The 72089-nt window shown below is 41.4% G+C and overlaps 2 protein-coding genes and 3 non-coding genes across 6 annotated transcripts; all 5 read right to left on the bottom strand.

Annotated features, from left to right (window-relative positions):
- Positions 1–23564: 23564 nt before the first annotated feature.
- Positions 23565–32686, bottom strand: KANSL2 (KAT8 regulatory NSL complex subunit 2). Its single transcript, XM_075199654.1, has 10 exons — positions 32589–32686; positions 31639–31894; positions 30408–30586; positions 29469–29583; positions 28871–29034; positions 28305–28471; positions 26607–26703; positions 24687–24940; positions 24425–24607; positions 23565–23924 (listed from the first exon to the last, which is right to left on the bottom strand). The coding sequence occupies exons 2-10, from the start codon at positions 31884–31886 to the stop codon at positions 23808–23810; spliced, it is 1524 nt and encodes a 507-aa protein (XP_075055755.1). The 5' UTR covers positions 31887–31894; positions 32589–32686; the 3' UTR covers positions 23565–23807.
- LOC142141870 (small nucleolar RNA SNORA2/SNORA34 family) lies at positions 24008–24142 on the bottom strand. Its single transcript, XR_012688904.1, has one exon. It is a non-coding gene; the product is annotated as a small nucleolar RNA SNORA2/SNORA34 family (small nucleolar RNA).
- LOC142141873 (small nucleolar RNA SNORA2/SNORA34 family) lies at positions 25526–25658 on the bottom strand. Its single transcript, XR_012688906.1, has one exon. It is a non-coding gene; the product is annotated as a small nucleolar RNA SNORA2/SNORA34 family (small nucleolar RNA).
- LOC142141871 (small nucleolar RNA SNORA2/SNORA34 family) lies at positions 28006–28138 on the bottom strand. The gene has a single exon (XR_012688905.1). It is a non-coding gene; the product is annotated as a small nucleolar RNA SNORA2/SNORA34 family (small nucleolar RNA).
- A 2960-nt stretch (positions 32687–35646) lies between the features above and the next one.
- CCNT1 (cyclin T1) lies at positions 35647–59514 on the bottom strand. 2 transcript variants are annotated; one of them, XM_075199651.1, is made up of 10 exons: positions 59306–59514; positions 56940–57021; positions 55449–55577; positions 53492–53552; positions 51788–51850; positions 51150–51203; positions 49798–49843; positions 48207–48370; positions 47140–47210; positions 35647–46215 (listed from the first exon to the last, which is right to left on the bottom strand). In XM_075199651.1, the coding sequence occupies exons 1-10, from the start codon at positions 59449–59451 to the stop codon at positions 45064–45066; spliced, it is 1968 nt and encodes a 655-aa protein (XP_075055752.1). In that variant the 5' UTR covers positions 59452–59514; the 3' UTR covers positions 35647–45063. The 2 variants fall into 2 exon arrangements, with proteins under 2 accessions (XP_075055752.1, XP_075055754.1); XM_075199653.1 differs by lacking the exon at positions 51150–51203 and having other exon boundaries at positions 59306–59511.
- Positions 59515–72089: the final 12575 nt, after the last annotated feature.

The following is a 72089-nucleotide window of genomic DNA, read 5'->3' as shown; positions in this document are numbered from 1 at the left end:
TTGCCAATGACCTGCATTACACTGGACCGACCTGAAGCCTGAACCTATGAAGACATGCCAAATCATATGTATTGTTTTCACTGTATCACTGACTGTATATAAGCAGGAGCTCTGGGCCCAGCAGACACTCTTCTCAACCACAGACTTCAGGACTGAATGACTGTATGCTGGATCCAGGGCACCTGCTTATGTAATCGGCTGTACTTATATTACTGAATTGTTACTCTGCTGCTTTTTGCTATTAAATGGCATTGTGCTTTGGAACCACACAATTTGAAGTGGACAATCGTCATTGGATAGCGACTATATATATATATATATATATATATATATATATACACATAAATATATCATTTGCAAGTCTCCCACCACTACCTGGAGCTCTGGGGCTTCATACATGTCATCATTTTCCCCAGCTCTTGAAGGACTACTTAGTTATTTTATTACTGTTGAATGTAGAGAATTCAAGAAACGCTTCTGTAGTGAATATTTGTATTTTGTCTACAGTACAGTGGTAGATCCTTTAGCGTTAGTGCAGGTGACCCCTTTGAATTGAAGTTAAGATACAGCAACAAATATATATGTTAGGAGCCACGGCGGCCACAGTCACCGCTGCGACTCATCTCTAGCCCCGCCATGTATCTCTCTAACAGCGCTCCCCGGCAAATAGTACAGACGGGCGCATGCACTGACCTTTCCTCAGCCTGTGGGCTGATTAATGTGCAATTTGTTTTATTAAAACTGGCCTGTGTGTAATTTCAGGAATGAGCCCTGATTGGTTGGTATAAGCTTAGCCTCCCTGTCGGTTATAGCACTTCTGACCCAGTTTGCTGAACTGCTGTTGTTGGATCCTGCCCTGTGGATACTCTGCCTGTCGGATTTTCTGTTGTGACCTTCTGCCTGGACTTTGGACTCTGCCTGTTTGCCTGTGACCCTGACTCCTGGCGTTTTTACTGACTACCCTGCTTGCCTGTGACCCTTGACCTTGGCTACTGTCTGACTATCCGCTGCCTTCTATTCAGTCTCCTGGCCTGCCGCTATGGGCCTGTATTGCCAACTCACACTACACCTGGAGTTAAGTCCTGGAGGCATCTGAGTACCGGTTAGCATATAAAGCTCTAAGGGAAAGGCGGCTGCTATAGGTGAAGACCTCCGCCATCTTGTTCTGTGAGTTGGTGATCAAACCGTCAGCCTAACAATATATATATATTTATACAGTCTGAAGTTTCTTTACCTCATTTAACATGTCATCAATTATTCATCCCTTTGTTTATTTTCCCTTCATTAAGTTTTGCCACTCTCTTAGACTACACAGGTACACACTACAGGAAAATTCGAACGATTAGCGATTTACAAATGACATGCAAAAAAAAAAAGTCCCAATAAGCATGCTGATTCATGTGTACACACTATACACGATTACCATCAGATCTGTGCTCGTCTTCTGTCATACTCACAACCATCAGCTGAAAAGATCGTGACACCTGCCACTGTTACCCATCCTGCTTCTCCTCGCTCTGTGACCTTATATCTCCAGACACCACCTCTCCCTCCAGCCCCCACCTCTCTTGTCCCTGGTTATCGTGGATGCCTCATGCTGTCACCATACTTCCAAATGCCCACACAGTCACTGCCGATATTTAATGGACACGTTGTTACTCTGATGCAAGTTACTACATATTATCCATTTAACACTTTCAAAGGTTCCACTCATTGACACAGGACACAGCAGTGCGATCACTTGGCTCAATCTATGCGTTCCCACAGCTTAATGCTGCAACAAGCTAGCACTTAATCTCTGACTTGTCAAAAGTCCCAGTATGTCTCTGGTTTCTGCGGCAAGTAAAGGGTGATTTTTGGGGATGGGAGGGATGTTCAGAGCGCAAGACACACCCCTGGTTTACGGTGCCTATTTCATCATACCCCCCAAAAACATGTCCCCTAACATGACCCAGACGAGACCCCTTTCGGAGCTTCCCCCGATATGGATACTTGCAACGTTGGGAGATATGGTGTTGCAATGAGCTGCACAGCAATAATCAGAATTATGTATTAATAAACATATAGACTAATGCAGTTAGCCATCTAAAGGATTCCTAAACCTAAACCTAAAATACAATATCATAAACACACTGTGCAATATTTAGCATTTTAAATGTCAAAGTTACCATACCATGACGGATGTTCAGACATTATACTGTACAGTATACAGCCTTGTTATCTAATTCATTCTTAGTTATTGCTTTGACAATAATAGATTCTCGGTTCAATGGGAGAAAGTTTCAGATCAATAGAATTCCCCATTACAATGTGCTGGTTACTTCTAGAAATGCTGAGTAAATAAACAGACATTTCTGAACAGTAATGCACATGTAACCACAAAACAACCTATAAAGTGTCACGAGCCGCGGTGGTACTCACAGCCGCCGCGGCTCGCTTCTCATGCGCCCCAACGTCCCGGCCGTCACCTTGACGACCGGGACGTCATTTCCTCCTCCTGTCCGGCCGTCACCTTGACGACCGGGACGTCATTTCCTCCTCCTGTCCGGCCGTCACCAGGGCAACGGCCGGACGCTAGTTCACTAGCGCTGCGTCCCGGCGGTGCTGGTAGCCGGGCGCATGTGCATAAATAGACAGTCTATGGCGCTGATTAACAGGCATTAGCCTGCAACTGTGTAGGTCAGGGACAAGCCCTGATTGGCCCTGCTGGATTCTGGTAAATTACTCTGCAGGAGTGTGTTCAACTGCTGATTGGTCTATGTCTGTATTTAAGGCAATGAGGTCTGCTGCCTCATTGCCGGTTATAGCTTCTGTGCTCCAGTCTGCTGACCTGCTTGTTCCTGTTCCTGTATTTTGATACCGCTACTGATTTCCCGTGTATGACCCTTGGCTTTGAATTGGACTTCGCTTGTGTTTCCTGTGACCCTGATCTCTGGCCTGTTTACCGTTTCTGCTATCCGCCTGTGACCCCTGACCTCAGCTTGCTTACCGATACTGTTGTCTGCTGCCGGCCCTTGACCTCTGCCTGGATCTCACTCCGCTTGCCTGGGTTCTCCCCAGCCGGTACACACTTCACGACCCTCTGTCAGTCTGCGGCCCAGTCTGTCCCCACCATCAGGGGCTCCAGTGAACACCTGATTGGCAGAGTAGATTCCGGGTTGCGTTGTGCCGGCTGGAGGGGTTCCTAACATTATAACCCACACACTGAGACGAGGTTGCGATGGATGGAAGCGGATCCACACCGTCTCCGGCACAAGCCTTAGCAGCCCATGTTGAGTCCTTGTATCAGATGATCCAGGGATTGGCTGAGCGTCTGTCTGTTCAAGAAGAAGCCGCAAAAACTTCTCAACCCACTCCAAGTCCCTCCTGTGAACCCGAGATGAATTTGCCGGATCGCTTCTCTGGAAATAGATCTCTGTTCCGGAATTTCAGGGAAAGCTGCAAGCTCTATTTCCGGTTGAGACCCCGTTCCTCCGGGTCAGAGCATCAAAGAGTCGGGATCATCATTTCCCTCCTACAAGGTGACCACTAGTCCTGGGCCTTTTCTTTGCCACAGACCAGTCCTGCCATGCAGTCCGTAGACTCTTTCTTTGAGGCATTGGGTCTACTGTATGATGACCCGGATCGAGTTGCCTCCGCGGAAGCTCATCTACGGGCCTTGAAACAAGGCCGGCGGTCGGCAGAAGAATACTGAGCTGAATTCCGTAGATGGTCACCTGATAGTGGATGGAATGACCCCGCCCTACGTAGTCAGTTCCGTCTCGGCCTATTGGAACAGATCAAAGATTCTTTGGTGCAATACCCATCTCCTAGCTCTCTGGAGGATCTGATGCACCTCTCCATTAAAATTGACAGGAGGTTTAAAGAGCGGAAAACTGAAAAAGAGACATCATCACCTCCATCCGCCTTCGTTCCTGTTTCCACGGATGGTGAGGAACCGATGCAATTAGGAGCATATCGTCTTTCCCCTGAGGAAAGAGACAGGAGACGATCACAAGGCCTATGTCTTTATTGTGGCACAAGAGGCCATTTCTCCCGTTCCTGCCCAAATAAGCCGGGAAAAGAGCATGCCTAGGGAACAAGAGGAAAGTTCACCTAGGTCTGCAGATTGTCTCCCCGAAAAATGCCGTATTGATCCCTGCGCAACTCACGTTCAATACCAGTTCCATGGACCTGGCAGCCTTCATTGACAGTGGAGCTGCGGGCAACTTCCTTGACATCGGGTTCGCCCGCGCTGCTGAAATTCCAATGGTAAGACTCAAGTCTGCTGTTACTGTCTGTGGTTTAGATGGAGCTCCGTTACCCGGTGGCAAGATTTCCTGGGAGACCCCGCCACTACAGTTGAATAGCGGAGCCCTCCATTCAGAAGCAAAAACCTTCCTCCTTATTGATTGCTCATCGGTGCCCTTGATCCTGGGTCACCCATGGCTTTCCCGGCATAACCTTGTAGTGGACTGGATAAAAGGAGAAATTGTCCACTGGAGTTCTTATTGTGAACAGTCCTGTTTGTCAATACCGCTGCGGGTGATCCAGTCTATTCCGGAGCAACTTCCCTCACAATACCACGACTTCTGGGACGTGTTTTCCAAGAGAGCGGCAGATACCCTACCACCTCACCGTGACTTCGACTGCGCTATCGAGCTCATACCTGGTTCCAAGTTGCCTAAGGGACGCCTGTATTCCCTCTCAGCTCCCGAGACCAAGTCCATGCAGGAGTATATTGAGGAGAATTTGGAAAAGGGCTTCATCAGGCCGTCCAAATCTCCAGTAGGAGCTGGTTGTTTTTTTGTATCTAAAAAAGACGGAGGGCTAAGACCCTGTATTTACTACAGAGGGTTGTACCTCATCACAGTTAAAAACACCTATCCACTTCCTCTCATCTCTGTATTGTTCGATCAACTAAGAGGTGCAACAGTCTTCACCAAAATTGATCTCCGGGGTGCATATAATCTCATACGTATTAGAGCAGGTGATGAGTGGAAGACGGCATTCAATACGCTCTCTGGCCACTATGAATATTTGGTCATGCCGTTTGGTCTTAGTAACGCCCCTGCAGTATTTCAGGATTTAATTAACGAAGTACTACGAGAGTTTCTGGGACATTTCGTTGTGGTTTACTTGGACGACATCCTCATATATTCGGACTCGTTATCAGTACACCAGGGTCATGTCAGACAAGTTTTACAAAAGTTGAGAAAACATCATCTCTATGCTAAACTCGAAAAATGTGAGTTTGAGGTTCAGAAGGTATCCTTTCTTGGTTATATAATCTCCTCGGAGGGATTCTCTATGGACCCAACCAAGGTCCAAGCAATCCTAGACTGGGTACAACCGAATAACCTCAAGGCGGTCCAGAGGTTCCTGGGATTCGCCAATTATTACAGGAGGTTTATTGGCGGCTTTGCAGATATTGTGGCTCTTATTGTCACCTTGACCCGTAAAGGAGGTGATCCAGCTGTTTGGTCACAACAGGCAATAACTGCATTCGAAACCCTGAAGAAAGCTTTTGTGTCTGCTCAGGTACTCAGACACCAGGATCCTAAGGTACCGTTTATTCTTGAGGTAGATGCCTCTGACGTCGGTGCTGGGGCCATCTTGTCACAAAAAGATCCCTAGACCCACTGCTTACATCCATGTGCCTTTTTTTCCCGTCAGTTTTCCTCAGCAGAAACCAACTATGTCGTGGGAAACCGATAATTGCTGGCAATTAAATGGGCCTTTGCAGAATGGCGACACTGGTTGGAAGGCGCTGCACACCAGATCTCCGTTATAACGGATCATAAGAATCTGCAATATATACAGTCAGCCAAACGTCTGAACCCCCGACAGGCTCGTTGGTCGCTGTTCTTCACTCGGTTTAACTTTATTATCACCTATCATCCTGGTTCCAAAAATATTCAAGCGGACGCTCTGTCCAGAAGTTTCCTGGCACATCATGCTCCGGTCACTAGCCCAGAACCTATTGTTCCTGTGTCTATAATCCATGCCGGATTAACTCAAGATTTGAGCTGTACCTTACAAAGGTTCCAGAGGTTGGCTCCTGACATTACTCCGGTAGGATGCCTGTTTGTTCCTGTTCATTTAAGAAAGGCAGTCCTTGCCGAAGCACACAATAGTCAGTCTGCAGAACACCCTGGAGTCTTCAAAACATTGGAAATCCTTTCCCGTACTTAATGGTGGCCATCACTGTCTGCCGACGTCAAGAGTCACGTCTTGTCTTGTGAAGTTTGTGCCAGGAACAAAGTTCCCAGGACTCGCCCAGTAGGTCAGTTGGTTCCGTTGACCGCACCTGCAAAACCTTGGACACATTTGTCCATGGACTTTATCGTTGATTTACCACCTTCTGTGGGACACAATACCATTTGGGTCGTGGTAGACCGCTTCAGCAAAATGGCACATTTCATTCCACTAACCCGGCTTCCTACTGCTCGAGATCTAGCCATTCTCTTCATACAACATATCTTCCGTCTCCATGGACTTCCTTCTGATATCGTTTCCGATCGTGGATCACAATTCATTGCACAATTCTGGAGATCCTTCTGTACCCTACTCGGAATTAAAGTCAGCTTGTCATCCGCATACCACCCTCAGTCTAACGGGCAAACCGAAAGGGTTACCCAGAACCTAGAGCAATTTTTAAGATGCTACACATCAGAATTCCATGATAACTGGTCTTCCTTGTTGCCCTGGGCGGAATTTGCCTGTAACAACTCCTGTCACTCATCTACCAAAATTTCTCAGTTTTTTTGTAATTACGGTTTTCACCCCAGATCTAACTCCTTGTATTCACTTCAGTCCGTTGGTATCCGGGAGATCCGCTCCACTGCCAGGGATCTCAGAGTTATCTGGAGGAAAGCACACTCATCGAGACAAGCCTCACTTGTTGCAAAAAAAAATTCGGACCGACACCGTACCATCTGCTCCCTTAAGGTTGGCCAGAAAGTGTGGCTGTCTACAAAAAATATCAGGCTCAAACAGCCTTGTAAGAAGTTGGGTCCTAAGTTCATCAGGCCGTTTCTCATCATCAAGCAGGTGAATCCTGTCGCATTTAGGTTAAAAATTCCGGGCTCATTGAGGATCCCCAACAAGTTTCACTGTTCGCTGTTGAAGCCGGTACTATACCCTGGTCAAGCCCAGTCTTCTAGTGTGCCTGGGAGAGGTTCCAGCGGGCCACAAAGGTTTGTGGTTCAAAGAATTCTTGATTCTAAAAAAGTGCAAGGGCAGGTGCACTTCCTGGTACAGTGGAGGAACCGCGGGTTAGAAGAACGCTCTTGGGTTCCGCGGAGACAACTCCATGCTCCCAAACAACTGAAGGAGTTCTTCAGGAAATTTCCAAGAAAACCTGGGTGTCGGGGTTCCTTGACCCCTCCTCAAGGGGGGGTACTGTCACGAGCCGCGGCGGTACTCACAGCGGCCGCGGCTCGCTTCTCATGCACCCCAGCGTCCCGGCCGTCACCTTGACGACCGGGACGTCATTTCCTCCTCCTGTCCGGCCGTCACCAGGGCAATGGCCGGACGCTAGTTCACTAGCGCTGCGTCCCGGCGGTGCTGGTAGCCGGGTGCATGCGCATAAATAGACAGTCTATGGTGCTGATTAACAGGCATTAGCCTGCAACTGTGTAGGTCAGGGACAAGCCCTGATTGGCCCTGCTGGATTCTGATAAATTACTCTGCAGGAGTGTGTTCAACTGCTGATTGGTCTGTGTCTGTATTTAAGGCAATGAGGTCTGCTGCCTCATTGCCGGTTATAGCTTCTGTGCTCCAGTCTGCTGACCTGCTTGTTCCTGTTCCTGTATTTTGAAACCGCTGATTTCCCGTGTATGACCCTTGGCTTTGAATTGGACTTCGCTTGTGTTTCCTGTGACCCTAATCTCTGGCCTGTTTACCGTTTCTGCTATCCGCCTGTGACCCCTGACCTCAGCTTGCTTACCGATACTGTTGTCTGCAGCCAGCCCTTGACCTCTGCCTGGACCTCACTCAGCTTGCCTGGGTTCTCCCCAGCCGGTACACACTTCACGACCCTCTGTCAGTCTGTGGCCCAGTCTGTCCCCACCATCAGGGGCTCCAGTGAACACCTGATTGGCAGAGTAGATTCCGGGTTGTGTTGTGCCAGCTGGAGGGGTTCCTAACATAAAGACATTGCAATTCCTAATAATAAGCAGCTCTGTGTGCTGGATGGGCTGGATTCCCTACAGATTTTAGAGGATCAGCTCAAGGGAGCATTTGTTTCAGCTCAAAACTAAGCAAGGCTACAATGTCCCCATGGAAAGACCTACATTATCAATACAGTGAGAACAACTTCAGTTTGCTTGCTGATTGTATCAATGCCTTGCCTATCACCGTCAGCCTGAAAGATGTTATCATGCTACTTCCTACATCCATAGCACCCCGAGGGCAGGGAGAATTATGCAGTTGGGACATTGCTGCGCCTCTGGACTACCCACCCCCTCCAGTGACAGGTAAATTGTCATTCCAATTCTGCAGAGTGCATAAAGGGCTCACTGTGTATGTTCCCATAAACTTCACATCAACCTTAAACTCTAAACACTTGCATGCAAATAAACACACGGAGACATGTATAAGTTATTAAAAATTGCCAGAACTTTTATTATGATTTAGTATTAAACTAAAACCTATGGTGGCGGAGAAAGGGCACTGCGAAGCAGCTCTCAAGCTGATAACACTATCGCATGGGGACTGGCGCAAACCGCCATAAGTCCACAAAACAAAGGGAACAAATCCCATCACCACTTGCGCTGAGTTGGCGTCAGAGTGACTGCCCCTTTCAAACTCACGCTGCCCTCCCTCACCGAGCCGGACAGGGACCCTCCTCACCGAAGGACCAAAAGGAGTTACTGGTGCCTCTAAGGGGACAGTGACCTGCGACCAACTACCTGTGCGCCCACTAATCAGCCACTGAACACAGTGCCTTCCTACCCCGCTGCGCCCCACAGACGCCGCAGCCCGCCACCAACTAACCGAGACGTGCCGACACTCCCCCGCAAATCCTATCTATGAAGAATCCTATACCTTCTTCCGTTAGATGCACGCCGTCCCGTCTAAACAAATGTGGTGACTCCACCCCTATGCCCGTGTGATCGATAACTATGCCTCCCAAGGACCGCACTACCTTCCGGATGGCGCTATTTAACTTCCTGACCATAACCGTCATCTTTTTTAAGGGGATGGTTGTTCTCCAAGCCAGCCGGGGAATTAATGCCGACCAACCAATGATGATGTCTGGCCAAGCCTTGTGGATTCTCCGTAGGTCCTCCCGAATCTCAATGATGAGATCTAACGACTTTCCTTTCCCCAGGTCATTGCCTCCCGCGTGCACTACCAGGACATTTGGTGGGCCTTGTTGTTTAATGAGCCTCAACCATGGGATAAGATCAGGCCAGCCTAAACCCCTTCTGCCCAGTCATCTTATTACAGTGCCGCCGTGATTTGGGATTACGTTAGCCCTGGGGTGGCCAGCTGCCCAGAAAACAAAGGAATGACCAATGATCCACACCATCTTAGTTGACACACCATCACCTGAAAGCAGAAAACCAGTGTTAAAACGATACCACCTTAAGTTGAAAGACAGGCCAGGCTCAGCATAAAGACATCAAGAAGGAAATGGAAATAACCGGTCCACAGAAAGGGGGTCAGGAAAAGAGACACATATGGGGGGCAGGCCACCCAGGCAAAAGTAAACAACCCCCGGAAAAACCCCGGCTGCACACCACTAATCAGGACTTACGCCCAGGGAAACCCGGGTGAAAATCCCTTCGCGCCCCCGCGTTAAAGCGATGAGCGGAAAAGCCCAGGGTAGCCCACCAAATGGAGGGCGAAGATGGGTGGGGTAGGGAAGTGGGGCGGGTTGGAGAATCAGGAAAGAATGAAATAAGAAAAAGTAAAACTGTGAATGTAGAAATATGATTAGGCATAACAACAATCAATCAACAACGCCATCAATTCTAACATAAGACTTATAAGCCGTGGATTTCCACCGGCCCAGGGCTTTTATGGTCTCAGTAGAGGACCCAGCCATGGCGGCAGATGTGGCCGCCCCAATCCTGAAGGAATATGTCCCGTACAATGCGCTGTCTAAATTAAGGGACTGCAGGGTCAGCTTCACAATGGCCGAAAATTGATTTTTCATCAAAGGCATACCGTTACAATGACATAGAAATAAGTGGGCCAGAGGTCTTTTATTTACAAACTGTAACGCTAGTTTGACCGGGCAAATATGACTATTTTGCTGCGTGGTTAACTGTACCCATGAACCTCTGCCACTCTGATCAGTCTTAGATCTAATTATTTTACAGGCTAAGATCCCTTCGCCCAAACTGATATGCTCTCAAACCAGACTCCTGATGCCCCCTGGACCTAGCTACCAGTTCTGAAATTCGAAAGGCTCCGAAAAATGCCATGGAAAAAGTCAAACTAAATAAGATCCTTTCGTATTCATCTAATGTGACTAAACCCAGGTTCTTTATCATATCATCCAGAATGTTGGTGGTGATTGGTAAACGAACATCGGCATGAGAGGGACAAACCCTCGCCCACCCTCTTAGGGCCTTGCTAATCATAAACCCTTTTGTGACATCCGGGTAACCATGCAGCCTAGCCATAAATGATATCCCTGCCAGGGTAGATGGCATAGAGGTTGTAGATTCCCCATCGGAGTATCTATCCCACATAAAGGCTAGCATAGCGTCACGCTGACCTGCCTCCGATTGATCTTTCTGTCTGTTGAAAAGTGACCACCGTCTCCATGCCGACTGATATGTTCTCAGGGTGGAGGGAGCTACCGCTTGCTCTGCAAGCCCTCTTATGCCGGCTTGATGATCTGCCAAACACAAGGAGACACGGAGTACCAACACTGTCTGCCTGGGGAGCCAAAATGCGAAACCTGCTCAATTAGAAGCGAGACAACGCATCGGCTAAGCTATTCTGCACCCCCGGATCATGTTTGGCCTTAAACGAAATATCATTCTGCAGGCAGCGCAAAACTAGATGACACAGCAGAGATATTGCATGCTGAGCCGAGGCACTCTGTTTGTTGATCGACTGGACCACCCCCATATCGTCGCACCAAAAGACTATGTGCCTACCCCGCAACGCGGGTGCCCACAGTTCGATTGCCACCACAATCGGGAATAGCTCCAGGACCAACAAGTTCTTGGTGATCCCCGCCCTATGCCACTCGTCAGGCCAGCTTTCCGCGCACCAATGTCCGTCCAGGTACGCCCCAAAGCCGCATGCTCCGGAAGCATCAGTAAACAGGTTAATCTTAAAGTTTGTTAGGGGTGGTGACGGCCAAATATGCCTGCCGTTGATCCCCCTGAGGAAAATAAGCCAGATCTGCAAATCCTCCCTGATCTCTTTGGATAGCCGCACAGCCGCATGCGGCCTATTTCTACCCGCGATGGCTCTTTGTAATTTTCTACAGAAAACTCTCCCCATGGGAATTACGCGGCAGGCGAACTTGAACCTCCCTAACAAGGACTGAACCTGCCTCAGTGAACTGAAGCTGGAACCTAACACCTCCGCAATGGCCTCGTACATCTTCGTCACCTTGTCAGATGGGAGCCTGCAGATCCCTGATGATGTGTCGATCTCAATTCCAAGGAATGAGAGACACATAGTTGGGCCCACCGTTTTGTCCGCAGCAATGGGAACACCTGACACCCTAAACAAAGCCTCGGTGGAAAACAGCGTATCTCGACAACATGTGGAATCAGGTGGCCCGATAACCAAGAATTCGTCAAGATAATGCGCAATCCACCGACACCCCGTTCCCGTCTGAATGCACCAATGCAAGAAACTACTAAACTTCTCTAATAGCGCACAGGAGATCGAACAACCCATGGATAGACAGCGATCGATATAGTATCCGCCACGATGCCGAAAACCCATGTACTGATACGATTCCGGATGAAGGGGTAACAACCTGAAAGCCGACTCGATATCAATTTTAGCTAAAAGGGAACCCCTAGCACATTCTTACACCAATGCTAGGGCAGACTCGAAAGACTGATAACTGACCGAACTAAGGGTGGCGTCGATTGCGTCATTCACGGATTAGCCAGCGGGATAAGACAAGTGCTGGATCAGCCTGAATTTTCCCTCTGCCTTCTTGGGAACTACCCCTACCGGGGACAAAATCAAGTTGGGAATGGGCGGAAGTCGGAACGGGCCAATCATGCAACCCAAACCAACTTCCTTCCCTATTTTCTCATCTAACACTTCCAGGAGAGCGAGCTTTGATTTTAAATTAACCGGCGCTGCTGAAGAAATGCTGCCCTGAACTGGAAGCTTGAAACCGAGGTGAAATCCGTCATGAAGGAGCGTCGCAGTGTCTTTATCATCAAACCATGCTAACCATTTGTCCAGCTCCGCCAAATTAATTAGCGATGGACTCTTGACTAGGCATAGCTGGATTAGCGCCTTTTCCCCTTCCCCCGCTTCCTCGGGACTTTGCACATTCCGTGGCTGGATGCTGTCCGCCACATGACGTGCAAGTGTGCCTGAATCTACAGGAGGATCCCCTCTGACAAGACCGCGCGTTAAAATCATAGCACCTTCCTCTTGTGGGGAGGGTACTCTGCGCCCTCCCTGGCCCTTGAAACCGCTTGCCTGTGCCGCCCTCTGTGGACTGGTTGCTCGGTCTCATCAGCTCCAACCAGGTGTCAATATCCTTAGAACCGAGAGGCAACCTCTCCCGCCCACTCATACGTTTTCTGAACAGTTCGTCATATGCCCTCCAAATTACCAGTCCGTCCTTTACGAACAACCCGCTAATAAGGTGCATATATCTCCATACTTCTGCCTGCTCGCTAGGTCTAGTCTCAAGATAAATTGTTGCGAAAATACAAAAGGCATTCACCCATCTAGCGAACGAACGGTGCCTGACTTTTCACCTGCTGCCGCCAAGGACTTCTTGTCCTCGGCCGTCAATGCAAACATGTCTACATATTTGCCCCACTTAATTCTATTGCGCACGCTAGGCCTGCCGTGCGTTATTTCTAGGGTTTGAACCTGCCCTAAATCACCCTGGACCACTGACTGATCTGTGTCTCCTACCCGCTGGACCTGCTTATTGCGTTTGCCTAATAATTGCGTCTCTAACAACCGAATCAGTTTCCTGGGCCTATCGTCGGAGTCAGAGGACTCGCTGCTAGTGGAGAGGACTGGTGACCCCAACAGCTGTGATTGGTGTGTGATAGCAGAACTGGACCACAGTAGCAGGGCTCCCGGCACCGGCAGACGACTCTCCCTCTTTCACTGACACAGCCTGCCCTCCTGACGTGCCCTGGGCCGACTCCTCGTGGATCCCTCACGATCTTTGGTCTCATGACTCGGACCCAGAACGACCTCCACTGCCAACCCTCGTCTCCTCGTCTCCTGAATCGTGACCGCAGGTTCTGAAACGGAAAGGGGAACAGTATGCTGTGTAATCCAAACACCGCCGCGCCACGCTAATGTCCCTGTCGCCGTAACACTGGCTTGATGCTAGAAAATGGCCCGGACTCGGGTACGCGGCAAATTCCTCCCACCGACTCTGGTGGTGGCTATCGTACCGCGAGTGACACTGCTCCCGCACGTCGCCACCAGAGGTGACCTGGTCACGCAAGGCAGGGGCCCAATAACAGAATTACCAACGCTAGTGTGGTGGTAATCAACTATCAAATTATCAGACCCGCCTCCGTGACCCCTATACCCGAGCCCCCCCGCTAAGTTGGCCGGGGAAGTAACCCGCTGTGACAGAAATGGACGGTTTGTCGCTGACGACAGACGTTGGTGGTACAGAGGGGGCCACACAGGCGCCTCGCTCCTAACCTCAAAATCGCTTGTGACCCTGCTAGGAAGTGTGCCCCCCCCCCCCGGATAGCGCTGGTAATCTCCGTGTGGAGTGAAGTGGCCATGAGAACTACCCGCCCCCTGGTGATCCAAACCGTACTGTGACCCCCATGCTGAGCCCCTACTACTGTGGGGCAAAAAGGGGCTTGGCGGAAAATATAGCTGATGTAGTGCTGGCGGATTATAACCCTGTGGCCTGCCTCCACGAGATGAAATCGGGGGGTAATGGGGCACTGCCTAAATTGAGCATATCTCTGAACATACCCTGGTGGGCTTGTGGCGATAACCTCCCCACTCCCCCCTCCACTGACTGTATGGGGGGAACTGCTGGCCGCCTGCTGCTGTGCCAGGCCCCTGGGCTCATCCAAGGAACCGCTGTCTGCCCCTACTAACCTCCCCTCACCGCTGCCCTGACGGGCACCACGCACGGCCGTACTCTGCCCGGGCGAGGACACAAGGGGAGTCCGATTTCTAGCACCACGGGGTGCGAGGGGATGTAGCCACGGGTGAGAGTGCAGAGGAGGGAGTGGGAAAATGGTGGCCGGAGCTGGTGGGGGAGGGGGACCTGAGGCGCGCCGGGCAGGTGGTAGCTCTCCTGGGACGAGGCATGGTGACCGTGAGGGGAACAAAGGGAACCACGAGGTGACAAAGAGCAAAAGAGCCCAGGGGAAAGAAAGATGCTGGGGAAAAATGGGAGATGAAGGCACAGGGGCTAGAAGGGGGGTGAGGAGGAGGGGGGAGAATGGAAAAGAAGGAGAGGATGAAGAAAATAAGAACAAGGGCAGAACTAAAGGACACAGGAAAACAAAGTTTAAACAAAAGACTTATAATACTACAAGGAAAGACAAGGAAATACAATAGCAAATAATGGTACTTATCCACTTCTATGCTGCAGGTTCTCCCACTGGATCTCGTGCTGCAAAGAGCGGGAAAAACCAGGAAGTACATCCTGCTATATTCAATCAAGGTCCCTCCCACAGGAGCTACCATTGGTCGGTCCCAACCCTATGTTAACCCCTTCAGGTAAGTGTTCAGCTTGCTACAAACACTGTAGCCCTTTAAGTGCGTTCATCCTAAAAGCCTCACTTGTCATACACACTGCAGAATTAGAACGCCAGTGTTCCATCTTTGAACAAAATTTTCAGTTCAGTTTGAAAATCTCGACAACCGATTTCATGTGCTTTGGAATGATAATCATTCCTTGTTCCAGGGTACTGTGATATGGGGCCAATCAGTCGTTTATTGTCAGCATGGCCTGATAATCTGCTGAAAACACTGTAGTGTGTACCCAGCCTTAAACTGACTGCAAATGTTATTTTCTTTTTTGCACTATGGCATATTTTATTGTGTGTTCAGTTACAAACTACTTTTCATCCTCCTATGATTAGGTTTGCATTTCTTACATGCAGTTTTCATAGCACATATAACATCTGCTAATTACTTGGAGAACCATAGTCTTTCTCTTCCCATTGCTCAAATTTCTGTTGCATTTAATATTCCTGCGCTTCACCTATGCTGTCAGAGATTGACAGAAATGATTTTTCATTTGCCTAAGGTCTAAAATGTAAAACCTTTGATTATTAAATCACACTGACACTTGTCCCCTAAATGCTCTCTTACATACACATTTGCTTTCTTTTCTGTATAAATATTTATCTCCTCCCAAATCTCTTCTCAACATGAGGTGTGATCATCCTCTCACAATAGAAGGGGGCATGGCCTAAAGTGAAGAGGTCTATGACATCATTGCAGACAGGGCATTATAGAACTGGGAATGAGGCCAGGGAGTAAATGTATCATAGCCCGGTTTTTGCAACCCGCACGAGATCGGCAAGATGACAGCTTAAACTTCCCTTTACAAGGCAGCGCCGCTTTAAATTTAAGCTGTCATCTCGCCGATCTCACGTGGGATGCAAAAACCGGGCTATGATACATTTACCCCCAGGTCTAAAAATAGGGAGGAGGTAAAGAGAAAACCCAACTCCCTACATTCTAATAGTTTTATTAGAAGTCATTGTGCAGGCTAGCATCTACATTCATTTGTGTGGATTAAGCTTAGTTTGTTTATTTTTTGAGTATTCTTTTAACACTAAGGGGTATATTTACTATACTTTCTAAAAAGGAAAAGTGGAGGTGTTACCCATAGCAACAAATCATATTCTATTTATCTAGCACATTCTAGAAAAATATAGCTACACACTGGTTGCTCTGGGTAACACAACTTTTTCTTATTTTAGGAGCTTTAGTAAATCTACCCCAGATCTATTATAATGTAACACACCTATAGGTAACCTCTCAAAGGCTACATATACACCTGAGTTCCATATTACAATTTTCTTCATATTGGTTTTCTGTGAAAGTAAGAAATCATTTAAGTTTTTTAAATGGTTTAATACATTTACCATGCAAACATAAAAGCATATAAATAACATGTGCATGTAACTTATTGTTTTAAAAATGTAGACAAAAATATGAAAAATCGCCATTATTAATAATCATAACTCACCTTTGCCAAAAATTAAAACCAATAGGTTGTTGAGAATTTTCTATGTTTTGTTTAATTACCCCCACCTAAAATGAGGCTCTAGATCTGTCCCACTCTCAGTCAGAGACCAGAGAAAATCCATAAGAGGTTCAAGCTATTCATTCAGGTATGGACTGCGCACGCTCTGACCAATCAAAACATGGCATCCCTGTAACTATAGAATTAATTCTATTTCATGACAGCTGAATCAAAACACTGCACATTTATAAGTATGTGAGAACTGCAATCTGTGTGTACCAGTAGAACACTTGCTTGCTTGGTTATCTAAAGCCTAAGTAGTTTATAATGACAATCAACTCACAGACTCATTTTTCAGAAATAGGTCTATATTTTGTAGTTTAAGTCAAGTATATTTGTTTTTACACAGTTGCAATAAATAAAAATATATTGTTGCTGTTTTATTTGTTGCCTTGTTCTATAAGAACAAAACTACTATTTTATGAGCGAGCTGCAGAGCGCACCTGTGTCGATACATATTTCCCTGTACGCTATGTGCATGTGTAGTACGGCTCACTGAAAGGTCAGGAGGAGTAGATCCACCCAGTATCAGGAAATCCCATATCAGAAACATTTGCAATTTGTTCTGGGAGCAAGGTAAGTATATAGACTCAATTGTAGATGAGTCTACAATTGTTGGGCAATGAAAGCATTACATACACTGCATGTATTCTTAATTTTAGACAGTTTTAAAACAAAAATACACTTAGTTCTTCCACTCCACTCGAAAAATTGTGCCTTTTATTGTATGTTTATTGTAACATCCTTTTCCACTGTAGCTGATAAAATGCTTTGGATTATAAGCAATTGTGTAAAAGCAATCCTGGAAGTGTATTTGTTTAGATTTTTAACATGCACTTAAATATATTTCTTCAAAATGCTATCAAGGTACAGCCCTATCAGTTCCACAAAATTGAAAAGAATTCTCCCTCAAAGTCCAGTATTGTCCTTGGAAAGTGTGGGGTGCACCTGTAAATGCCATCAGTGGAGGCATGACAGAAGAACGAAACTCCTACTGTGTATTAAGAGCCATCTCCAGCCTATAGGATTAATTTTCCAATTAACTGTAGAGGTGGAATTAAAGTAGAAATTGACAGAGCACACAGAAGAGTAGGCAGTGAGAGAACAAGGCAGAGTGTCCCCGGACAAAAATGTAGTGATGGACTTGGACAAAGTGCAATAATAGTATGAACTGATAATAAAGGGTATTTAACAGGGAGAATAAATCAATATTGCTCTATTGATCCACCAGTCAATGCAACATGTTGGGGAGGAAAAGGACAAAACATTGTACCGTAAAATATTGGGTGGGCAACAAAAGGTGACGGAAACCCACATGTGCAAAGACAGTCTATAACTCCTGCTACATCAAGGGAAGAGTAAAAACTGTAAGACAACCCAAAGAAAATGAGCAAAGTTGCCTAAAGGCATTAGAATGCTGAGCCCACAGAGTACCCGTGGTAGAATGCACTTCAATGAGAAGAGCGCTAAGAGTCGAGAAAACTTGAATAGTATTAATACACAACTCCTATGACTACCTTGCCATAAATACCAAATATAACAGTGTATACTTTTATGAAAGGAAACAGCCCTGTCAATAAAAAAGAATCCAAAGCATGTTGAAGTAAAAAGAGTTCACACCTGCAGCTTCCAAAAATAAGGGGTAGAGAGAGAGAGAACATCAAAATCCTTCTTGATGCTTAATTATGTCTGGAAGCAAAGATGGAAAATTTAAGAGACGTTTTTTATCTTTATTATTGACAACCATGGAGACCTACCAGAGAGAGCTTCTAGCTCAGAACCGTTTTACCTACTGCAAGTAAGGTAAGAGAGAGAGATAGTAAAATAAAGAATCTTCCAGGGGCATCACTAAGAGCCCTAGTACAAAAAGGAAGACCACAGAAGTCACAGAACCAGATCAAAGTCCTAGCTGCTAGAAGGCTCTAGTTAGGATATAACTTCTAAGACGCTTATAAATAGTCTGTAAATTGAGAGAGAAGGAGCCAGCCGAACCGTAACAAGAAGCAGCATTGTGGCTAAGTGGATAGCACTTCTGTCTCACAGCGCATGAGTTCAATTCCCGACCATGGCCCTATCTGTGTGGAGTTTGTATGCTCTCCCCGTATTTACGTGGGTTTCCTCCCACACTCCCAAAATATACTAGCAGGTTAGTTGGCTGCTATCAAAATTGACCCTAGTCTGTATGTCCTGTCTGCGTATGTTAGGGAATTTAAACTGTAAGCTCCAATGAGGCAGGGACTGATGTGAATGAGTTCTCTGTACAGCTCTACGGAATCAGTGGTGCTATATAAATAAATGGTGATGATGAAGTGCATATGGAGCAATAAAAATGGTTGAGACATTCGCACAATCTTCTTCACCGATCGTGAAAAATGAGCAATAAAGATGTGAACCCAGGTTTTGACAGATTATTACCCTGGGCTACATTAGACCAAGATGTAAAGTAGAACTGTAAAGCAATTGGGTTTATTTCCAGCAAACCATAAGTCTCTGAAATAGGTCTACATGAAATAACCATTCCATGATAGGTAACTCACAGATGTTCAACTTAAGAATTAACATGATTTAGATGATGTAATGATAATGCTAAATTTTAGCAACTTTTATCATCAACAGTTTTTATCAGGTTTAAAAGTACAGAAAAAAAAAGGGGGGAAAAGGGGGGGGGCACATAGTGGGGAGCAGACATAACAATAAATACCTAGCCACTAAACATTGTCTTAAATACATAACAATAAAAGTGTGTTGTGGGGGTCTAAAGTTTGTACGACAGTGAAGATGTAACTAGGAACTGGGGGTATAGCAACCAGTTCAGGGGTGAGAGAGCTGCGCGTCTCCAGGGGACGTATGAGTCTGGATTCTTCTCAGTCAGTGGTAAAGTTGTTCCAAGAAATCCATTTAACAATAGGGGTATGAAGTGTCCAGTGTCTCCATACAAAAACTAAAGTGAATTTTTGCAATAAATTTATGAGGGGGAGATGGTTGTTTCCATGATTGTGCTATTGCCACCCTTGTGGCCACCATAATATGACCCCAGACATAACGGTAATGTTTAGGCAATTGATCCGGGTATAAGTGGAGGAGGGCAATGAGTGGGGTTAGAATCAAGGATACGGAGGTGACCCTTTGAGCAAGGTCAAAAACCTCACTCCAAAGTGGTTGAATGATGGGGCTCGACCAGAACTCATGCATAATATCTCCTATGGCTCCAGTTGCGTCTACAGACTTTGGAATGGTTAGGCGAGATCTTCTGGAGATGGGCTGGGGTAAGGTAAGTCCGATAAAACAATTTTATATAAGTCTTTGGATGGGATGTTATATTTGTCCTGCAGCTGCACAAAGGAGCAGAGACTCCCAGAACCAAATAGGTGTGCAAGGGAAGAGATCCCCGCATGGGCCGAATTGGAGAGGTCAGTGAGCAAAAGGGAAATGGTAAGGAGGGAAATGTTACCAGTTGAGGGGGGGGACAAAGTCTGTGGAGGATCCTATGGTTCAGTCCCAAACTTTAAGGGCATCAATGAGAAAAGTTGGGGGGTCAGGGGAATGAGGCCTCATGGAGTTGGGGAGCTCAATCAAATCTAACAGGGCACACAGAGTAAAGGGCTCGCTCCATATCCACCCAAGGCTTTGCGAGGCCAGGAGTGACCAGTCTCTAATTTGAGAGAGGATGCAGGCTTCCTGGTATCTGATCAGGTCCGAGAAAAGCCAATTGCCCAAGCTTATTGGAAAGGGTCATATGGGCACAGGACAACCTGGGCAGTCGGGCCCCTCCAGATGTAATGGAGCATGAAAGAATGGAGTGTTGGTATGAACTTCTTTAGAATATAGGGGATGGTCCATAACAGGTACATGAGCTTAGGTAGAAGCATAATTTTAAGTCGTCCCACCCATGAAACCTCGTATCGTCATTCAAGAACTAGATAGTTTGTGGAGTTGGGCCATCAGTGGAGGATAGTTAATGTCGAATATCACTGAAATGTTCGAGGGGACATGGATCCCTACGTTTCATTGTTTGGATGTTTCCTTTCAAACGTATTTAAGCCTAGATTTCGAACGGGCCAAAGAGTCTGGGGGGATATTAAGTGGAAGCGCTTCAGCCTTGGTGGCGTTCAACTTTATATCAGACTCTGGGATAGATATAAACAAAAGAACATCATCAGCAAATAGGCACAGACTGTACCCGATTCTCCTGAGGTCGAAGCCCCTACAGGACTCAGACCGCCGCAAGTGTTCCGCCAGAGGCTCACTTACTAACACATAAATAAGGGGCAACAGGGGTCACCCCTGCCTTATGCCATTAGTAATGAGAAAAGTATCAGATAAAAAAAAAAAAGTTACTGAAAACTTTAGCAGAAGGGCCTTGATATAGTGACATGATTGACTGTAGGGTGTGCCCCTAGAAACCAAATTTGATTAAGACCTCATGAAGCCCTAGTGCAATCTGTTGAATGTCTTCTCCACGTCCAGAGAAAGCATCATCAGTTCGGCACGGCACCTTGAAACATATTCGAGGTTGAGGACTCTCCTCGTATTAGAAGACACCCGACGTCCCAATACGAAACAGACCTGGTCAGGGTGAATGAGGGAGGGGAGAAAGGGTCTAATCCTATTGGCGATCTGTTTGACAGATTTTAAGGTCTATGTTAAAAAGGGCTACTGGCCTGTATTTTCAGCTGCATCTTTCCCTGGTTTCAGGATGTCACAATCCGAGCCTCTAACATCTCCTCAGGGAACCCTCCACAGTCGGTACTCGCATTGAACAAAGTAACTTAAATATAGACAAGGTCCTTCTAAAAGGTAGTATAGAAATCACTAATGTATCCATCGGGGCCAGGGGCTTTAAATTTTGGGAGACCTTTAATAACCTCACTGTTCTCACAGGAGGTCCAGGGGGTATTCAGAGCTTGAAGGGCGTCTAGGTTAGGGAAGGAAGATGTACATGCTGGAGAAAGTCCTGTATGTAAGTCAGGGAGGTTTGCGGTGTATTTGGGTCGATCTTCAGATTATAGAGACTAGCATAGTATTTTGCAAATAAATTTTCAATGTCTCGTGGGCTTGAGAGTTTTAAACCATCAGGCCCAGAGAGTGGAGTATATGGGTATTTATAGAGGAGGAGCTTTAACTCTTGTTCTATGTGATACCTACAGGTACATCCCACACATTACACCGACAGGATCCACTGATGGAAGGACATTCTAAAAACACAAAACAACGAGGGATACTAGCCCCTTAGTTATCTGACCTATCAAACCACTTCCTCAAATGAAGCTTAAACACTAGATATTATTCAGTAAAACCTCTTTCATAGGAAAATGCATGCTTTCAGGGATAAAAATAAATGTAAGACTATTTGCTTATGATATTGCTATTCTTAAGATTAATATTCCCAACCCATGAGTGAACACTAACTTTATAAATGTTTGCTTGAGGGACATTTAGTGTTCTCCCCAGAAAATGTTGCCAGCCGAGTGGCATTAAGAAGCAGCTGTAATATTTTGCAATATTAATGAAACATTTTGGACGTTATTACCCACACCTGCTAGGACAGGCAAGGCTGGTGGTCAGTGGTCTAACATACACTGCTGGCTGTAGTGCCCACATAGTGCCCGTTCTAATAGGAGAAACAATGGTTTATTGCAGGCCTGTCCAACCTGTGGCCCTCCAGATGTTGTGAAACTACAAGTCCCAGCATGCCCTTCCAGCTATCAACAGGTTGTCTACTGGCAAAGCATGCTGGGGCTTGTAGTTTCACAACATCTGGAGGGCCGCAGGTTGGACAGGCCTGGTTTATTGTATTATAATAGGACTCAGTTGGACTCCAAGAGCAGAGTGGTTAGTAAAAACAGCCAGGTGATGCACCCAGAAAAGAAGTGCTGGTGAGAACACTGGACATGAGTATATAGGTAACTGTGCTGTATTTCATAGGAATCAGATGTTTGCTTTAAAATTTCCTAAGCTAAAGTTAAAACATTATTTTGCACTGGCTAACAGCAAGGGAGGTAGTAGTTAGATTGTAAAATTGTCCACCAAAAGGCAGAATTATCCCTTAAACCCTTTTCTAATCTGCTTAGTGTGAAAATATTTTCTTGGAATATGAAAACATTTTTAATAAACAATATTTGCAGCATAGGGTATGTGGACACAGTAGATATGAACAGTTATTGAGAGTCAAGTTTCCCTTAAGATCCCTTTCCCAATAAAAAAAAAATCATATTCTGTATAAAAGTTGTCATACATAAAATACCATTATTCACAAATACAAGTTGGATATATATGAACGTGGTTTTATAGAGTTATGCTTGATGAATCAATCTAGCTATATCAGCTTTACAAGAGTGTCCTACGACTACTGCTCTGTGCTGCTTGGGAATCAGACTGGTACTACTATCCAGGTCATGTCACATGTAGCCCTGTCCGCGCTAATATAATCACTAAAGTGCACAGGTCACTGCCACCCACAATATCAGCACACCAAATTCCTGAAAATATCTGTGCTGCTATGTACATTCCAATGATCAAACTGGATAATAATTTGAGTATATAAGGACATTAAGATCTAATACAATAAGATGCTTTGACCATAGCCACAAGCTTTTAGCTGGGTAGTTTAAGATGGTGGGAAATGAATGCGGTGTAGGTGAGGTAATTTCAACTTACTTTGATCATTTCGCAACGCTGTAGGCATTTACCAACTTTCAATAGGGCAGCTTTCAGAGCATATGTACATCGCAATAACTTGTCGCTGTATCCATGCATAGACTTACAAGGACTTTAACTATGCTGAAGTGTAGGTAGTCCAATATGCAGTGTTAAAAACAAATCCACAATCCTCACATATTACTGACTGTAAAATATTCCTTAAGCTTTAAACAGACAGATTACTATGAATATTGGCTGCAACTTTACTGCATATGACTGGCCAGAGTTCCTGAAGTATTGGTACTTTTTGTTCATTGTTCTGTATGGTTTCACCCTGTATAGTCTACTGTTAGTACTGTGTGCGGCGCTGCGGATTCCTTGTCGCGCCTAACAAATAAATGATAATAATAATAACTGTTTCCATAGCTAGGAAGGGTGAAAGTTTATGAGGACATCAAGTTAACAGTCAGATCTGAGTATCACTTGGCAGACACAAAAGAGGGAAACTTAATTTATAAATAAGCCAGTTTTTATTTACAAATATTCACAGAGTATATAAAGAGCATCTATATAACATGACTTGAAACAACAATCTCTATTACACTTCAGATGTGATAACAGAATACAGTTTTGCCAAGGAAGCATGACATCTGTGGATTGCACCCTATCTTCAAATGAAAAGTGGGGAGAGTATATAAATAAAAAAAAAAAGTGATGAACAAAAAATGAACTCAAGACTAAACTGTATCCAAACTCAGTTGAAAGAGGCACAATCTACATTTCCATTGGCTGTGGAGGTTGCTGTTAATACATTATCCCCGATTGAATCAGTGAATTGTGGAGGAGATGCTCCTGCCGATTGGACCAGGCTCTGAAACGACAAATGGGGAGGAAAAATAGATATATTTCTTTTGATGGAGCCCTGTATTCTGGTTCACCTATCAAACGATTTACAAATGTCTCTTTCAGTTGAATTGGCTGGGTCATACACATAACTTGCCCAGCCAACAGACCACAGGAAGAGGTTGATTTATGCTCCTACTTGAAACCAGCAGCTACAGCAAGCTACCAGCCTTGATTCAGGGCTATAACCATCTAGCAGTGGCCAGACAACACGTGTAAGGAAAGTCTAGATCAGGCCTGTCCAACCTGCGGCCCTCCAGGTGTTGTGAAACTACAAGCCCCAGCATGCTTTGCCGGTAGACAACCAGTTGATAGCTGGAAGGGCATGCTGGGACTTGTAGTTTCACAACATCTGGAGGGCCGCAGGTTGGACAGGCCTGGTCTAGATGATCACAAATAATTAAGTATTGGAAAATGATCTTTCTTAATGGTGAAAAGTATATTTTACTCAAAGTAAGAGGGATTTACCGGTCCTGCAGATCCCACTAAGGACTCTGCCGTCAGAAGAGCGTGGCTTGCACTGCTCCGTGCTTTATCAGACATTATGGCAAGTGGTGTTCTTGTAACATCTTTCAGAGTCATGTCAGTAGAAGGATCAAACAATAGGGGTGATGGAGGGCACTGCATTCCATCTCCTACAACATCAAGGTCCTAGCAAAGAGAAAAGGAAATGTCACACACTGAACAATAAGCTGCATCAAAAATCACAATCATGTTATCTAGTACTCACATCACTGAACTCCAGAGGTAAGTTTTCTGTAGGCTGCAGTTCAGCTGTGCTCAGGTAAAGCTCCATAGGAGCCACATCCATCGGTTCTGGTGCAGGTAGCACTGGTTCAGACTTGTACATTGGTGATGGTAACCGGTAGTGAAGAGGACAATAGGGCTCCTCAGATAGGCTAACCGGGACTGGTTTATTACAAGGAACCTCTTCAGAACCTGCACACATCTTGAAAAGAATCTGATTACTGTCCTGACAGATATCTAGTCAGACTGAAGTTAAGGAAAATTTATTGTAGCAAGTTCTTAAAAACACAAAAAGAAAACCAATAAGCATTTTTGCATATTGGAGAAAACAAATCCCTATAACAAGCTATCAAAACTAGCAACATCAAAAACCCCACCCAGAAGTGCTATTAACCAAAACAAATGAAGCAAGTAGATAGCGTGTTCAAAGAGTGGGGAGAGACAGCCACAGACACTGTGGAAATTGTACAGAAAATTGGTAATAAAATGGGATGGTAGAAAAGTCATATGTAGATCATTCTTTCCGATTTACATGTTAGAAGACGTGATGGCAGTATAGATAGGGCAGAAATTCTGTTTAACAATTTACTGCTGCATACCTTCTGCATTTAAAACCTTTGCAAGCATTAAAATAGGTAAAGATGTAGTAGTCATGTGTCCAGTTCTCCAGGTAGTAAGTTGAACCACTGCTGCATGTTCAGAACAAAATGAAGTGACGGTGCAACAAGTCTGAGCAGCACAAGTACTATTTCCATGGCTCTGAACCAACACTTACAAAAAGTAAATAGGATTTGGGCTTGTAATTGCCATGTAATAAAACAAAATTGTTTCTTCCAACTGAATTAGCTGGGCCTATAGTGTAATAGCACAACTAACAGACCACAGGAAGAGGTTCTATAGGCTCCTGTTTGAAACCCACGGCTACAACAAACCGCCAGCCTTGATTCAGGGCCATCTCGCCACTAAGGAACTTATCTTGTAGCTCATAAAATTATACACCTTGCAATTATAGTTTTTTTCTGGTGGAATCTATACATTTCACTTGACTTGTATGTCATTAACTTAACTGACCACATCTCCTACAGACATTTCTCAGTGTAACTGCTTGTGATAGATATATAGTGTGTAGACAGGGATAATTCTGGAACATAGCAATTACCACATCAGCTATGGATATTGCAGTGATGGTTGGGAGAAACGGACAAAGCAAGTAGTAGCTTGCGAGTTCTATGATACAGACAGGCTGCAGATGTATCAAGCAAGGAAGGGCGATATACAAGAAAGACCACCCACAAATGTCACATGAAAGACCTACTGCAATGTACTTGGTATACTGAAATACTGGACTTGCAATAATACTACATTGAGCCGCTACTTACATGGCGTACATCAGAGATGGGCGACCTCGTGCTCTTCGAGGGTCATGTGTGGACCGCCTACCTTCAAATGTGCTGTAAAGAAGAAGAGCACTCTGCACTTCCTCCTCCACCCCCCTGCATTGTGCAGAGGTCACGTGACGCTGAAGTCTCTTGACTTTGTTCTGTCTTAAAGCAGAGACTAAGATCGATAGCAGTTGGCTGGAGGGCCGCAGCAGGTGAAGGCCTGGTCGGGCAGCTAGCGTTCCACCTGTTGCCCACTACTACCGTACAGCTTGTGTCTGTACGGATATCATGCAAAGCTAACACATTCAACACGACGCCGTCAGTCCCTACAACACATGGAGGACTACCAAGGTCATTTAATTCAGCACCTCTAAATATCAATAAAAACTCAAGGAACAAAGCATTTACTGGCTGACGACTTCACATCATGGTAAAAGGTCTTCTTTAAGCAAAGAAGTCTGTCCTAGAACCATGGGACAATAACTTTCATCTTCAACTCAAACCAACAGGACAAAGGATACGTGACAAGCAGTGTCTAGTCATAGGGAGGCTTGGGTTAGAACAGCGTATGTCCTCAACAAAGGCCAGGCACCGTTGACTGGATCTTGTGGTGTGAGCCTACGTTAAGGAGAATGTACTTTTAGTTACACAGATTCTAAAACATCAATTTAAATATCATATTAGATCACATTACCTGCCAGTCTCAGAAAACACACCCCCTATCAAGCTTTGATGAATATCTATATATCTATTTATAAATTATACAGCATAGTGGGAAGCATGTACTTGTACAGATCATGGCAGACATTAAATAGCACAAAGGACCACCATGTTATATAGCACTGAAATAGGCAGGGAGTCCGAGCAGCACAAACACTATTTCCAAGTTGCCAGTTAATTATGGCTCTGAGTGATGAGAAAAGTCTAAAAACCAAAACATATTATTAATTTTTATTTATAAAGCGCCACTAGGTGTTCGTAGCGCCGTACAGGGACAAACGAAATAACAATATGAGGTCAGACAGCACAGTACAGTAAACAATAAGCACAGTAACACAGTGAGCTCAAAGCACAGCTAGAGGGCGGAGGTAGGGCACGGATGACAGGGAAACCCCCAGAGGGGAGAGGAGGGTGTAAGAGGGGACAGGGGGGAAGGGGAGAAGAGGGCTAGGTAGCTGGAGAGCAGAGTTAAAAGTGGTGGAGACAGGAGGAGAGATGACCCTGCTCAAAGAAGCGTACAATCTAAGGGGTGGGGTAGACAGACAGAAGAGACATGGGGGAGGGAGAGGAGGAATGGAGGATAAGGGAAGGGGGATGAAGGGGGAAGAGGCAGAAGATAAGGAAGGAAGTTTAGTGGGAGACTGGAAGGCTTTAAGAAAAAGGTGGGTTTTTAGAGCCCGTTTGAAACTGGACAGATTAGGGGAAGTTCTGATAGAGGGAGGGAGCTTGTTCCAGTGGAGGGGGGCAGCGCGGGCGTCGTCTTGGATACGAGCATGGGAGGAGGTGATCAGGGGGGAAGAGAGGCGACGGTCATTGGCAGATCGGAGAGGGCGGGATGGAGTATGAATAGAGAGGAGATGTAGGGTGCAGTGGAGTTGGTGAGGGCCTTGTATGTAAGAGTGAGAAGCTTGAAGAGGGTTCTGTAGGGGAAGGGGAGCCAATGAAGGGAAAGGTAGAGGGGGGAGACAGACGAGGAGCGGCGAGAAAGGAAGATAAGCCTATTGGCTGCGTTAAGAACAGATCGAAGGGGAGAGAGATGAGAGTGCGGGAGGCCAGTGAGGAGGTGGTTGCAGTAGTCCAAGCGGGAGATGATCAGAGTGAATAAGACATTTGGTGGAATCTTGGTAGAGGAAGGGCCGAATGCGAGCCAACATAGATAAAAGTATAGGACTCGGGGCCTATGATTGCCATGTAATAAACAATTGTTCCTTCCAACTGAATTAGCTGGGCCTATAGTGTAATAGCACAGCTAACAGACCACAGGAAGAGGTTCTATAGGCTCCTGTTTGAAACCCACGGCTACAACAAACCGCCAGCCTTGATTCAGGGCCATCTCCCCACTAAGAACCTCAACTTTCAGGGACTTTTATACATTCTGCTCATGATTTTATACACCTTGTAATTAAATTATAGTTTTATTTTTTTTCCCCCAACAGGTTTTTTTGTTTTGTTTGAGAGAGTATAGGGTGGGTAATTAAGTGAACACAAAACCTACATACCTGTTGGGATACCCCTTCTGTGGCTAACATACGCCGTTCTTTCAGCTGCCGATGTAAAAGGGCTTCCACTCCATATCGTTTTCTATATCTACGCAAAGCTTTCAGTTTCTTGAGACTCTCACGCTCTTTAGAGGAGAGTCCCTCTGGACCGGTGAGAAGACTACTCCCTAGGGTAAGGGAGAGACAAGATACTGACCACCAGAATAAGCTAAAAATAAATGTAAACAAAAATGTAATAAATGACATGTAATCTACAATTAGTGTTTGTTGCACATGATAACCGACAGTAAAGAATGATTCTAGGAGTGTGTGCTTCAAAGGACGAATCCCAATATATAGGGGAAGACCATAAAAGACATGCAAACAGTAAGCGGGTGTTTAGGTTTTATTGCATCTCTCCATATTTACCAAAAAGGCATCAGACTACTTGAGCATAAGGTCCACTCTGACAAGCACAAAAGTAGCCCAGCTTCACCTGTATGGTCTTAAAACATCTGCACTGGCAATTTAGTAATGCATATAGTGGGCTGGCAGTGCCACTATCAGATAGTAGAAATGATACATACCATTAGATTCATGCTCTGCTTTTACATTGTGCAAATAGTTTCTTTTCTTTTCCTTCAGTAAGTGCTGCAGTCGCTTGAACTGATCAATATAGAGAGATTGCAGGCGAATGAGCTTCTCACGCATTATAAGAGTTACTTCTTCTGCTGTGTACACGCCAGCGTGTCTAGAGCAAACATTAAATAAGGGGGGATGACAATTACATAAGCAGTGTATGTCTACATCGGACTTATTTAATGAACAAAGCTATTGAAATTGCAATCGAAGGAACACACTTCTTCAATTCAAAAGTATTAAAAGTGTGCAAAGCCCAAGTACTGGCAAAAGCATGCTCACTGACGCCAAACTGTACAAACTGTTAAATAACCACCAAGCAATCTACATAGAGGTTCTGATGTAATTATTCAAAGCCAGAGAGGTTACATAATCCACATGACAGTCCCCATCAACATATAATAATTAGCATTTTGGGATGTGTGATGAAATATATCTCCCAAGATGCTCGGCCAACCTCATTAATAAAAGGTGGTTTAAAAGAAGTTTGGAAAATAAAAGTCTGCCTATACCGATTACTACTGCTCTTAAATAACAGACACTTACTTCAATGGATCCTCTTGATCACTGTCCAAACTGTCCGCTTCACTGTCTAGATCGCCCATCCAGGTCTGATCCACTGTCACAGCATCAGGTTCACTATCACTGCAGCTGTTCTCATCTAGGCAAACAAAAAAATCTGTATAATAAATCATACCTATTATGTGGGGAAAATAAAGACTCATGAAAACACATCTTAATGGAAGTATCCCTACATAAGTAGCTACAGAGCCATGCACACTACAATACAAATCATTTTATTTCTCATTGCTGGTTCAATACTCAAATACATTATTACACTAAATTTTCACCCAAAGACACTGCCCAGTCTGCCCATTTGTGTGGGGCGTATTCAATTGCAAGGTCCATTGGGACAGGGAGCAGACATACAAGATACAGCGTTTGGTATGTTTGTTTTTTTACTTTTTTGCTTTATTTTTTTTTAACATTCCCCTTTCAGTGACCACATTTCTTGCTGAAATGAAATAATAGTTATGGACACATATCTATGTTCTATAATTAGGTTTTGCTATCTAACTCTTTTCTGTTTGTCTCACGATTAAGAGGGTATTTTTTTTTTTTTTTTTAGAAATATGCAAACTAACAAGTGTCTGCTAAAAGCTGCCCATGTTAGTAACATAGTATAGTATAGGTGGGAGGGGTAATGTTGGAAGGTCTGAAATAACTGGCTTCCCTGACAACCTTTATAGCATCTATTGTGTGCCTCTAAGTTGGACATCCATATGCCAAGCAACAAGATCAGGATTCAGTTTGGCCCTACACAAGGGTGGTATTGCCACTGTCTAGAATTTTATTTTCTATGCAAAAGGGTTTAGGATATTAATGCACATACACCAACCATGCAAGTAACATTCCATTAATACAAAGCGTGGAAAGATAAGAATCTAAAAAGTAGGACTGTTACAGTAAAAGCATGTTACATACCAAGGATACGACTGGATTCACTTCGGCTACTTTCCTGGGTCGGAGTACCCAGCTCTCCGCGGGCATATGAACTTAACTGGTACAATAGAGACTCGCTGGCTGGTCCTGGGGTTGACTTCTTAATCTGGGCCTGAAGAGCTAGTGCGTTTCTTCGTGCATGCTCAGCACAGAATGAAACTCTGGGAAAAAATAAAATAAAAAAAATAATGAGAAGCAGAGCCGTAACTTAGAATTCTAGCGCATGGGGCGAGAATGACAAATGCCGCCTCCCTAGCCCTTAATTTTAACGAAACTAACCTAAAATATTCCTAAATTGAGCCCCCTTCAGCGCTGGGCCCTGGGCGGTCGCCCCTGTCGCACAGCCCTAGTTATGGCTCTGATGAGAAGACAATTACAGATGTTAATCAAGGGAGACAGCCTGGCTCTATTAGTTTTGAAAATAGCCCTAATGGTGTATTCTGTGACTCTCAAGGCAAGTGCTGGTCAAATTTATTCCAAGGAAAACTGTGGGTATCAAGCAATACTATAAACAAAAAACAATACAGTTACATGTAATACATAGAAATGATGCATGCGGTATTATAAAACATATAAAAGCCTTTTAAATACTATTCATGTTTAGGTTTCAGTCCCTTTGTTCTCAGAATGTAATGAATAGATATTTCTTATAGGCTGTAAAATCACAAAGTGTTGCCTCTCTCAATTCCAGCTGCCCCATGACCACACGCAACCTCTTCTTTATACTTAAATTTCCCACAACACATGGGATTTCACTAACATGCTTCTGTAAACCAAGTAGGCTTTTTGTTCAAGCATTGGTAAAACAAATTAAATAAATAACAGCACTTTATATGTTTTTACTAAACAATTCTCTCAGTAAAACACTGTCAAAATATTATTTCTTTAATATTAATAAAGAAAGTTTAAATGTGCGATTTTTCAATGTATATAAGAATTACACACCTAAGGGGGAATTGAATTCCCCCTAATTGTCTGCATTTATTTTGGCCGTTTAACCAATTATGATCACTATAGGCCTCATCCACCAAGACACCCGTCTCTATGGTCATAGCTCAAAAGGGAGCACGGTCACCCAATTACACCTTCCCTTACACCTAGTTACAAATACCATATAGCAACTAAAATTATTTCTCTCACACAAGGGTGAGAGCTATTAACCATCTGTTTAGAAAGATACAAAATATAACAAAGAAAAATGGGTCACACTTACCCATCCTTTTTCTCAGGCTTAGGGGCGGCAGAGGTGCAACGTCGGCTGTTCTTAGTGGAAACGTAGCTACATTGCTTGAAAGGGGCATTTCGGTCTTCAAGAATGTGTTTGATGCAGAACTCATAACCTTCAATACGAGGCTGGGAGCATGGTCGGTGTGTGTATGAGCAAGACAAGGCTTCAAAGGTCCTTGGAACAGGAGTCAGGCGGCCTCTACTAGGTAAGACATGGATTCGTATTCTGTTCATCTCAAAGGCTGGAGATAAATGTAGGGGGGGATTCATTAATGACATATGCATTCTTAAAATAATCACAACTTGTGCGAAAATCCACAAACTAACAAAAGAATGGTGTTCTTCTACTCCCTATGCATAGTGTTATTTACGCATAAGAAAAAGTTAAATATCACTACAGTCATCCTTTTTTTTTTTTTTTAGAAAAGACATCAAAATAAATAAGAATAATTTTAGAGACTAACAAAATAAATACACCTTAATAATTTGCTCGCACTGAAAAACTTTTAATTCTTTCATGTCAGATCATTATCTGATGCAGAATGAATCATAGCCATGTGCTAACTGCAATAATTGAGAATTTATTGTCAGCCTATTCTGCAGGGTTATATGTAGATGTAGTAATTATTTTCTTTTAACCAATAATAAAAACACATTAAAACAAGAAAGACAGATAGCTAAATTGAAAGAGACTATAACTTTAGGAGTCAGATGTGTGGAGTTCAGGAGCCTCTATAGTACTTTGCAGACACAAAGATAAGTACTTTTTTAGGCGTATGATGTACAGCCCTGTCTTTTATTATATAGCAGAAACCAGTAAATAGTCCACAATTAAATACTATTATTATGCAATTTCTACCCTAATTTGTCCCTATCACTTGTACCACCACATATATCAGTGACTCAGCACTCAGCCACACCACACCGCCATTTTACCTGCACGACGGCTCCGCTTACATTGAGACTGAGAAGGGAGGCTGCCCAGGAATCTACATCACGGACACGCCCCCTAACGGCCTGATTGGCTACTGTAGCAAACGACGGCAACATCATCGCCCATTTGTTTTCGCAACATTCATTGATAGGGGGAAGCGAATATCGCGAGAGCGCAACCACCAATCAGGAAACAGTAAAGTACACACGATTGAAAGACAGAACGTATCGCACTTGGCCGCCATCTTTGTTACGGGGAAACACAAAGACGTCGTAGAAATGACATTGGTTTACTAAAGATGTACAATCGACGTGTTTGAATCGTCCATTGTAAGAGTATTTACACATCACCTGTAACTGCGGCAGGATTTAGGATTATTAAAGTTTTACCAAATGTGACTGACTCCACATTGTGCACCTTCTCTCGGAGGCCCAGACGGGTGTTTGGGCCCAAATTATTCCTACTTCATTTCCCCCTTATTGTCCCTTATCAGGGTCTTATATATTCAGCAATTTTTTACATAGATAAATCCTATATTTCAATTCGCTAGAAACGTGTCACCTACATTTACCTTTCAGAGGATTAGGTAACAGCCAGAATCTGCTTTGTGCAGCGCCCTCTGCTGCTTGGAGTCTTGTGCGGAACTTGCTGTGTTTTCTCTCTGTATAGTACATTCTGTTCAGCTACAGATGTTTTCTGCACTGTTTTATATATCTCCTATATCTGGCACAACTATTCCCCATTTTATATTGCATATATATTTATATTAGGTGTGTGTGTAATATCTACCATAGCTGCCCACTCTCCTGGAATATCTGGACAACTCCCTAATACCGGCTAGGTCTCCTGGGGGAGCAGGGCATTCTTCCTAGTGAAGTTGACAGGGCTGGAGCCTTCATGACACAATTCCCATCAATTTCTTAGGCCTGGAACTGCATAGTTGATAACTGTCCTTAATTTCCAAGGACAATTTTAAAGATTTGTACCAGGAAATTTCCCTGATTTTCAAAACTGACCAACTATCTAAAATACATTCTTTTTTTTTTTTTAATTAAACATTGGATGTAATTCTTACCAACTGTTTTTATACTCTGTGTTTTTAATATTTATTAAATAAGTACATTTAAATGGCAAAATAGGAGTCTAAGGTGGGTATTCAATTGATGGCGGGATCGCCGAAAATCCCGTGCTCCAAAAATATTACCGTTAATACGGTAATATCTCGCTGGATTTCAGCTCGCAGTTCCCTGAGCTGCAAGCTGAAATCCAGCGAGTAAATTACCGTATTAACGGTTTTTACGCGCAGGATTACCGTATTAACAGTAATATTTTTGGAGCGCGGGATTTTTCGGCGATCTCGCCGTCAATTGAATATGCCCCTAAATATGTTCAGTGAACATGTAATTATGGCAATTGAGCTGTGCACCGTGAAACCAACAAAATGTCTGAAAATTGTTGGCAACTATCATCATCATCAGCATTTATCTCACTCACACACACACACAGACACACACACACAGACACACAGACACAGACTAGAGTCAATTTGTTAGCAGCCAATTAACCTACCAGTATGTTTTTGGAGTGTGGGAGGAAACCGGAGCGCCCGGAGGAAACCCACACAAACTCCACACAAACTCCACACAAATAAGGCCATGGTAGGGAATTGAACTCATGACCCCAGTGCTGTGAGGCAGAAGTGCTAACCACTTAGCCACCGTGCTGCCCTAAGCTATGGAATTAAGCAACCAAACTTTGGTTTCAATGCTGTGTACCCTGTGGTTAAAATACATTTATTTTGTATTACAATTATAGCACCAGTGCTGAATAGTGCTGGCACAGTTGCCAACTCTTCCCTTTAATAAGGGATACGTACTGTATGCATTACATGGATTCTGTGTCTGACTGATTGTGACCAGGTGAGATGTAAACTAGTGGTAGTCACCTTACCTGGTCCCAATTAGTTGACCACAGAACCAGTGTAAATCACATCTGTCCCTTACTACAAAGTTTAGTTGACAACCTACTATCCACTTCAGATCCTCCCACCCCTTCTACCAAGTACAAAATGCACTGTTCTCAAATTTCCCACTTAATGTATTATTATTAACTAAAGTTTAGAATTGAATGATTACCTGAAAGCAATTCATCAAAGAACAAACCGACAAAGACCATCCACCCCAGACTAAAATGTGAACATGCCTTATTCAGAATGAATAAGACACTGTGGTTACTCTTAATGACAATGCCTATTAGAGATGATTTGGCAGACTGGTTTATGTATACATTTAGACTTCAAGTTTTAAAACAAATTTATCTGCTTATGTTAGTATCAGTGGTGGGTTGGGCCGGATATTCCCTTTGTTGGTCCTATAATAAACTGCCTGCACCAGCCTTATTAGCAGGGCCTGATTTGGGTATGGGCAAACCAAGCTGCAGTTAAAGGAGGTCTAGTCTGGGTGGCCCTGCGCTTCCTGGTGGCTGCGTCCTCCCTCCATGTAGACCAGTGGATCCCAAACTTTTTCAGTTTGAGGCACCCTTGGTGTCCCCAATAAATTTTACAAGGCACCCCTAAGCCAAAATATTTATCAAGTAGTCCCCTGCCTTGCTTACCACCAGCCCTGTCCGTGGCACCCCTGTGAGATCGCTGAGGCACCCCAGGGAGCCACGGCACACAGTTTGGGAACCACTGATGTAGACCAACTCAGGACTGGTGGGGGAGGTTAATGTTACCTGGGGACTGGTGGGGGAGGTTAATGTTACCTGGGGACTGGTGGGGGAGGTTAATGTTACCTGGGGACTGGTGGGGGAGGTTAATGTTACCTGGGGACTGGTGGGGGAAGTTAATGTTACGTGGGGAGGTGTAAAACAGTAGGCCAGAATAGACCGATGGCGACACAAATACATTTTCATTTCTACAGCAACTGTTTGCTGAGCACTGTGCAGAAATGGCGGAAAAGTCAGGATCTAATCATCCCAAGTCCTGAGCTGGCACCAGAGCTGCAATTAGCAGTAATGACTTGCATATGGAACGTTAAAGGAATACAACAGACAATGAAATCATTCTTATATCAGCTTAAACATTTATTCAATGTGATGGATAGATAGAAATGTATTCATAGCAAGATATCAAACATTTCTTGGCTGGAATATAAAATTCATTTACAACATTCAAGCTGTAGTAAAAAGCCCTTGCTGTCATTGTTCTTAAATCTTTTCACCCTAGATACAAGAAAAGGAGAGACTATTATTGGGCTCTGGATGCTCACAGCAGTGAATGCTCTAAATGAGCAACAGGCCCCTGTACTGTACCAGCACCATATTACTTCTATTCCTGAGACATTCCCCGCTTCCCTACTCCTAGCAAAACCATTTTGCTCTTTGGTCTGATGAGAAAATAAAATAAAATCACCAAGATTCAGTCAGGGTGTTTAATGAAAACATGCAAGATGGTTCGAAAGTTAGCTGTGTGACAATACTGAGCCATAAGCCACCAGCTCCTAGCTAAATGGCAAATAATATGTAGAAATTATACCTACAGAAGTGGTAGTGTGCATGGATTATTCCTCAACACTGATAGCAATAGTCATGTATAAAAGACAGACGTAATTAAATTTCATTTCTTTTTTTTTTAAAAGGATAATTCCACTCAAAAATGTTTTGCCAAATTCAAACCATAAAGTTGTTTTCCAAAACTTACTGGAATAACTCCTGATACTTGAAATAGAATGTTTGCTTGAAATAGTCTGCATAAAACGAACACTCCTCAGCGACTACTGCAAGCATGGAAACAATAAATGCAGTCCAGTTTGTACGTACGGTTACAAATTGGGCTAAGGAGTGTCAAGTCACAGTGCATTTCAGCGTTGAAAGCAGACAATTTCAGGCAGAAATCCTATTTCATGTATTTGAAATTGTTATAGTAAGTTTTAGTACCCTGTACATTAATAAATAATGCAGCATTATTTTTCAAGTGGAGTTACTCTCAAGACTAAGATTATTTTTGTTGGTAACTTAAAGTCAGGTTAACTAATAAAAAAAATGTTGTAAATTCATTCTATACCTGAACCCCACAAATGCAAATTTAATTATGTACAGTGAAACATTTCTGGGCAGTGGACAAAATGGATGAATTACTGCTTAAAAGAAAATGGGAAACAGTGAGTGCAGTGTAAGTTGATAATACAGAAACAACTGCTATTAAAGTTGTTACATCAAGTAACATTGAGCAAGTCCTCACAGTAAACACAAATGTTAAATGCATTAATACAAAGTTGAAACATTCAAAGTACACAGTAGGTGCAGCTGCCCCTGGGTTACAAAATCACAAAGCATTAACTTATTAGGCCCAATTAGCATAGACTAGGACATGTTTATTTAAAAAAAAATGTATGAAAGATGAAGGCAGCAGCTAAAATAAACAATGACCAAAAATGCTCCACATGTATAAAACTGTAATTACAAACATGTCTGTTGCACTTATTCATTATTCTTGTAAAATGCATACATTATACATTTTGTAGCTAAATGCCTTATACATATACAATGTTACATCAAAAAGTTCCATCCTGATAGCATAATCATTCCAGTTACCTGGTGACGCTTGTTGCACGTGTCACAGAGAATCCGAATCCATGCTTATCCGCCATCAGAAATATACCACTGTTAAGCTATATATTTAATTGGCTTTAAACTTTATAAATATGGGCAGATTTCTGTATGAAGTTTCATGATTATGTTAAATCTATTTCTTAAATAGAAATCTGTAACAAAGCACTAATATCTGTAAAACATAAATCAGTTAGTGACTGTCTGACTGCGTACTCTCTTGCTTGCAATGTAGACAGAGAAAATGTAGAACTCCACCCACCATCTAACACAGCAACATATGGAAAAAATCAGAGCTCCTAATTTAATCATCCTCCAATCAGAGAGTAAGTGATCATGTATGTATATATGTGTATGTATATATATATATATATATATATATATATATATATATATATATATATATATATATACTTTGAAACAATTATGTGAATTAAAAACAAAGGGTCTTACTGCCTGGCGGAGATTTTTAAAAGTTTTTTGGGGAGAACATCCCCTTTAGCAATCAATGTGTAACCATTTTTCACTCTATTCATCCAGCATCATTTTCCATCTTTATTTATAGTTTCCTCATTATTTGCTTCATTTAAAAATCATTGGGTAAAAATGTTACAGCATATTCTTTCAAAAATCCACCAAATAAAGCATTTACATAAATATATTGTCTCTAGCTCAGGGCCTGATTACTTTGCTTAATCTGCTTCTCTGGGAGTACAAGTATGATTCCATAAGTACACAATAAACTGTGGCTTAATACAAACCACAATTTAGTGTCACACACAATTAAAAACAGAGGTATACACATTACTGTAGCATAGGATTTCTCACCATTTACCCCATTACCAAGGGGCACTTTCACTTGTTACATTTAACTCAAAATAAAACTTTAATGTACTAGTTAAAATAAGTTATAAACAGAGCAAATAAGGGTTATTTTCAAGCATTTAAAGAGATATGGGGTTGCTTGATGGAAAGTTACACAAAGTGGGATGGACTTGGTATAAATGTACACATTAAAGGGGGTGATTAGTAAAAACTGACACATTGGGGGGCATACAAGATAAACAAAAGTTGAAATACACTGATGTAGAAGACCTAATCAGGCAAATGTTCAATTATTATCACAATATTATATTACAATATGACAGTTACTCATTATTCTATCTATACAACTTAATTTGCAGCATGCTCCCCTGCCCATATCCAAATATCAACCAGAGTCACAAAGCAACATACCATTGTTTCTTCACTATAGGAAAAAATATTTGAGAAAAATATTACAAAAATAAATACCACCTAATAGGCTAGGCATTTCTTAGCTATAATATATATGTTGTTATCTTCAGACTTAGTTATTGGGTCCAATTCAGATGCCAGAACAGAGTTGGTAGGAACAAAATACTATACACCAAAGCATACACCATTATCCGTTTATAATACTCAAAACTCCCCAATCCCCATACCATAGTGAGGCTTTTTTTCAATTCATTTTATTGCAAGGACTGAATTTAACTTTAGACAGATCCACGTTCCTTATCGAAGAAATTACTTTTTAAGCTAGTTTCATACATCAAATAAAACAGGAAAGACCTTTCACAACAACTAAAAATAATATTCACACTAGCAAGCATACCACTCAGTTAGCAACATCAGTATGCATATTTCTCATTAGAGAGGGTTAATAGTTTAATTTTTTTTTCTCGTCATACTTTCTTAATATTATCTCAATATTTTATATTTATGTATATTTTATATTTTATTCACTTTTGGATTTTTTTTTAGTACTTTTGTTCATATTTTTGTTTCTGGAAATGGCAAGAACTTACTTTTGTTTACTGGGCTGGGAACCAGTACTATGGATCAGGTTTACAGTTGTAACATTTGGAGGAATACAAATTTCATCCGATTTATCAATTAGCTGTTCCAAATCTGTAACTAAGAAACGTTGGTTGAATGCATTATGCCCTTTCGGTAGTTAAAGTCCTACATTAGCTGCTTTCATAACATCTTCATGCAATCCAATTGACAAGGGCTTTAAAACATCCATGTTAGAGGAAGGTATTTCCCACTAGGCATATAATTATTTTTTTTGTCTATGCATGGAAAAATACAATATTAACTAGGGATGTACTAATTCTACAAATACATGATTTGACTAAAAGGTCTGAGCAAAATTCAGGTTCTGCCAGAATCCTAAGGACTTGGCCAAAAGCATCAGAAACCTGACTTAATCTGTTAGGCCCTTTCTGGTTTCATTTATCATGCAAGTTACAGTTAGATTGCAGTTTGAATCTTTTGTAAAATGATTCTGTATTGGTCTTAATGCTAGAAAAATAAACTTTTTGGTGTATTTCATGCAGATTTCTGTAACACTTTACAGAAAACCTGCACTGTTTCCACACTGAAAATGCTGCCTGTAGGATTTCATTGGACAAGTGGGTTTCACTGACGTTTCCTCAACATTGCCGACATGAAAACCTGATACAAACTATATGAAATATTCAAACGTATGAGAAAAACCAGACTAAACAATTTATGTGCATTCTAAAATCCTGCCTATTAGTATGCGGAGTACTGGTTTCTGAATTACTACTTGTCTTATGTTATTTTATAAATCCTTTACTTCTTTTCCCAGTCTTTGAACTCTTTACAATACATTCTGCAAACATCAAGAACTTATCAATAGAAACAAGATTAGTAAATGACAATAACAAAAGTATGAAATAAGTCTGTAAAACTGCCTTACATCTACACCAGCATACTTGTCCTGTCCTATGGCCGTATATATGAACAACTCTTTTGTTCAAACTTTTAAGTTAAATATCAAATAAGTATTTTATTCTGTATTTGAAAATAAGATTGGTGAGCGGAAAAAATCCCATTCCATGCAAACTATTAAATATTATAGTTTTCCCAGTTATTCATAATCCCCCCATCAACATAGGTGTAATGCAGTCCACATACAGGGCAAATCAATCCCTTCCTCAAATAACAGGATACAATTTTAATTTGTTCACTATTGTGGGTGGGCAAATTGGATAAATATGCTCATTTGTTGCTCAAGTCAAGTGCGTGAATCACTTGGAGCTCCATTAGTGGGGCTGGCAGGTGACAACACATACAGAACGATAGCAGTTATTTGTTGGACGGATTAGGACATCACATTGATTTTGTGGTGTGGTCTTGGCAAATGGGAAGAGACAGTTAACTGATGCCAATAGTAAACACCCTGATATTCCTGTTTTAGTACGTAAAATTATTTCAAAATGGTATCAGACCCCAGATAAAACCAAGCAGGTACCTTGCTACAAATGTTAGTCTCACATTGCATAGACATGTTACCTATATATTTATATATATATATATTCCAAAACATAATTCTCCCAGCATACATACGCCAATCTCATTTTCCATAAACATATATTTCTAATATAGTTTTACATATTACAATGTTGCTCTGAAAGGAAAAATAAATACAAATCTAAAAAGAAGTAGACAATATATAAGCAAACTAATAATTATAATGATTCTCTCTTTAAAGGGACAAAATATTGTTTTTGGTGGCTTCAATATGTGATCAAGGTCAAATAACATGAAAACCTCAACAGGCAATCTAATTTCTTTCCATTCCTTGTAAATGGGCTGTTGATGCAAGATAAATAAAATAGGCATGCACTCTCTGTGGGCAGCACACTATGGAATGGCAGGCCTCACCTCTGCTGACCCTCAAACACATTTGTTCAAACAACTATGCACCTCTTCACTCCCAACGCTTGTTTCCTCAACAAACAATCTGATGTTGTGCCCCTCTGTATACAGCTTGGAGAATAGTATAGATGTACAACTGTAGGCAACACATAGCTTTAACAAACAAATATTATATTTAGACAGGGATATGCTACGTGAGCAAAAACAAAACATATTTGTTCCCAAAAGTAGCAGCCTACCTAAAAGTGATATTTGCTGTGCAAAATCCCTTCGAATAAAACACTCTTGATTCTTTCCTACAAGGCACCACCGTATCCACATATTCATGGAACAGTCATACTTCTATTTTTTGGTGAGCTACAGCATCACTGAAAACCCAAACAAAGTGTTTTATATAAACAGAACATTATTTAGATCTACAGGCTTCCTTCTCATACATGTTTTACCATGTTGCCGCTTCTCCTGAAAGCTACATTTGAAAGTATGAAAGCTGTAAAGAGATTTCACATTGTTTTCAATGTGGAGGCATAAGTTGAGATTTGCCAAACATGGCAGTCACCCCTCTGGCAATGACAGAAATGGTTTACTGAATTCACAAGTGATGGTTAAAAAAATATTCATCTCAATGTGCCTGTTTGTTTCAATTTAGAAGCTGCACTTCACTGAAATCAATAAAAATAAAACAACAACAACTGTCTATGGAGTTACCAATTACTAGCCAAACAGGCCAATTCTAGAATACACATATTAGTCAGACACTATAGGCACCATGCAAGTGATCCTGTCATTTTTTGTGTGTGTTTCAATGTACCTGGAGTTCCCAGCAGCATTAGCTGATGTGATTATTAATGGAATTAAATAAATAGTAGTAAGCGTTCAGCGTTGAACATAATCAGTGTTAACGAACAAATGTAAATACATCAGAATCACCAGTGAAGTAGGAAAACAACAATTAATTCTGCCAAGAAGCTCTAAGAAAACGGGAAGAAAAAAAAACACATGACCATTTGGAATTCACCCGTCAACTCCAGAAGAGTCTATAAATGTTAGACTTTATTGTTGAAACATTCATTTCAAGGGACTTAATAACACACCTACAAATGCATAAAGGTTTTTTTTTTTTGTTTTGTTTTTTTTAACTTGGTAGTACTGAATTCTTGAACCAGTAAAGATATTTTTGGTGAATTCAAGTTACTGAATCAATTTTTCAAACATCCCCCTGCTATATATTAGAAACCGATTCAATTAGTCGCAAAGTGCAAGCGGACATCACTTCACCGGTACTTAAATCAATGCTTATTTTCCTTATTGGACGTGAGAAAAAATAAGCAGAGATTTTAGTAAAATCACCATAATGTGTCTCCATGGATTGTTCCAGAGATGCCTGGCAGCACCACATGGTCAACTGAATTCCCCCTAAGAAAGCTTTCATTTCAGTGATTATCTAATGACAAAGGTTTAGAAAAACTGCCTTTTACAATTCGATTTTTCTAATCAGAGAATCAATTCATCATTAAATAATAGTGATTTATACCACTATTTCTGCAGACGAACCTTTAGTAGATTACTCCCTTTCTCTGTACTGGGACAAGTTCCATGTACTGTATGTTTCACAAATTGAAAAAAAAAGTCCGCAAATTTAAAGTAAGCCTAAATGTTTATCTTAATGTGCATAATTCGATCACTGTGTTATCACACAGCTCACTTTTTCTTAACAACATAAAGACAAAATGCAGATCTTGGGGCTTTTGCCTAGGGCAAATGTGCTTAACCACGTATATGGCATTTATGTATCCACAGTGAGTGTCTTTGATGACATAGGGCAAAATTAGAAAAAAAATCATTAATTCAGTAAATGGCACAAAACTCTAAATGATATATGGAGAGGATTTCTAATTATCAGTGCGACATCAAGATCTTTTCTAAAGGTTGATGTCAACCACAGCACATCAATAGGCAACATAGGGGCAAATCTGATTCAGTTTGGGGATACCTTTTCTTACACAACTTGGGCTACAATCTGATTACCCCATGTAAGAGTTATCAATAGCAGAAGATCCCACTAAGAATAATAACTGTGTCCTCATACAACAAACCGGTGTCTGCAAGAATAGTACTGTGCAGTCTTAGAAAGAGTGAAAAAGTCTGACAAGGAAAACCTTCCTGTTAGCAAATGTGGGATCCAATTCTTGAGCAGCATATAAAGTCCATATACAAAAATCACACATAATAATGTCTGACAACAAACAAAAAGCAAGTGAAGCCATATAGAAAAACATGTATTACTGAGATAAATAATATACTTAATATAACTGAAGTGTTTATACTTAAGAATAATTCCACTGTGAATTACTTTTTTTTTTTTTTTAAAGTTCAGGATGGAAGCACCCAAGTACTTCAGACTGTTAGATACAATCTCCAGTGACTTTCTGAAAGTTCCCTGACTTGACACTATTTTACACTTAAATGAACAGCCTGATGTAAGAGATCTAGGGGGTAAATGTATCAAGCTGCGAGTTTGAAAAGTAGAGATGTTGCCTATAGCAACCAAGTGGATTCTAGCTGTCATTTTGTAGAATGTACTAAATAAATGATAACTAGAATATGACTGGTTGCTATAGGCAACATCACCACTTTTCAAACTTGCAGCTTGATACATTTACCCCCAAATCACCAGTGCGGAAAGATACTCGCATCAAGCAATTCATTCCCCACATTGAGCAGATGAAACGTTTGTTGGGACCAGACATATGCATGTGGCATTTCAATGTAAGAAGAGGAGACATTCTAAGTACAAGTCACCATTAGTCACACTGTACTACAGGGTGTATGTAGCAATCTAAACAAAGGTGCTAGGCAGTATAATTAATACTATATGCTTTTGCATTTTTACTTTTTATAATATATATACTCCACTTTCAATCCTGTCCAAGGGTTGTGGGGTGGCTGTAACCTCTTGGGACGCAGTATGGATGAACTAATTACCCTTCACTTACATAAAAAGTAGCAACAATTAACAATGTATTTTGTGTATCTTATATGAACATTTCAGTTATTCAGTATATTAATCCATTAACAATTCTACCCTTCTGCTTTGAAACAGCAGAACAATGAACATCGTTTTGGGGGATCTGCAGTCACATTACTTTGAAAATACCCAATGGCAGACTATGGCCTTTTTCAGAACAGACATTTATGCATTTGTAAATCAGACAAGCCCAACCATTTGTAGCCAGTTATTTATGAAAAAGTGGTCATTTTAGAGTAAATGAAGTTAATTCTTTTTTCCATTGTTCTGTAACCTGATGTTATATCCCCTTTCAATTTGACATCTGATTGTGCAGATATTATGGTGATCAGGCTTACATGAAATGGCCCATAAGCCTCTATAAAATTACAGCAATTTCCCAGTACAGACTGGGCGTTAAAATACAAGGAAATCAACAGTGCAAAAAAACTGAAAATTGAGTGATTACCAAATATGCCAACTGATCCAACGCTGGACAGAAAAGAGGCCAAACACAACCTATGGTAAACTTGCTTAAATACGCTACCAAGGTACAGACTCATTCAAAACACTCATTCTTCACAATGACCCCAAGCCTCTTTAGGAAACTGCATATATGTAAACACTCAGCCTACATGTTACACACAGTGATTCCAAATGGCATGCAGAGTAGGTTTTCAGATAAATCCTGAGATGAGAAAATGACACACATCAAATACTGTTACAGGCCAAGAATGCAAGACAAACTGTACCTCTAATTTGCTGCTTAGAAAATCTCAGTTAAGATAGCATCTTGATCTCTGGGTTAACATTGCAACATTTCTTCCAAGACAAATTTGTTTAAAACCTACGACCCGTTTGAAGAGAAGACAGCAGCAAAGAAGACAACAACATAAATAAGCATAAAATAATTAGCTATGGTGATTGAGACAGACCAGTTATCTAGAAAATAAAACCGGCATACTTTGAAATTCCTAGACAGGAGGGAAACATGGAAATGACAAGAAATAAGATTTTAAAATGTATCCTAAGACGTATTATACTTGATCAAGAAGTACATGGAAGAGCACAGAAAAAAACATTATGCTGGTAAAAGAGTGCTAAGAAAGTGGCTACATAACTAGTCTTACAACGTGAACTTGCAAAGCTAGCCTTTATTTAGGGAGTGGGGGCAGGGGTGGAGGTGGCTCAGCAGGGAGTGGAGGAGGCCTTGGTTTGTCTGTGCTGCTAGGCCGAGGCTTACGATACTCCCCATATTGATGTAAATACTGAGGGGGTTGCATGGGCTGCACTCCTTGTGCACTCAGCAGTGAATGTAACATCTTCACAGTGTCTTGATAATCAATCACCTTTGATGCACTGTGCCCATTGGCACCAGAAGGCTCTCTGTCTGTTTTGTCATGACTGCTCCGTGCTCTGTGTGGTGCTTCTGTCACTGGAAAGTTGGTTGTGGGAAGTTTGGAAGTCCTGCTTGCTTTGTGAGGAGCAGGTTCGTGACTAGTCATATCTTCTGATGGAGGTCTTTTTCGTGATGGTACAGATGTTTTGTGGGAAGGGGCTCCTAAAGAAATAGAAGATCGTTTGCTAGTGGAGCTGCTGGATGTGTCCTGATGATGTTGTCGGTGGGACTGGCTGTTGTGGTGGTGTGAAGATGAAGAACTGCCCCTGTGTTTGTCCCTATTCTTGCTGCCGCTCCCACCGCTCTCCTCACTTGGCACCTTAATGCGGATCTTTCCCTCCTCTGGTTTCTCCCGGTTGGACACAGGGAGACGTAATTTCAGGCTGGTGGCTTTCTCTGTCCGGTCATGGCTTACTTCATGCAAAGGAATCTTCAGAATGATCGGCGACGTGTGACTCTCCACTCTGTCGCGCTCTCTCTGCTGCTGAATAAGAAGGTTCTGAGCTGCACATGCATACTGCTCCTTTAAACTGGCTCCCATATGTTCCAGCTGGCGTTTTTGTGCAGCTAACTCTTCAGCGTGTTTTGCACGGTACTCTTTCAGTGAGACTTTTGCTATGGGTGCTGGTTTGTTAACTGGTAGTTGGGACTGATCCATGCATACATTATGCTCACTAGTTCTATTTTGATCCTGCTGGTTATTTAGAGGAGCTCCCCATGGTCCTCCAAATATCCCAGAATCCAGGTTTGTTACGGAGAATGACTGAGAAGAAGAATCTGAGAAGGGGGAATTGCTCATCACACCACTGCGGGAGAGCATTCGAAGTATTGTCTGTTCAGAGAGGCTGTCATTACCATCCTCTGCCTCACAGCCATCCTCTTTGGGTTTTTCGTTTGCCTCAATGATCTGCATGAGAGAGAAAAAAAAAAAGTTTATTTAAAACTTCAAGGAACAGGAATTAAAAATGTAATAATTTTCTTTAAGTTCATTTAGTAACGCTGACCAGTAGTAATGGTCAATACAAAATTACTTGGGGTTTTTATGAATAAACATGTCTTTGTTTTTGTGCCTCCATTTCTCTGCTTTACAACATTGTTTTGTTTTTTTCTTTTCTCATTTTTTGTGAGAATTAAAGCTTTGCTTTTTCCACTAACTTTAGTTTTGCCAATGTAAATGTATGGTATTTGCTCTAAGCATCAGGTTTGTACTTTCTATTTTAAGAATGTTGTCCTGTGAATAAAATGTTCTATTTTAAAACACCCTGTGGGGGACCTTCTATACTGGCCCGTACAGCGTAGGATATAACAATGTGAAACTATTGGTAGTCCAGCAGCTCATACAGAGTAACACAAAAAGGGAGATTCATATCAGCATGATGTGTCTCCCAAATAGTCCACAGAGACACATTGAGCCAATGTTCAGACTAGAATCTCTGCTCCTCTATGTTGTGAGACGAAAAATGAGCAGAGATCCCTTACAGAAATGGCCGGCAATGTGCTCTGCCAGATATTGCTGTGATGTCTGGTGGCACATAGTCAGCAAACAAATCTTCCTAATGGTGGAAGCAAAGATGTTTTTAAAACAATGTTTATGCCTCCATAAATGGATATATCTTTAGAGAGGATAAACAATAATAAGGGTAAAAAAGCAATATAAAATAATGTGTGTGTAATATAAAACACATGATTTCCAAAATACATACTTATTGCTATGTTATTTAATGCAAAATGGTATGGAAACCACTGTGTCACCTGTCCTCCTTTCCTTGCACTCAACAAATTATAATATATATCATATATAATAAACATATAAACACAGTAGTAACCTTACCCTCCAGTTTCTTATGCGTTTCAAACGATTGGGAGTTTTCTCCAAGATTTGTAGAAACTCATGTGTCAATTCTGCAACGTAAAAAAAGGATATAATTAGATTAATTAAGGCAGATAAAGATGAAATGCAAACACTGTAAATAGCAATTCATCTACAGTCAGGGCTAAAATCCATATTTACTCTCAAGTATGATAGTCACACAATCAGTTCTGGATATAATTTACTTGGCATCAACATTTCTTCAATACATCCAGCTGGACTTATATTTTATTGGTTCTGCAGAGTTGATTATATGAACAAACAGCATTAGTCTTGACCACAGTTCACTTTAAGCTGTGGCCTCTTGAAATAAAGTTTAAAAAGACAAAAAAGAATTCCAAACCAAACTGTTTTCTTCTCCCCTTATCTAACAGAGCAGGTCATTTCATGCCTTGAAGCCCCACAGGTCAGGAGATACTCACTCCTGACAAAGAATGCACTCCCCTAATCCTCCAGCAATGATGAGTTCAAATGTTAAAGTGAACCTTTTATATTTTAGGTATTACTTGTTTTACATGGTGCCTAGTGCACTGTATAAGTGTAGAAAACATAGCATTTCTATTCTCCCTCCTTACGTCACAACAAGGCCAGGAAGTAGAATAAAAGGCATTCTGGCACAAGTATAGTAAGCAGACAATACATTGTGTAATACAACGAATATCTAACATGTTACATGCTCTCTATAAGGCTCAGTGCAAGTTTTTAGGTTTCAAACGAGTTGGACAAACTATCACTGTAGTTTTTAACACTATCATTTCCAGAAAACCGCTCCATATATCTCCCACATCTCAATCTTTCTTCTAATATACACCCTTGGATAGTATCCCTTATAGACATAAAAGTGTGTAATTATTTTTGTAACAATTAAATACGTTTATAACTCTTGGCCCAGATATTGGCAAATGTCTTAGGTTTGTGCAATCCCCACCAAATGAAATTTAAGTCCAAAACTGCAGTGTAAACAACTTATTTTGTTATTGTTACACCTCATTTGAGAAACTATATAGAAACAAAGTACAAATACGAACCATCCAAAAGTTTCAATGTCACAGTCACATCCACATACTCCCACCACGGTTTTCCATCTGTTGACACTGGGATTTCCCAATTAGACCATTTGCAGGCCAAATGGATACAGACACACGCCACTACCGGAGGGGTGTACTGAAGGCTGAACGTGGTTAAATGCAGGCTATAGGAAAGAAGATTAAGAATTAGAGGTGATAACAACACTTTTACTGACTCTAACGGATATATTTTATTCTATCTCACTAGCCTAATGTGAAAAGACAAGTTGAACATATCAAATTTGTTTCATATAGAGGGCAGTTTGTCATTACAATCTTCTTACATCACTACTTTGTGCTGTTGGGGGATCTTGCCTCTTCCATTAACTCTCAGTCTATGGTTTCTGGCTTGTTTCAATTCTCTTAGACAAAGCATTTGATCGCAGATAAGAATCACTTGGCCCATCTAGTATGCCCATTTTTAAACCTCTGGTAACCTCAAACCCTATTTGATCCTTAGTTCTTTGCAAGGATATCCTTATGTCTATCCCAAGCATGTTTAAATTGTTCTACTGTATTAGCCTCTACCACCTCTGATGAGAGGCTATTCCACTTATCCACTACCCTTTCTGTAGAGTAATTTTTCCTCAAATTTGCTCCGAGCCTACTTCCCTCCAGTTTCAGTGCATGTCCTTGTGTTCTAATATTTCTCTTCCTTTGAAAAATGTTTTCCTCCTGTACCTTGTTATAACCCTTGATATATTAGAAAGTTTCCCCCCTTTCCCTTCTTTGCTCCAAACTATACATATTAAGATCTTTTAGTCTTTCTGGGTAAGTTTTGTGCTGTAGGACATACACCAATATAGTTGCCCTTCTTTGTACAGTCTCTAATGTATTTATATCCTTCTGGAAATATGGTCTCCTGAATTGAACACAGTATTCTAGACAAGGCCGTACCAATGACCTATACAGTGGCATTATTACTTCTTTCTTTCTGCTACTGATTCCACTCCCTATGCAACCAAGCATCTGACATTGCTTTGTTACATTGATTACCGGCCTTTACGTCACCTGAAATAGTGACTCCTAGATCCCTTTCCTCCTCAGTAGTTTCCCTTATAGTGCCATTAATACTATATTTAGCATTCAGGTTTTTGAGACCCAAGTGCATGATTTTGTATTTTTTGGCATTAAAATGTAGTTGCCACTCTCTTGACCATTCCTCTAGTATACCTAAAGTCATTTTGAAGATCACTACAGTTTAAATGATAAAAGGGACTTTTAATCTTGTATTAACTTAATTTACCTCCATTTTGTGAATATGCTGTTAAAGAGATCAGTTTTTAGAATCTAAACTCCATATAATTAATGCTAGACTATTTTATTTTAAATCTGCGTTGTTGTTTTTTTTTATCTCCCAACTCACAAACATTTGAATTTGTGGGTTTGGTTATAAATCTGAGATTTTTTAAGAATACGTTTAACACTGATTTTTCTTAAATATGGTACTAGGTCTCTCACCCCACGTTTACACTCAGATCTTTGTCACCTGTACCTTAAAGAAAGCACTTTCCTTCACCCCACACCCTCAGACACATGTTCATAAATTAACCTGTTGGTTGCCATGAAGTATGAAGTTTGAGCCAGGTCCTTACTCGCTGAGGAGAGAGAGAGACAGATAATTAAAATGCTGTAATTATACTGATTTTCATTAATAGATACAAAGTAGAAGGGAAACATTGGAATTTTACTTTAGAGAACATGTCACAACGGCACTAGCATCTTGCACTCGCATTGATGCATCAGATTTGCAAGATGCAAAGAATCAAGGTATAACTAAATATCTGCAGCTTTGGTTTTGAAGCAAAGAAATAGAACTTTATTGAAACACCAAAATGAACATTTTGAAGTCACAGGGACTCAAGAAGTGAAACACATGAGTGAATACAAGTAATATGTACACATAGCTACTCTTATATATTGATCAAAACTCCACATCCCACAAGGCCATAAATTGAGCCAGATTGGGGAAGTCAAATCCCGCCCGCCCCCTTAAATAAACCTCATGGTGGATTGAAAAAAATCTAAACCTAAAAACTTATAAAACATGATGTAGTAAAAAAAGTCATGCTATAAGAAGAACAAAGTGACAGCGTTATAGTACAAAGTAAAATAGTTATTGGAATATTTTACACAAATATCTAGCTGCAGGGATCAAGAAAACAGCTCATGGAAAGCTGGGTATTTAACCTTTTAGGTGCCATTTCATCAAGAGAATAGAAGTCACAAGGCACAATTTCTCATCTGGGATCGAGACTTACATTCCAAAAAAGATGATGCAAGGTAATACCAGAAAAGCATCCGCTGTTTTACATCTAATTAGAAGTATTAAATTTTATGTGGCTTGCATTGTCATCCCAAATGCTAGCTATTTATCTTTTTTGTCAAATATCCCATCAACAATTGCACTTTTATAGGGTAATAACGACACAGTGTTCATCCTAACTCAGGACTTTTTACTACTTCATGTTTTAGCAATTTGAATTGTTTTTAATTTCCACACTTAGATATCTTAGTTCTTTTACATTTAGAGATTCGATTAGTAGCCCTGCTGATGTTTTGATCCATGCACAGGAGGAGTTACGTCCATATATTATGTTTATTTCACCCATGCATTTCATGTCTTGAGCAAAGGATCCCTGTGACTTTGCAACATTTATTTGCATCTTTTAATAATGTTATTCTGCTTTTTTTGCATCAGCATTGCAGGTTTGCTTGCAACCTTTGTGTAAAACAAGGACAAATAAAATACTGTAGAATTCAGGTGCCAGATCGTCAAATCTATGAGTCCGGGACATGCATCCAGTGTCAACAATAGAAATGACTCACAAAAGTGGCTCATGGAAATAAAAAAAACAGCCCCTCTATGTCCCCTTCACCTATATTAATGTGCACGCTATATACCATGTTCTGCTCTCCCCCTATCCACACTGCATACATGACAGGTTCTCGTTACAGCTAGGGTTTGGAAGAAAAAGAAACACATGCAGAAATAAGCTTTAAGATATATATCAATCACAAAATTAAATGAAAGTGAAATATATACTGCAGTAAACAAAATATGACATTGAGAATAAGGTATAAAGGTGAAAGTAGCATCCAAATGTGACTTGTGTCAAGGTGTCATTGAAATTTGTAATTTATTTGTCATTTTACTTATGGCTTTGTAATAACACTCCACATATGCTACAAATGGGATCTGTTACACTGCAGTAATTCTGAGGTTTAGCCACAGCACTACAAGACACTGCACCAAATAACATGATTGCCGTATACTTATGTATAACACTGGTTAGACACACTGCATAACTGTTGGAACACCCTTATTTTATCCAGCAAAAACTACCATGATGGGACTTAAACACTTTAAATGCTGCTACAATTTCCCCAATCTCAGGCGCTGCCATGATGCAAGAACAGGTTCATGGTAAAAACGTAAGCATAAACTAATCACCAACCAATGTAATCAAATTAATGTGTAAATGTAGAAAAGCATGAAATGTATATTTTTTTAAATAGATAATTTCAGACACAACTCTTACCTCTAACTAGCTGTGTACATTTCACTACATGAGTGTGTGGGTGATCAATGGTAATCTCAAAACCTGAAAGACAAAAGACATGTCAAATGTATTCCAGAGAACAAGCTACGTATTATAGATTGTACACTACTCCTAGAGATTATCCCTCCTTGATTCTGCTCAATTCCACTAATACCCTTCACCCCTGCCCTCCTTATTTTACTTCTTTACCTTTTCTCACTGTAATAAAAAACTATGCAAATAAATAAATAGGAGCAAATTCAATTGTTGGCATTACAGTCAAAAGTAACGCGCCCTGCGCATTATTACCGTCATTACGGTAATAGTGCGCATAAATACCATTATTACGGTACTTTTCACGCTGGATTTCAGCTCGCGGCTCAGGGAGTTGCGAGCTGAAATCCGGCTTTTTCCGCGGCGGAAACCACCAACAATTGATTATGCCCCTTAAAACGCAAGATATAATAAATGGCAAGAATGCTACCTGTGCTGCAGAGAATAATGAGGACAAATCAATAGAGTGGATATAAATTGGATACACAAAAGATACTTCACAAACTACACTAGTCACTCCACCCAACAAACTTCAACCTTTTATATATTTATATGCCTAGCGATTTCCAAAAACTCAATAAACAAAATGTAACAAGTTTTAAGAAAACATTTCATCAACGGTAGTAGTGAAAATCAAGACACATATACTAATATTGCATTTAGGTACAACACTTTCGCTAAACAAAGTAGATATTTGCGTTTTTACATGCGTTTAACTTGTGTACTGCTGCAGTGCATTTTTTAACACTTTTTCTTCCATTTCAATGCATCTAACTAACACACATTAATGTTTTTGAAGACTTGCATTCATGTGAATGTAGAGCAAAGTAAATACCATGAGATGTGCTTAAGAAGCGTTTATATATGCTTTTCCACATGCATTTGGTGTGAACAAGACACATTGAAAAAAAAATCCTCAAATGAAACGCACTTGTTATCACTTATATAATGTATACATAAATGCAATATGGTTTATATATGCTTTAACATGCAATAAAAACACCAGTGGGTATATATCCCAACACTAAGGTGGCAGATTTAAGGCTCTGTACACACTGGTACTTGCAATGCATTTTTTATTATATATTAAAACACAAATAAAAATACATATAAACCACAGAGTGTTTATGAGTTTACTATGTGCTTAGAAGTGCATTCAATGTGCATTTTTTAAACATGTATCTGCGACAAAACAGGAAGTTATCTATTTCAAACCAAATGCATGTGGAAATGGATGTGTTAGCTGCATCTACCATGTGCTTCAATTGAGACTAGTACAAGTTTTTTTAAAAAAAAAAAAAAAAAGTTTAAACACAAGTTAAACACCCATAAAAACCAAAATATATATTGTCTCATTTGGTACAATCATTTTTATTTTCGCATCTGTTTTCATGCATTTAACTTGCATTAGAAAAGCATAGCTAACGCAGAATTTTCACACCTGTTTGTATGTAGCCTACCAAAGATAAAATAAAAGATTACACATAGCAACACAACCAGGCTGTAAATGCAGTGAATAGAAGATTAGCATTCAGCACACATTCCTATTCTGCAGACTCTTCCTCCAGGTCGTCTTGCTCCAGGGCTCAGGACAAGGCTTTGTTAGGGCTTCCCAGGCTTCCTCTTTTCTAGCCAATATGGAAGACTTACCCAGTGTCTGCAGTATAATGCTCTCTAGAATGACCAGGTCTTGAGCTTGTTGCAGGTATGCCTGTTGTTGAGAGGACAGGCAAATTACTCACTGGGAAGCACTCTGTACAAAACAACTAGGGTATACAGAGGCAGGGACACCAACTGGCCATGGTTCTGTGTAACCTTATAGTTTCATCTGAATACAGTGAAACGGCACAACATTTGCAAAAATAGGTGGTTCAATTAACTGCTGAATTTAAATATCAGGAAGAATAGACCAAATCCAGTTGGCAAACCTGCACGGCAAAGCTTGGTCCAAAACAACAGAGTCAAAAGATCCAGTGAAAAGACATCGCTACATTCAAACAAGTAGGTAATACATTTGTCCTCTTTTTTTTGTCCTGAACCCTTTTTTCAAAAACCATAAAACATCTAATTTGATATATGGTATACTGAGTCCAGGTATATGGTACATGACTGAAATAATAATGGTAGGTAGGTACACTAAAACTTGACGTTTTCCACTGAAGCCATGCAGCATGTGCCCAGATTACAGATATGCAAAAATAGTTTAGAAATTAGACTGATTTGACATGTGCCTTAGACCACATTAATATAACCTAGGCTGACAAGAATCCCAAGTACAAGAAGCAGACCATACACTGCAAAGAACAAAAGTAGGAGCCATATACAATCCTCTTATAAACCAGAATATACTGGCTAAACAACCAGACTTTCACAAACACAACTGCATTCCAGATATGTATGACTGAAAATGAACAATGTGCAGTTTTAGGCTACTAAGAATACATAAACTAAATAGCCAGATCACAAAACCAACAGCTTTAATAACACAGATCTTGAAAAAAAACATGCTTTAACAATTTTCTGGTGTTTAGTTATGAAATCATATGACATGTGAACATTGTAGTCTCTAGGCTTTGGTTACTATTGCTGCATCTTGCTCCTCTCCTTAACCATACTTTACACATACAGATGTCCACCAGCTATCACACTGCCAGCAGAGCAGCTAGCACATTTCTGTTAAAATGCAGTTGAACAACCAATACCCTACAATTATACTGGGATGTCAGTCTTCCTCTGGATATCTAAACATTTTGTTAAGCACTTAATGGGTTATTAGTTTAATATGTAATTGTCAAGTTAATATATAACTGAATTGTATAACCATGATTCATACTTGTGCAATGCTTGCAACACCCCAGCTTGTCTGACCCAGAAACTACTGTGATGCTAGTTATTGATCCGATTAAAATCAACAGGCTGATTATGGAGTGTGTACATCGGAAGATGTCTCCTCTGGGCTTGTGCGTGCAGTCATCTTCTGACAGCACTAACAGGCCTGATAAACCATACTAAGAGATCTCACTTCCTATGGACATCCATGCATGTGGCTAAATTAGACACCAATCCTGTCAGTGGGTGCTCTGGCCAAAGGTTCAATTGCACTGAATTGTGTTGCAAACTAACAAAAAAAAGCTTTATGTGCACGCAAAATCTTGCGTCAACAGGCATAACATTTGTGAAACCTGATAATCTGACTATCAACTAAACATTAATACACTGAAAGCATAAAACCATACATGGAACAAAGGACAAAATAACTAATCCAGAGATCATCTGATATATGGTGCGAGTCAGGAAATCACAATGTAATTATACAATTAAAATCTTGGACAACAGATGGACCCTAATTTTAGAACCTACATTAAAAAGCTCAAAGCATATAGCTGGACACAATGAAAATGGCAGCCCAAAGAAAAGGTTTTTAAAATCTGCTTCTTGCAAACTGACAAATTTGTAGAGTCAGCAACTATTAGGAAGCCTTTCAGTCTACTACAAAGATATTTTAACAAGCATGAGCACATGTATTCAATGTAGTGTTTTGGAATGAAAAGGGGCCACTCTCTTGGCCTGCCTACAAATGCATAAAATGACAGTAGTTCTTATGTACCTCACTTCGGGTGTCAGGTGGGGGTTCCTGAGGGTTAAGACAGGCATGTGCGACCTTGATCACATACTCCAACTTCCGAGGCTGTTCCTCCACTTTTGCAGCCAAAAACAGAGCAGCAGGTGCTAAAGTCTGTGATGAAACAAAAGACACAGCTTATAACATGTTTTGCTTTTATTCATAATCCCTAATGAAATTGGTCTCTTTGGCTACATCTACATAGGTGCTTTTTCCAGTTGTGCAGGCAAATTGAAGTAGGCCGGAGCTTGTATAATTTTGCACAGTCCAGTTCACCCTGCATGCCCATTTTTTTAATGGATTTTTAATTGTACATTCGTCTTGTCTAGAGACTCTCAAGTAAATGTCACTTTTTAATTAGGATGTTTCACTAAATTACCTTTTTACGCTGTAGAGACTTCTTTGAACTAAGTAGATTTGTAATTACCTTTGTAAGCAATTTTATATGTAAATCAAGCAAAAATTTACTAAACAAAGAAGGATCTAATAAAAAGGGACTTAGCTATCATCAACTACTTTCCTCTATAGGCCACACTATAAAAATAAGCTATTTTCTGCAGTCAGACAAAACAGACCCTTTACAGTTTTATTTTTGTGATTTTATCACAAGTTAAATTTTGCACACTGACAATACAACATTATATAAATGTAAATAGAGGCAACTTATGTTCACACAGATCTACTGATGTAAAAGTCCAACGCTCTCAATAGTCATCAAATGCAGCACCATGGTTAGTACTGCTGCCTCACAGCACTGGGGTCGTGAGTTCAGTTCCAACCATGGTCCTATCTGTGTGGAGTGTGTGAATTCTCTTCGTGAGTGCATTGATTTCCTCCCACACTCCAAAGACATACTATTAGGTTAACGACTGACAAAATTAATCTGTGTGTGTTTGCCCGTGTGGTAGAGAACACAGAATTCACAGTGGCAGGGACTGATGTGAAGAATTAAAAATTCTCTGTAAAGTGCTGCAGAATATCTAGGCGCTATATAAATAACTGTTAATAAATACCTGAAAGTTTTTAACAAAATCTTCCAATGAGCCAGTCCCAGAATAATTTGTATATCCATATTTATGTTCATTCAAGCATTATTTTTTTGAAAAATATTGCCTTCTAAAATATTGTTTTTCACGTATACACAATTTTTTAAGTTTTTCAAATGCATCTTGGGGGAATAAAAAATCTCCATGAAAAAATGCTGATGGTCATTGTAAGTCATCAATCTTAACAGACATTAAACTTTCTAAATCAGGAGTCCAAGTTCAGTCCTCAAGGGCTACCAACAGTTCATGTTTTCAGGATTTCTGTCTATAGAAAAAGGTGGGACAATTACTTACCCAGCCAAATAGATTAACGCATCTGTGCATGATTAAAGAAATCCTGAAAACATGAACTGTTGATAGCCCTTGAGGTCTGAACTTGGACACCTCTGTTCTAAATGATGAATGCCTTTTGGAGAACACAATTACTTACATTACGGTGAAATCGTGTGAATGATTGGACCATGTAGAAGCGATGCATATATACAATAGCTGTATTAATAGTCAATTGAGATCTAGAGGATTAAAACTAAGGAAAATCACACATCTTCAAAAACAAACAAAAACACTCCAATGTCTTTAATGAAAACAAAGAACACTACTTATTCAGGAAGTGTTTGAGGCTGGGTGGGCAACAGATTCAATTCCCATTTCCAGTCCTAGTAATCTGAATGCTTTAGATTAGAGAAAGTTCTCTAGAGCTGACATCTGCAGGTGATAAGTGACGGCTACATAATGTAAATGTGGGGATACATTGTGGAACCATAGTTACATCCCAAGTCAGGGGGTACTTAGCAAGGAATGTAGCCTTTATTTTGCTGCACTCAGTACTATACTAGACATAGTGAGGAATATTTAGAAAAAGGCTAAATGTGGAATATAATTAGTCAAAAGGGAAATATCTCACTAATGGTTAGATTTACTTCTAAAAAGGAAAACTAGAAGTAACGCCTATAGCAAGCAATACAATTCTAGCTATAAGTTCTAGAATGTACTAAATCAATTTTTCCCAAACCAAGTCCTCAAGAACCCCTAATAGTGCATAGTTTCCACATCTCTTTGCTGGAGCACAGGCGTATTCATTACTGGCTGAAATATTTTGAAAGATACACTAATTATTTCACTTGTGACCTGGAAAAACTGCACTGGGAGGAGTCCTTGAAGGCTGGGTTTGGGAAACATGGTACTAAATAAATGATAGCTGGAATCTGATTGGTTGCTCTGGACAACACCTCCATTTTCCCCTTTTATAACATTTAGTAAATCTACCCCTAAGTGTTTGACAGTTTCCCTTTCCCTGTCAACACCTAGTTTATCTATGATGACATATTTCATGGTAAACAAAAAATAACAGAACAAAGAACACTTATTGATGTGAGTCGCTGTACAGCATGGGAAAATTGATACAAAATTCAATGATACATTGTATGGGCAATAGTGAGACATAATAAAATTATTTCTTGCTTGCAAGATTTTTTATAAACTTTTTCATGGATGTTCATGCCTATATTTAGTGATCAGACTTACAGGCAGTTTTACATCCACTCATCATGTTGTCCTACATTTACATAGATATCTATCTTTCTGTAATTTAAACGTTTATATTACATTTGCACAGAAGCACAAACTTATGAAAATTAACTATATGAACCACTGTATTTGTGGGCTTATTTCATATAACTGGGCGATCCTTCTAGTACATTGTTTTAATATTTATAGGTGTACATGTATAAAAACTGGTGCAAATGTACATTTTGTTCCTTTAAGGGCAAGGCTTGCACATAAGATTCATTTTTCTTATTTTAGGATCATTTTCAGTATATATATATTTATATATAATTAGTGGAAATTCAAAAGTGGCAACATGAAAAATATAATGGGTATGTAAGTGAATGGAATTTAATCATTTTACAATGAAGGCAGATGAAGTGGCGGTATGGCATACCGAATCATACATAATTGTGGTAGTTTAAGACTCAACAGAAGTGCAAGTAAAAACAGTTATAGGGGCATATTCAATTGTTAGTTTTCCGCGCCGCAGAAAAACTAGTACCGTTAATACGGTAATAGGTAGCTGGATTTCAGCTCGCGGCTCAGGGAGCTGCGAGCTGAAATCCAGCGAGAAAATTACCGTATTAACTGTTTTTACGCGCACTATTACCGTAGTAACGGTACAGTAATAGTGCGACGAGCGCGAGATTTTGACCGTTTCCACAGACAATTGAATATGCCCCACAGTGTGAGACACAGGAAGATTGTAAAAACTTGAGTTACATCAACTGTTGCAGAATTTTGATGCTTTTTCTGTGAGTGCGATTGAATGATCACTAAAATGGTTTAAATGCCAGAATTATATAAAACAAATTACTGTGAAAAACAGGCAAATAGTATGCCATTTTTCAGAAAGCCATGGCACACAAAAATAAAAATGTGAATACAGTACTTTATTGAATGAATGACACCACACATTACTGTCCCAATTTTATTATTCAGAGGTGTATTTTGCTGTCTGTTTTTATTTTTGTGTGCCTGGTAGGACTATCGTGACAGAGCCATTCTGCACCACTCTATAGGCCGGTATAAACATGTCTTCATGGGATAACCCGGCCTCCTCCATGTGAGGGGTATGTAACATACACGTACAGCGGACTAGAATTACTACGCAGACATATGTAAACATTCCCCCTGACCGCATTACACGAGCCGGGGTGACCTGCGTCCCTCGTGTGGCGAGCACAGCCGCCCCACTCCAGGCCTCCCTCCACGCCTCAGGCCCAGACGGCAGGCGAGAAAGGATACACGTTGAGCCGTTGGCCCATATCTTGGAGAAGGTTAGCCGCCTGCTGCCGGTACGATAGCTCCTTGTCCGGGTCCAGTCCGGCGCGGCGGGACGGGCTGCGCTCTAGTTGCTCCCGAGTGAAATACCATCGACTCGGCGGAGCCATGACTGTGTATGGGTGAACGAGCGCGCACGCATAGAGCCCGGAAACACGTCACAAGGGGAAACGTACCTACGTCACAATCCCGGCCCCCTGGAGTACGTCACAAGGCGTACGCGCTCAGGTTGCTATGAGACAGGTTCCATTTACTCACTACAGGCTCACAACGATACTTGTTACAATGCAGGACATTCTGTGTCAGATGACCATAATGGGGCAGATGCGGACAGATGTATGGCAGTTCGTGTAGAACGTCTGTCCTGAAATCGTTCTACGCATGCTCAGAAAAAGGGCACATTCATAGGCTTTCACCTGTCTATGCCTGGAGGGGCGGGGCGGGGCGGGGCGGGGAGGAAGTGGTGTTTTAACGTTCAAGGTGTGTTTATGACAGTGTGGCACATGCAGGCCTGCAGGAATGCACATATGCCTAGGTGCGTTTCTTTTGCACCTGCTATAGCGTAGCTTAAAATACTCAATGATGATGACGACGACGACTTTAAAAACTGGGTGCTGTTGCTGCTGATGTGAAGGCAGATGCATTTTTTAAGAGAGTCTAGACATAAGCAGAGGAATGTAGGCATGAAGGATGATCTCTTGATTAATAGAATAAGAGGAAACCACTTAAAGTGAAAGTTCTTTACAAGTCTTAGCAGTGGCGGAACTACAGGGGGTGTAGCCGCTACAGGGCCTGGAAGTGAAGTGGACCAGGAATAACAAATGGCTCCCCATCCCCCTGAGGCCCTGCTCTACTTTTTTGAAGCCTCTTCTGAGCATGCACCAGGCTCCTGAAGCTAGATTGTCATTGCTGAGCCCCTACCCAAATTTTGCTATGGGGCGATGCTTCATTGTTCCACCCGAGTATAATTTCTTGTCTTGGATGAAGGCTAGATATGGCTCCTGACATGAGAGATCCTTGATTTATAAAAGTCTCCTAGCTGAAGCAATTACACCTAGAAACACTGGCCTGATTCATTAAGGAACTTAGGCAAGAAATGTCTTACTCAAGTCACCTGGACAAAACCAAGTTAAAATGCAAGGGGTGAAAAGTAGTTTTCTATTTTGCACATAAGTTAAATACTGGCTGATTTTTCATGTAGCACACAAATACTTGATAGCTTATTTGTACACTGAAATTTAAAGTTGATATTTGTGTGCTACATGAAAACTACTTTTCACCCCTTGCATATTAACGTGGTTTTGTCAAGGAGACTTAAGAAATTTCTTGCCTAAGTTCCTTAATGAATCAGGCCCACTATCTTTCATCATCATCAACATTTATATAGCACCACTAATTCCGCAGCGCTGTACAGAGGACTCACATCGGTCCCTGCCCCATTGGAGCTTACAGTCTAAATTCCCTAACACACACCTTTAAAGTTATATTTTAAATAGTGGCATTAATTATTAAAACAATATTTCCTGTTAATGTCTGTAGAACCAAAGGCAGATCCCATTTAGGAAAGATAATATTTTCTACAAAAACTATGCGTTTGTCCCAATGTATCAGTTAAATTATTGCTGCCAATATTAATATTAATTTAGAGGGGAATTCCATCACTTTAAGTCGTAACATAAATGGCACTCTCAACCCAAGACACATAGGGTCATATTCAATTCTTTATTTTTCCCGCTGCGTAAAAACTACTACCGTTATTACGGTAATAGTTAGCTGGATTTCAGCTTGCGGCTCAGGGAGCTGCGAGCTGAAATCCAGCGAGAAAAATACCGTAACAACGTTTTTTCAGCGCACTATTACCGTAATAACGGTAATACGGTAATAGTGCACGGAGCGCAAGATTTTTGGCGTTTTCACCGAGAATTGAATATGCCCCATAGAGTATATAGCTGATGTATTATGTAGACAGTTGGAATTGGCTATACACAAGTCAGTCTATGATAATTTTGAGAAAGATTATTCAAATAAATTAACAATTTATTACCAACAGTACCAGAGAAAGAGCATTGCACCTTGGACTAAAGTCTCTGCTTATTACATAGTGCAACAATTATTTGAAAGACTTTTCATCTTTTGAGCATTGTGGACACAAACAAGAAAAATATAAGTCTGAGAATTGGGACTATTGTATACATTAAAGTATCTTTGATTTGAGACAGTGTTGTAAACAAATTACTGCAACACTAGTTTTCATTGCTTAAAGTTGTCTCACTTGTTGGAGCTTTGTTGCATTTTGCAATTATTCACATTTTATATGTGATTTTGTAATATCACAGTAATAAATGGTATCTTTCCTTTAAATAATCTTTCTCAAAATCATCATGGACTAACTTGTAAGTAGCCTATTCCAAATGTCTACATAATACATCAGACTTTTACTATATGCATCTTGGGGTCAGATTACTATTTAAGAAAGCATTTTTGTTCGCTGAATGGACCTTAGGGTATGAATAGCTGTGATTTGTTATTGTGTACTTAACCCTTTATTTTGCAATGTTGCTCTCAAGCAACATGGATTTACTTATATGAAATAGTGTTTATATTTGTATCCTTTCCTTGGTAGAGGTGCTCTCGGGTAACATTTAAATGTAAGTTTACATGTCAGTTGTTTCAGAAGTTCCAATATTGGTCACTAGATGGTGTATGAGTACACTACTAGATGGTGTACAATTTCAGTGCTTGCAAAATAGAGGGTCAAAAGTGAAACCTGTCCGATAGGTTTTAAAAAAAAAAGAAAACTTAATTATGTGCTGTGATGTTGGGAAATAAAGGATAATTTTCCTGAGCCCACTTGAAAAATTTCAGATTTATCTGTAATGTGACTTTATTAAATTTAGCTAAGCTTCAGTATAATAGACAAACCTGGTTGAGATAAGGGGGATTTCCCTTTCAATTTCCAAGTCATTAAGTGTTTTCCAGTTTGGATGTTTATATAGGCCTTCAAGTAGAACATCTTGAAACCATGGAAGAGGTGGTTCTACTGCCATGGACCGATACATACTCCCATATACACAATTAGCTGCCTTTCTCTGCACTCTCTGTGGCATCTGCTCATTCTTTTTGTAAATTGGTGCCTAAAATTGAACTGCTATTCATATGTGTGTTTTAACAGATGATGATATCTTGAATGCCATCATTTGTCATTACTAAGTCAATGATCTACAATTATACATTGGTTCTTCTCCATCGTAGCTTCACTCAATAGCATTCCACCTAAATCTAGGTACACACTACACGGTTTTCTTCCAATAATCGGCTCAATCAGCCGACATACGACCGCTCGTTCAAAAGTCGGGTCAGTGTGTGCAGTGACACGATGGTCGAAAGTCTGCCCAAATGGACGATTATTGCCTCATTTGGTTGGTTATACCGTTTAATATTTTCGTTCCAATCTCGTTTCCGTTGTGCAGTGTGTATAAACTTCCGACCAATCCACGACAATCCTCCGATACTTCCTCGACCCGGGGGGGCGTGTGTATGTAAATTTGTGATGTCTGTACCAGTCCCACGTGGTGCGGAATCCGCACATCACTGACTTGTGTTTATTATAGATGTATATTGCACCTGTCTGGCTGCAGACCATTACACTTGTATAAATCACGTGTGTTATTACCCTTTGCGTCTATATTGGCAATGTATTCATATTTACTCTTTATAAACTTTAACCTTTATCACCTATTAAAGTTATATTAACCTTTATTAACTTATAATTGTGAAGTACCCAGAATAAACCACACAGTGTTCATGCAACATTTTTATTGCGGGAAAAAGGTACAAAAATTTTTACACACACAGCTGTCGGAAAGATCCGCATGAGAAGTGAGTGCGCCCATACCAATCAGAGCGCAGAGTACTGCAGAGTATTATTTTTAAAGGTGCTACTGGTTTGTGGCAGAACAGGTCTTGATGTTGCTTGGGTTTCTATTGCCTTTGATTTCTTTATCTACGATACAAGGAAATAAAAAAATGTTTACCATTTAACTTCTATATCTGTAATTTATATTCAACGACATAAATACTCTCATTTTCTCACCTTGCACACTGCTCGAGATCAGTTTATATTTTGGTCCCTGTGGCGAAATTGCAATAATAGCGGGCTTAACCTCCATATATTCTGGAAAACGGGCGCCATTTTGGTTATTATAACGGTACAGGTATGTGCCCAAAGCATTTAGTTGTCTATACATGTTCACTGAAATACCTTTGTGTAGAACTTCTTTAGCATATTTTTCTTTTTCAATTTTTTCTTGTTTGATAACAGATGTAACATTAGTGGTATCTAAACAGGCCTTCTCACCGTTAATTCTTCGTTCTGACATAAAAAAAATTAGGTTACAAATTAGGCGTTTACATTGCTTTATGTGACACTAGAATGAAATAAAGTCCTTCTAGCACAGGGGTGGGCAATTAATTTCTTTCGGGGGCCACATGGAAAATCAGATCTGTGTTCGAGGGCCGAACCAAATTTATAAAAGGCCATTATAAAGGGCCCATCATAAAATGCAGCAAATTATATATAAGAATCATTTACCTGTTCAGTGGGAGAAATCTAGTCTGTCTTGGGCTTGAACAAGTGCACTGAAATCTGGCGGAATATCTGAGGTGGCTATGCGAAGGACAGCTGAGAGGTGGTCATCAGTGATACAGGATCTGTGTCTGGATTTGTTGAACTTCATCACTGAGAATGTCTGTTCACATATGTAGGTAGATCCAAAGAGGACTAGAATTTTCAGAGCATGTCTCCTCATGTGTGGAAAGGAAAGTTCTCCTCTTTGAGTGATGAGTAAAACTCAAGCAATGGGACAGACCTAAAGTGCGCTGCCAGAAGTGTGTCAGACTGCAAGTCAATGAGTTCCATCTGAACATCACTGGGTGCATTATCCACATTGCAGCTGAAGGGAGAAGAAACCATGTCCATTTCACTCTCAAGTCTTTTGAAGTCTTGAAATCGCAATGAAAACTCAGCATGCAGTGCTTCTAACATGGATGAGTACCTGTGGAGGTGATCAGCTGATGGTTTGGCTTCCTTCAGTGTTGGCATGTGAGTGAGAATATTGTCCCCCATTTGGTTTGATAGAAGCTGCAACTTTTTCATGAAAGCCTTCACTGCGCTGTACATTTCATGCACAAAAAGGCCCTTGCATTGCAGTTTGACATTCAGGTCATTCATCTGAGAAGTCACGTATACAGCAAAACTAAGGTCTGCCAGCCAGTCTGCATCTGAAAGCTGAGGGATGTCATTTCCCTTGTTCTCACAGAACTGCCAGATCTCCTCTCTCAGGTCCCAGAAAACTTTCAGGACTTTTCCCAGGCTCAGCCACCTGACATTTGTGTGGTAGCTGATATCACAATGTTAAGACTCATTTTCCTCCAATAGTGCAACAAACCGTCTGTGATTCAGTGCTCTTGTTCTGATGAAGTTAACGGTTTTAGTTACAACATCAACAACATGGTTCATTTTTAATACTGACCTACACAACATTTCCTGATGTATAATACAATGCAAAAATGTCAATTTCTGCTCAGGGTTAATTTCGGTAACTTTATCCTGCATTCTCTTCAAAAGTCCAACATTTCTCCCCGTTAGATTTGGACAACCATCTGTTGTCACACCTACAAGTTTGTCCCATTTCAGTCCCAACTTGTCTAGACAGGCATTTACTTCTGTTAGGAAATCAATCTTTGTTGTTGTCCCTTTCATTGACTGCATGGCTGCCAGTTCCTCCGTTATTTTGAAGTCTGCAGTGATCCCACGTAAGAAGATAAGTAGCTGGGCAGTGCCTCGTACATCGCAGCTCTCATCCAGAGCCAGGGTAAAAAGGAAAATGTAACCGCTCTGTTCTTCAGCTGAAACTCCAAATTTCCTGCAATGTCCTCAACCCTTCTCGTCACAGTACGCCGGGACATAGGGATGTTCTCAAATGCATCCTTTTTCTCTGGACATATTAGCTCAGCAGAGTCCACCAAACACTTTAATAAACTCTCCGTCAGAAAACGGTTTACTTCGTTTAGCTATTTTATGAGATATGAGATAACTTGCTTTGGTAGCTGTATCTCTGGATGTGCTAAGTTTTGTAAAAAGTGTTCGTTGAGTTTGCAGCTTGGATAGCAAAATCTCCGACTCCTTTGCTCGCTCTTGGTCAGACAAGTTCCTATATTTATCCTCATGTTTGGTCACATAGTGGCGATTCAGATTATAATCTTTCAACACAGCGACAACTGTGCCACAAACTAAGCAAACGGCTTTGCCTTTGACTTCCGTAAATAAATATTTAGCAGTCCATATCTTGTTGAAAACACGGCATTCAGAATCAACTTTCCTTTTTTTTATGTGAGACGACATTTTTGGGGGGCAGGAGCAGCTGGCGATGTAAACAAACAAAGAGAAGCACAATAGTAACTGCAGTGCCGGCAAAATGGGCAGCAAATTAGTATCCCCTATGATAGGTGGTATCACTCACGTTTAGGCAGATTTAAGCAGAGTGTCTGAAGGTCAGGAGCAGAGGACGAGACAGCTGGCAGTATGGCAGTGGCAGGAGAACTTACTGGCAAGAGATAAAAAACAGAAGAGAACAAGTTACTAGCACCTCCATCAATAAAAACAGTGACCCACAGCACAGCCATCAATAAAAACAGTGACCCACAGTACCAATATCAATAAAAACAGTGACCCACAGTACCACCATCAATAAACACAGTGACTGGAACCCCCACCTAGATATTACCCCACTATACCAGAGCTCTATCCGTCCATCTGTCCATCTTTAATCAACATCATGCCGGGCACAGCAGGGCTAAGGGGCAGCGCGGCATGATGCCCGCTGTCCTGTGGTGATCCGCATCATGCCGTGCTGCACCCGGCATGATGTTGTCTGTAACGGTAATACTTACCTTTTTACTGTCTTCTTCCATACTCTTCTGTGCTCTCCTCCGCGGCGCTGCTGTGAATGCGGCGGGAGAGGTGTATGGACAGTGCGCACTTCCTCCCTACGCAGCAGCGCAGGGGATTACGCTGTATCCGGCCCCGACATGATCTGATGCTCTGGAAGGGACGTGCATCGCCGACCAGCTCCGTATCCCTTCCAGAACCTGTGGCTGGCAGCAAAATTAATTAAATCTCCTGGGCAGACCCGGCGGGCCGGATTCGGAAGGCTGGCGGGCCTTATGTGGCCCGTGGGCCGGAGTTTGCCCAGGTCTGTTCTAGCAGGTACACTACATGTTGTCACGGTCGTCTGAATTTCTTGATCCGATTCGGGACCCTTGGGACTAGCTGGAGCAGGAGTGAAACAGAACTTAGCAGCCTGGATGATCTTCCTGCTCATGTTCTTGCTGATTGTAGAATATAGCAGGGGAATGAGCAGTCTGGAAATGTAGACAGGAACAGTGCACTAGTAATGCAGACAGGAACACTGCACTTGTAATACAGTCAGGAACACTGCACTTAGGAGTGCAGACAGGATTACTGCACTTGTAATACAGTCAGGAACACTGCACTTAGGAATGCAGACAGGAACACTGGCGCCAAGAACTATCCTCTGGAGAGAAGTGTGTTGTTCTGGCAATGAACAGATCGCAGCAGCAGGTTTAAATAGGGTGTCCCAAACAACTATTGGCTGATCAGTTCATGTGATAACAGCTGCAGAATCTGGTTGGTCTGGAATGATCACGTGACTGCATCCAAGATGGCCACGCCCATGCAGCAGAACAAACAGTATGTGTTTGTTTACAAACAGAGGTGTGGAGGATGGGAATGCTGCAGACGACCAGAAGGGCCCTAGGTAGCCGTGATATGACAGCGGCGGATGGGGTAAGTGCGGCTAAGATCCCGATTTGTGACACATGTGCTACTGACCTTTTTTTTTTTTTTTTTTAACTATTTATTTTGAAAAATAGCAAACAAGAGCACAAAAGAATCAACAATTAGTACATTTGCAGGGCAAGAAGCAAAAACAAAAAACAGTACATGTCATGGGCATATATCATTGAAACTGAGAATATTTGAGTAGCAAATATACAAAATAGCCAAAGTTTGTCACTAAACAGACAGGTAAGTATACAATTGTTGCCCAGAAAGCTCAAGAAGCTATAACATTTTATAACAATATAATGTGGGGGGGGGGGGAGGGGGAGGACACTGGTCGCCATTGAGACTGAGAGAAAAAGAGAACACTCTTCCCGCTTTCCATACAATTCCTTACTCTTATTTTTCCCTTCCTAAGAAGAGGAACAAATAAATAAAAGAGGGGCAATAAAAGCTTCAGAGGAGATTATTACTTAAATTTTCTGGAAAGGGAAACAGCGTTGAGAATCAAGAGTCAGACCACCTATGAACATAAGAGGAAGGAGTTGGTAAAAGAGGTATGGGGTTTATAGATAAAGCCACGGAGCCCAAATCTGGTGGAATTTATCATCCTTATCATCCTTATCATGCAAGTGGTATGTAATCTGTTCCATCCAGGCAATAAACCAGATATAGGATCGCAGGGCCGCCATAGTGGGGGGGTTCAACTTGCTTCCAAGACTTGGCTACCAGGCATCGCGCGGCCGCCAGGACATGGGAAGCCAATTTCGCAGACTCTCTATCATCATCAATCAGAGGGTAACAGAGAAGAAAAGACCATTGGTCTTTCCGGAGAGGGCATGGAAGGAGGGAGGAGAGGAGGGCCCTAACTCGATCCCAAAAGGAGGATATTTTAGGGCAGGACCACCAAATATGAAAAAAGGAACCCATCTGGTCACAACCCCGCCAACATAATGGAGAACTAGAGGGGAACATTTTAGTGAGTTTGTCAGGTGTGTAGTACCACCTATAATATACTTTATATGCGGCTACTGACATTTTTTAATGTCGTTGTCGTCCTGGTCCAGTACTTTGACCATCATCTCCACCTCTCTTGGGCCCATTGGATTTGCTCTTTGCTTTTCTTGAGTATCTCCATCCCCCACCTTAACTTTTCCAACATTTTTTGGCCCTTCCAGCACCATCTCCGTCTCCATAGCTGCAACCCCCACTGACACCTCCTCACCCGCAACCCCCACTGCCACTTGCTCACTCGCCATCTTCTGATGCTCCTCGGTGCCAAACAGGTTCCTCTGTCATTTTATACACTCAGACATGGGCGTTCGTTTCTGCTGTGAACCAATCAGCGATGATGCACGCCAAGAATGGAGCATTCCATTACATACGAAGGGATTTTATTATTAGGGAATATTCATTGCATTGCACTTTAGCAGTTTAATGTTTTTCTAAATGTATGTTACTAAACTTCTATTTTATATGAATGAATGAAGAGACAGTGTTGCCTTCTCTTTTTATGCAGCTTTGGGTGTTAACTATAGCGAAAAAGCTCTGCCCCTTTATGCTAATGTATTTGGTATCTCATTACATTTCCCGCAAAAGTCGCTGCAGTGTGTACGAAATTAAAATCATTGCTCATGACAACATGGCTGCAAAAAGTCGCTAAAGGGACGTCCGCTCTTCCCTTTATCGTCCTAAACAAGGCTAGTGTGTATGCAGTCCATGGACCGAACGATCGGACCATCGATCACATGTAAAATCGCTCAGCATAAAAAGTTGGTTGAAATTTCTGTAGTGTGTACCCAGCTTAAGATGTAAGCTGCATACATATTTATAGCACCCATAATATTACATTCTTCACAATGCAATTCATACTAAGTCTAGGTGAGAAGGATGTTATATTGACAGATAAACATTTGATCATAGGTTGGATTTAACTTTTGCCAAAATGCACATTGATTTGAAAAATGTTGCTTTTCATGCTACAAAGTTTTTCTGTTGAATGTCTGTTGTGATGTCTCCCTTAGCTACTGGGTGCTTGTGCGTGTATTTGATAAAGATGGGTAAGAGCATTCAGTGTGTATCTGATATTCTGTGTAGACCCTTTTGGTTATTTTGTTTTATTTTATGGCTGACAAACAAGCTCATAGAAACATGGTTAGTTTCTTGATTTGTATGTTCATCGATTAAATGAAAAGGTTAAGCAATCGCTGGTTTTAAGACAAATAAAAAAGACATAGCTGTCACAAATCACCCTACTAGTTAAGTTATCAGAACCTGTGGTAGATGAGAGCTTCACCTTTAGCAAATCCTTTTCCCATGGGACCAGATATGTTCGCCGGTTGTCGAGTAGCGATAACTTAACTCAGGTAAGTTGGCACCTCAAAGTAATGTTCTTCATGTACCTGCAACTGCAGCATGCACTGACTTCTCATTTATACACCCAACCACTGATAATAAATAAAGCTCTCAGCAGGATACTTCTCCATTCATTGGGGTCAAGAAAGCTTATTTCCTATGTGTACTTCTCTTTGCAATCAGAAGTCAATAAGTACACTTTGGTCTTAGGGCCAAATGGGAGACCAATTTGGGCGGCTATCACTCGTAGTCATAGGAAAGCTACTTTCTGCATTAAATACCAGCAAATTCAATTTTATATTTTACACAGTTTATACCTGACTACCGGAAGACTAGTTAAGTTTGGGAGTGTTCTCTCTGCCCTAAATGTTGAGATTGGGTTGGTACAGTCTGCCTCCTTCTCTGGGATTGCTCTGTAGTTCAGAAATTTTGGCGTGGAGTCACAAGATGGTATTGCCAGAACTGGCATTGGTATATCAATTTTGACTCTTTGTAGTTGCATTTTTGGTCTACACCTGTTTAATGTGGTAAACAGGATACTTTATTAGTGTTTTAATACTAGTCAAGGTTTGCATAGCCAATGCATGGATGGAAAGTTAACCCTCCCAGACTTGCAGAATGGATCTCATTAGTGAATGAAACGATAGGGTGCAAAAAATATATATATATATTCTAGTAGGCACACTCTGCTGAGATTCTACACAGATTTGGAACATGTGGAATGAATCTTGTTATGCCATTGGTCACGACTCACACAGTAAAATTTGGACGTACTCCTGCTAGCAGTTGATGATACGGAGCCAAGAGGCACGGAGTCTACCAAGCCCTCTGTGTTCAACAGGGACCCCTGCAAGTAAGTTTGGTCTTAGATGCATTGGATGTGCATGTTGCAGCCTTCAGAGCCAGTCGCTAGGGAGGAAGCTGGAGTTACACACAGAGTGTAGTGGACTAGTCGAGTCAGTACCAGGTGATCTAAGCAAAGGCAGAAACGTAAAGCAGAAGGTAGCCAAGGTCAAACCAGGAATCCAAATGAGAGCAGAATCGAGAAGCTGAAGAATGATCAGGAGTAAGCAAGTCAAAAATAGAGGATGCAACAGTGCAGACAATAACAGTAAACAGACCAAAAAAGTGATCCAATATTCTGGTACTGTATCAGTGCCAGAGTCTTCCTCAATGCAGAACTAGGCAATTTCTGTCTGTCAGTGGCGTGACACTGATCGCCAATTGTTTTTTTGAAAATAACCTGACAGTGCCCCCTCTCTTAAGGGTATGCCCATAATTAGCCAAAATTTTATCTTTTAGAGATAAATTTTTCTTGAATTTGGCCAGAAGATGGGGAACGTGAACCTCCTTAGCATAGATCTAAAATTTAACTAAGATTTGAAGTTTCCCTTTAAAAATCCTTGCATCTAATAAGTGACTTTAAACTCTTCTGCACACTGGGTCTCAATATGAGGGTCTCCCTCCTATCGAGATCCAGTTCGGACAGGCTCTTTAAATAATTTATTCAGCACCAATGGCTTCAACAAGAAAATATGGAATACGTTGCGGATTTTAAAAGATTAAAATAATTCAAGTTTCAAAGTCACGGGATTGATAACTTATGAGATGCGGAAAGGTCCGTTATAACCAGAAGCCAGTCTCATGGTAGGGACTCTGCTTTTGTCAGTGGCTTTTTTGTAGAGATGTCTTTGCTAAGTTTTCCTTGGTTTGAGACCAGATGTGTGAGAAACGACGGACCAAGGACTCCACAGCGGGAACGGTAGAGTTCCTAAGGAAAGAGGATACAGGTAATTCAGGGTGGTTATCAAAGACTAGGAAGTGGAGAGTGGAACCCGAGGACTCATGAAGATGTTTGTTGTAGGAAAATTCAGCCCATGCAAGCAAATCAATCAGTTATCCTAGTTCTTGGAAGTATACTTTCTGAACAAGAGCTTTAGGTCTTGATTCATCCCTTCTGTCTGCCCGTTCGTCTGTGGAGGATAGCCAGAGGAGAAGTTGAGTTTAATATCCAATACCTATAAAATTAATTGAACTCCCCCCGTCAGAAATGTTTCCCTGCAGACAACCATGAAGAGGACAGATCTCTTCTATAAAACTAGTGGCCAGGGTTGGTGCGGAAGATAGTCCTTTCAGTGGGACAAATTTTTTTAAATTTGGTCAACTGTTACTCAGACTGTGTTAAACCCCTACTATCAGGGAGGTCAGTTATAAAGTCCATGGAGATATTGTTCCAAGGCTTGTCAGGGCTAAGCAAAGTTTGGCGAGGACTCAAGGGAGACTGACAAGGAATTTTATGCCGAGCACAGGTAGTACAAGCCTGGACATATAGTTGGACATCCTGATGCCAAGAGTGGGTCACCAGTAATACCTGGAGATCAATGAGAGGGTCTTTATGACTCCCGTATGTTCTGCTACTTTTGAGCCATGGGCCCAAAGACGCATTTTAGGGCCGAATTTAGGGTCTCAGAAGGAGGGACCCACTGGTGAATTTTTTTTAGCAGAAAGTTAAGAGCAGAGTAGCGTGATATC

The sequence above is a fragment of the Mixophyes fleayi genome, chromosome 2 (assembly GCF_038048845.1).
Source record: "Mixophyes fleayi isolate aMixFle1 chromosome 2, aMixFle1.hap1, whole genome shotgun sequence".
Lineage (NCBI taxonomy): Eukaryota > Metazoa > Chordata > Amphibia > Anura > Limnodynastidae > Mixophyes > Mixophyes fleayi.
Note: the sequence above shows the minus strand (reverse complement) of the source record. Positions and strands in the feature narration are given on the sequence as shown.

Excerpts from the sequence above, each read along its gene's own strand:
- CCNT1 (XM_075199651.1), bottom strand. The coding sequence starts at position 59,451 with ATGGCTCCGCCGAGTCGATGGTATTTCACTCGGGAGCAACTAGAGCGC. Across the intron at positions 57,022-59,305 it reads ATGGGCCAACGGCTCAACGT|ATCTCAATTGACTATTAATA; the intron begins GTATCCTTTCTC and ends TTAATCCTCTAG. Across the intron at positions 53,553-55,448 it reads CACCTGACACCCGAAGTGAG|GCATACCTGCAACAAGCTCA; the intron begins GTACATAAGAAC and ends TCTCAACAACAG.
- KANSL2 (XM_075199654.1), bottom strand. The coding sequence starts at position 31,886 with ATGAACAGAATACGAATCCATGTCTTACCTAGTAGAGGCCGCCTGACT. Across the intron at positions 30,587-31,638 it reads AAGCCTGAGAAAAAGGATGG|AGTTTCATTCTGTGCTGAGC; the intron begins GTAAGTGTGACC and ends ATTTTTTCCCAG. Across the intron at positions 24,608-24,686 it reads TACCTCTGGAGTTCAGTGAT|GACCTTGATGTTGTAGGAGA; the intron begins GTGAGTACTAGA and ends TCTCTTTGCTAG.